This window comes from Phodopus roborovskii, unplaced genomic scaffold (genome assembly GCF_943737965.1).
Source record: "Phodopus roborovskii unplaced genomic scaffold, PHOROB, whole genome shotgun sequence".
Lineage (NCBI taxonomy): Eukaryota > Metazoa > Chordata > Mammalia > Rodentia > Cricetidae > Phodopus > Phodopus roborovskii.
This window is the reverse complement of record NW_026125264.1, coordinates 3,482,964-3,553,387: the sequence shown is the minus strand read 5'-3', so window position 1 is coordinate 3,553,387 and position 70,424 is coordinate 3,482,964. Positions and strand designations below refer to the sequence as shown.

General features: G+C 50.0%; 3 protein-coding genes across 3 annotated transcripts in view; all 3 read left to right on the top strand.

The window, feature by feature from the left end:
* The window catches only part of Scrt2 (scratch family transcriptional repressor 2), a 12,251-nt gene extending 1,587 nt beyond the window's left edge, over positions 1–10,664 (top strand). Inside the window, exon 2 of the mRNA XM_051193671.1 lies at positions 9,436–10,664. Coding sequence (XP_051049628.1) covers positions 9,436–10,220 — 785 coding nt within the window. The 3' untranslated portion in view covers positions 10,221–10,664. The remainder of the gene's footprint in view (positions 1–9,435) is intronic.
* Positions 10,665–22,495: 11,831 nt separating this feature from the next.
* Srxn1 (sulfiredoxin 1) lies at positions 22,496–27,831 on the top strand. Its single transcript, XM_051193657.1, has 2 exons — positions 22,496–22,800; positions 25,666–27,831. The coding sequence occupies exons 1-2, from the start codon at positions 22,594–22,596 to the stop codon at positions 25,867–25,869; spliced, it is 411 nt and encodes a 136-aa protein (XP_051049614.1). The 5' UTR covers positions 22,496–22,593; the 3' UTR covers positions 25,870–27,831.
* Positions 27,832–56,215: 28,384 nt separating this feature from the next.
* Tcf15 (transcription factor 15) lies at positions 56,216–61,779 on the top strand. The gene is made up of 2 exons (XM_051193645.1): positions 56,216–56,824; positions 61,365–61,779. The coding sequence occupies exons 1-2, from the start codon at positions 56,312–56,314 to the stop codon at positions 61,437–61,439; spliced, it is 588 nt and encodes a 195-aa protein (XP_051049602.1). The 5' UTR covers positions 56,216–56,311; the 3' UTR covers positions 61,440–61,779.
* The last annotated feature ends 8,645 nt before the right edge of the window (positions 61,780–70,424 follow it).

Here is a 70,424-nt window from a genome sequence, read left to right as displayed (position 1 = left end):
GAGAAGGTGCTGAGCAAAGAGTTCTGTGACCTCATCAAGGTCACAGAGTTAGGCAGCAATCGGGGTGCTTCTCTGTCCCTGGCTCCACTCAGCTACTCCTCTGTCCACATCTGCCACTCTGCTGTCCTCTTTTCTTGACCTCCAGGACCTTGGGGTGGAAGGCTCAGGGAGGGCTAGCAAGAGTGGGCCTGGGGTTGTGCCAAGGCTGGGGAACATGTGTTGGGAGCTGGTAGGATATGAAGTCTCCGTTGGTCTGGGATCCATAGGATCCCTTGGGAGACTGACATAAAACTCTCCCAAGGCCCCCTTGATCATGTCCCTGGGCCAGCTGAGAAAACCCAAAGAATTTCACAGCCAAACTTCAGGCTGTTCCTCAGGAGGGAGGCAAGAAATGCCTTGCCTTGAATTTGGTCCTAATAGGCTTTGGAAAGAGCCCCTGCATGAACGATGGGGAGTACAGATGGATATGGAGATATCTTTACAGAGGTCTCACAGCCTAGAACCACCCCTGCCTTTGTCCCTTTCCTAAAGGGGTCAACTCCTTTGCCTCTGGGAAAACCTAGAGGTGCTCTAACACATGCCTGGCTTGAGACTCAATAGAGTAGCTCTGGATCTGTGACTTGCACTGTGACCTTGGGCAGGTGCCTTCCCTTCTCTGGTCCTCAGCCTCCCCAGGAGTGCAAGAGCTTAGATGTCATGAATTAAGTATTCTTCCAACTTTGACAAGCCCTGTTTCTGTGGAAGGTTGACTGATGTGGGAGACTGAATAAGGGAATGCTGGAATCTGCTGTCATGGTTTCCTTGGGACTCTTCACACACTATTTCTGAGTGGAAGTTTTCCTAGATTTGGTCTCTCCCAGCTGCCTCGTGGTAGAACAGGGCATGCATCTTGCCCTGTCTGCTGTGAATGGTCAGTGTGGAAATCAGAAAGGATGGTCCATCTAGCCTTTCAACTAGAAAACATGGGGTCTGTTCTGTGTTGTTTTTCAAGGGCCTCTTCCCTTAATGGGGTGTGGCCAGACTGGGCAATGAGGGCTCCCTGAGTGGGTAAGTGTTCTGAGGGTCCTCAGAGAGCCTACTGGCTCCTGGTGGCCCGTTGTCTCTCTGCTCTGCCGGAAATAACCTTGCTGAGCGTTTGAGGGAAGTGTGAAAAATTGCTGAGCTGACGATTTTTCCCCTCTCTCCCAGCGTGTGTAAGTATGCTGGGTAAACAAGGAGAAAAAGAAAGGAGGGGGAAGATGAGGAGAAAGAGGAAGGGATGGAGGGAGAAGGAAGAAGAGGAGGGAGTGCCTGGGCCTAGAGGTAGTTCCAATTATTAGAAAGATCCTCTCACAACCCATTTCTGCAGCTTGGGCTGCAGGGTTAGGATGAGGCTGGGGGTGGGGGGAGAGGAGGGAGGGAACTGTGAATGTAGAGGTCAGAGGAATAGACTTCCTCATTGAGGCATAGGAACCCCAAGTGAGGTGGTACCCCAGCTCTGGGGGGGTGCCTAGGAATTCTAGAGAATTCCTGGAGTACACCCCCCCCCACACACACACATGCACATGCTCCCTCCCCCCACCCCTTTCTACTATCTTTTGAGCCTCTAAAGGTAAACATCACATGCACATGGTTCCAGACTGACTCCAGGCCTACAGAACCTCAAATAGAGAAGGGACACCCCCTCCAGGTTAGAAAACCTCAGGAGAGAGTATCCCAGAGCTCCTAGAAGAAAAAAGACAAGGTCCTAATTCCCCCAGCTTTCAACAAGATGCACCTTTCCCTTGGTGCCTATGTCCCCTCTACAGTTGGTTGCCTCCAGAGAGCCTTCTCTTTTCTCTGTTCCCAGGGTGGCTCTGAGCATTGATTTATCTCTCTGGGAAGTGCCAACTCGTATTCTCTTCCCCACAAAACCTAGCCCTCCAACACTACCAAGCCCACCCTCCTAGCCCCAGAACCCATTGCTCTGTGCTGGGACTCTGCAGTTCTGAGAAGGCGGCTACTTACTCTCTGCATATCACTGGTCTCCGTGGACCCCTGCCAAGGACATCTCCAGTGTCCACCTCCACTCATACTTGTCTCTGACCTCCAGCTGGGAGCCAGGGCCCCTCCCTCTCTACCCCAGCCCTGTCCTACCCACACCCTTTCAGAGTGCACCCTCCCTGGCAGACAGAGATCAATGCCGATCCAATAACACAGTTGTCTGCCCTCTGCAGCTACATTAAGCCTCCCCCAGCAGGCTGAAGAGCGCTCCTATCCTACCCATGGGCTTATCTAGCTGACCACATTATACTGGCTTCTACTTCCTTTCACTGCCACTGATGGCGCCGCATAGTCGCTCGCTGGAGAGCTGGGCCTGGGAGCCCAGCTAAATAGACCCATCCTTCCTACACCTCAAAAAAGTCCATCTGGGGATGCAGGGGGCTATCCCAATCCCTCAGCAGAGGGAACCCAGAGAAGGCTGGGTAGGTGCCCAAGAACACACAGCAGGCCTACGTGTTTGTAACCCCATGGCCTTCAGCATATTGATCTTGGTCTGGAGTTGAGGTCCAGATTGAATACATACAAGTCCAGGTCCAATGTTTATATCCAACTTCAGGTCAAAGACTAGGCCCAGACTCTAGGCCCAAGGTGTCTATGGTTATAGGACCAGGTCTGGTATCCAGAACTCATTCAATGTCTAGAAACTGGCCCAGTTCAAGATTCTGGGTCCAGGACTGAGATCTAGGTCCAATTTCTAGTCCAAGGTCATTCCAGATCATCTCAAGCTTGACTGGGGTAGAATTTTGGAGGTAGCTTTAACTCATCTTCCTCAGCCTCAGTTTCTCTCTTATGAAAGAGTAGTTGAACATGACCTAGTTCAGCTCTGACAGGGGAACTCAAGAGTCCAGTTTCTCTATGAACTATCAGTGCTCAGTGGGCCTGTGGAATATGGGATCTGGGTGCCAAAGGAAGTCGCAAGTTGGCATTGATTCCCGAGAGAGAGCAGGAGAGTACTCAAGGCCACTATGTCAGTCACAGTACACAGCCCAAAGTCTCTGGGGTCACACACATGTGCACACATACTCTGCTAAGAGAGGACAGCTTGGGAGAATTGCTGCAATCTACAGAGCAGAAAAGGCAGCCAGGGAGCCTGAAATCAAGCAGCATAGATGGTGGCGCCTGCCATGCGTCCACACTGGGTGCACTAGGGCCCACAGGCTGAGACGCTGCTGGAAGAGGCCTGCTTCCCCAGTGTTTCCTCCTGGAGTGGGTGTCTGCTGTGAGTCTCTGAGTAAGGGACTTTGGGAGGGGATTTTTTTGACTGTACCCTTCTGGGGCAGAGAAAGGGAAGGGCAGAAATCAGGAACACTGAGGAGGAGGGAGGCTATGTCCAGTGAACCTGTGTTCAGGAAGCCCAGAACCGGCCAGAACTTGCCTCCCAGAGGGTAGCAGGACATGGTCTCGCCAGCCAAGGCCCATAACTCCAGACCTGGAGCCACATAGTCCCATCATCACAGCCACTTGCAAAGTCTTTCCTATCGATTCCCACAGAGCTGTGGACCTCCCTATGAGACACAGGAACTAGGTCACTGTCAGGAAAGCCCAGAACACAGGGAATTTCAGGAGTCAGGGTATGGGAGGGGGCAGCTGGAATTCTCTAGAAGCCCCTTAGGCCTGGGTCAATGGGCATCGGCCCCAGGCTCAGCAGCCCTGGTTGTATTCAGCCCTCTGCACCCCTGTGGGCAGATGTACAGATGTACCAGCTGCCAGGCCTTTGGAGAAGGTGGGTGTCCTTCTGGTCCAGTGCCCAGGGAACAGCTAACAAAGATGCTATAATAGGGGGAGGGGGAGGACCCAGCCCCTTTGCCCAGCTCTGTGAGCAGACAGGAGAAACTATTTTTATCCTGCTTTGCTGCTGACAGACCTGGCTTTCTGCTCAGCTGGCTGGCGCTGATTCTTGAGGCCTGAGGCCCTGGCACAGCAAGAAATAGCTCTAAATATACCCACGCAGCATCCCCACGGCCCCCACTGCAGCAGGATGAGTCCTCTCCAGGAAACCAGCAGTCTCCTCTTCTGTACATCTCAGAATAGGGAGGTGGGCTAGAAATTCCCTGGAGGAAACTTGGCACCCTGGGAGTCTTGGGAGACACCCGGGAGGAGCACTTTGGGCTGGCTCCACTAAGAAAAGGAGGCCACCAGCCAGGCTCTGATGAGAGCTTGTGTGACCCAGGGAGGATCAAGGCTCCTCTCCAGGTTCCAGCATCTGCAGAAAGGTATGGGAGGGTATGACCTTAGACTTGAGCTAATGTCATTAAGACTCGGCAAGGGCCTCATACGCAGTAAATGCTCAGTAAGTGTGAGTCACTACTGTTGAGTATCATTTACAAAAATGAACAGGGTGTCGTACCTTTTCCCAGAGTGACAGCCTCTCCCCAGTCCATCACATCAATACCCCATGAGACACAGGCCAACTGGGGGGGGCACTATTGGAAGACACTCCCACCCAGCTGCCTCTCTTCCCTCCCCCACAGGCCTCCAGTCTCTCTCTGGCGCTCTGGAGAAAATACTGGCTTTAGATCCTGAAGCCTAACTCCCCATCTAGTGACCTTGGGCGAGTCCTCTGCCCTCGCCAGGCTTCTGGCATATGGTAGCGCCTGTTACCAGGGCTGGCTGGTGCTGACTGCAAGGCTAGTGGACACAGTAGGACTTGTAAGAGTCCTCCTCTCCAGTCCTAGGGTCAGGTAACTGCATGAGGCAGTGTGCAGGGGTCCTGGAATGTTAATCTTCACAATTTCTCTTCCAATCACTCCTGTGGCACCAGAATGTTTTTGAAGTGGATGCAGCAGTCTAAAGCGGCAGACTCCTGGGCATTCTCAGATGGCATGCATACCACCTGAGCCTTCCCCACAGCCATGGTAGAGGCTCTTCTGGTCTCTGTCCCTGGGATTTCAGCCTCAGGACTTAACTAAGGTCACACAGCTAGAATGTTTTTCCTTTGTGTCCCACTTCAGCAGGACCCAATCAACAGAGACCTTTCTCTGCTTGTCAGCTGGAGAACAATCTTCTACAGCCCAACCCCCAGGGGGTTCTATGCTAAGGTTGAAAGCCTGATGTACAGTTCAGGCTTCCAGGGTTCAGGCTAAAGAAGCAAGGTGGCTTGCCCAAGGTCACACAGCAGCCTGAGATACTTGGTCTCTGGACATTATCAGAAAATGCAGGCATAATAATGCCGTATGCCTGGTGTTGGTCTGAGCGCCATACATGCATTATTTTATCCATTTCTATTAGGAACTCCCTTGTGGACTGATCCTGAGTCACACAGTGGGGAGACATCTGTGGATCTGAAGAGAACGAACAGGGAGTGATGCTCGAGTAAGAGGTAGAGGCAACAGACAGCATCACATACAGAAACATCTTCCATGCATCCTAGTCAACCTCCTTGCCGTGCATACTGAACAGAGAAGTTAAACAACCTGGCTAATGTCCCAAAGTAAGGCCCACCCAATCCTCACATGGCCAAGCAAAGTGTAGTCATATAATGCTCATAGACACAGGACATCAGGCTTGGGCCTGTGGAGCTGGTCCTGAAAGCAATCCCATATGCATCCCTAGATAAATGAGCAGCTGTTGTTTGAGGAACCCCTATTTCCATAGTGAGAGCTCCTTGTCAGGATAAGATGCTGCAGTGCTGCAAGTCACCAGCAGAGGGCACCACAGGCAGCACTCCCATCTGAGATCCTTCAGCTCTTACTACTGCACACTAGTTTTGTTCATTAGAACATGATGGGGAAATTACACAACCCAAAGGAGGAAACAGAGGACCAGAGAGAAGTGGCAAGATGCTCCAAGATGGATGCCAAGGAAACCATATCACAGAAATCCAGCTGGGGAGACTCCAGGCAGTAAACAGTGTTAGGGTCAGGCATGGACTTAGTGTCAATCACTACCTTTGGCCTTGGTGTCTGTTTAATCACACTGTTGTGAGGACAGGATGCAGTCACGCATGCAAAACACTTCAAACAGAGCCTAACATCTCAGTGAGAGTCCTTTACTGATGTAAAGGCACAAAGGAGTCAAGTATTTTGTCCAAGGCCACACAGCTATGGCCAGGAATATAACTCAGGATCAGAGTGCTTGTCTAGCATGCACAAGGCCCTGGGCTCAATTCCAAAGCAAGCAGTGAGGGCGAGGGGAGGGGAGAATATTGAGGTATGATCTACGACCAAGGGCACTGTATTAGTTACTTTTCTATTGCTATGATAAAACACCATGAATGAGAAAACTTATAAATGAGTTTATTTGGACTTGTGGCTCCAGAGAGATAAAGGCCCATGATGGCAAAGTAGAGGTATGGTGGCTGGAATGGGAAACTGAGAACTTACATTTTCAATGTCAAGCATGAAGCAGAGAGCAAACTGGGAATGGCATAAGGCTTTGAGACTTCAAAGCCTGCCCCAGTGACACACTTCCTCCATCCAGCCACACCTCCTAAACCTGCCCAAACAGTGTCACTGACGGAATATCAAACATGTAAACCTATGGGAGATGTATCAAACCACCACAGATGCACAGTTGAGACGGTAAGGGAGAGCCTCATGCAGGCAGACTGCTTCCAAAGCTGTGCTTTTACCAGCACGTCACCGTCCATTAAGAAGAGCATAACCCCATCACTTGGGAGGCAGAGGCAAGTGGTTATCTGTGAGTTCAAGGCCAGTCTGGCCTACATAATGAGTTCCAGGACAGTCAGGGGTACACAGTAAGACCCTGTCTCCCAAACAATAAACAAGCAAACAGATAAATAAAAAGTGACAGCCACATGATCAGGCCAAATCACATGACCGCTCCCAACAGACCTCACTCATCTCATACCTCATTCACAGGGACCCACGGCACAGGACAGATGACTAGCCCAAGGTCATTCTGCTAGTACTTGTGCCCTCCCCTTTCCATAGCTGGGGCCCTGTGAAGTGGGGACCTGTCCCAAGAGCAGATGCACAGGACAGCTGGGCTGCTGGGATGGTAAGCCAGGCTCTCTGGCACATCCCTGCCTCCACTCACTCCACGGGTACTTACAGATGCCACTGTTGGGGCCCTGGAGATGCGAGCGCCCAGCCACTGCCTGTTCTTGGCGGCTCCCTGTTGTATAGGGACCAAGCAGAGCAGAGCAGGGGCTCCACTGTTTGTTCCATGCCATGAGCAGGTCCCACACTCTACCTCAGGTTCCTTATCTGTCGGAAGATATTTTTGTAAGGACTCAAAAGTGGTAGTATAGCTTTTAGGACAGAGTGTGGCACCCGGTAAGTGCTCTGCAAACAGCTCAGTAGCTACAAGGGAGCTTTGACAAGGGAGGACCCAGCCCTTGTCAAAAATGACAGACTGGCTCCTGGCATGGGCAATCCTGGCCTTCCAGACTGAAAGCAGATGGGAGGGGAGATGAGTGGTCCCAGTCTATCACCCCTACCTCTTGAATTAAAGGAAGTCATCACCACCGTTCCCCCTTGCTTCTGACCGCAGAGTGCCTCACTCTTGGGTCACCCACCCTGATTCCCCAGTCAGTTCTGTATGCAGAGGGTCCTGTGCACGCTACACACAGGACAGAGGAAAACAGACACAGACTAGCAGTGTTGAAAGGTAATCTGTCCAGTTTCCAACCTGGGACCATCTCAAATTCCAGAAAAGGCAGAAGCCTGGAGGATGGTCAGCCAGACCGTTTAAGGGAAAAGAAGCAGGCCACAGTGCCCAGCCTGCCAGACATTGCTGGAACCGTGCTCACAAAGCCCTCCTCCAGCTGCTCCTTCATGGGGGAAGCCATGGGCAGAGGGGCGGTACAGGTCCCAGAGGTCAGAAGGAGAGGGGCAAATGAGAATGGCACTCCTCAGCTGTGGAATCAGGGACAGGACCTAACCTCTATTGTTCTCTGGAATCAAAGGACAATGGCAACACTTGGTAATTAAGTGCTGGATTATAAGTTTGCTCAATGTCTGCCAGGAATTCTCTGAGGAGCCCAGCCCCCAGGGTCTCCAGAGAAAGGATTAAGTTCAGAAGAGGCCATGGGAGTCAGAGACAAATGGTATGGCCCCTTTGCTCCAGAAGCCCCTACATAGTCCCCTGAGAGAGCCCGGCCTGCCCACACAGCAGTCACTCAAACACATGGCAGACAGGATTTCTGGTTCAAACTCCAATAGAACAGGTGGAGAGTGAGTGTGTGTGTGTGTGTTTCTGTCTGTCTGTCCCCCACACACACCAGGGACTCAGGGAGACTTCTAAAGTAATACTAGGAGCTTCCTCTCCTGTTGTAGTTGCTACACGCCTCACTCTTGACTCTGTTAAGTCCTCCAGAACCTGGAGTAAGCAGGTCAAGTTGGGCTCTGATTGCTTTATGCAACATTCACTTATCACACACCTGCTGTGTGCCAGGCAGGGTGGAGTCCACAGACCCAAACATCCAGAACTCTAGTGCATGTAGTGGGATAGGCAAATAATCTTCATGGAAGCCACTTTTCAAGCCAAAAAAAAAAAGTATAATTATAACGCTAGCATTTATATAGTAATTATTGTGCACTGTCAGTTTCTTCACTGTGAAATAGGAACTATAATATTTTCTATGGTGATTAAGTGAGTTAGCCTTTATAAAGCATGAAGTCCAGGCTGACATACAGTAAGTGCTTAATACTTAAAGTTTATCACCCATCACATCATATTGGGTTCTGTCAAAGACCTAGAGTTGGGTGTTTAATTACAAGCGCCATTCGAAGCAAGCATTTTTAAAGATGGGGACTCGCTGTGTTGCCCAGACTGTCCTCAGATGATCCTCCTGCCTCAGGCACCCCATAAGCTCCATTTTACAGATAAGAAATATGATGAAAACAAAGCCTGTTTGGTAATATCGAATGAATGCCTTTAATCCCAACACTCGGGAGGCAGAGACAGGAGGATCTCTGTGCGTTCGATGACAGCTTAATTAACTACATAGCAAGTTCCAGGCCAGCCGAGGTTACATAGTCTCCAAACAAAAAAATTAAAAGAAAAAGAAAAAGTAGGAAGGAAGGAAGGAAGGAAGGAAGAAAGGAAGAAAGGAAGGAAAAAAAAAAGGTTGAGATTCGGGCAGGTTCCAGAGGTGGAAAGGCAAAATATTCTGGGGTGGGGTGGGGTGAGAGCATCTTTGGACCGCAGAGCTTCTGCGCACTCAGATTTCTTGCTGCCCTGTGCCTCAGTCCTCTCCACCTACAGAGACTGAAAGGCTCCTTCCAGCGCGCTGGTGTGCACACTTGTGACATCACAGGACAAGTGGGCAGAACCGAGCCAACCTCCGCACCAACAGAGGTCCGTCCGTTCAAGGAGGCCCGGGTGGGCAGACTGCACAGGTGCCGCCACCGGGCGGGCTGGCTGGGCGCACATCGGTGCAAGGCGGCCTGCCAGGGAACCTCCACCCCACCACCACCGCGTCCTCACGACCCTCCTTGTCACCCGCAGGTTACGTGCCGCATTGCCTGCCCCCCAGCGGTTACGATGGCGAGCAGAAGCCTGGGCTGGAGATGGCGCCCGCCGAGCCCGCATACCCGGCCGCGGCGTCGGAGGAGTACAGCGACCCTGAGAGTCCGCAGTCCAGCCTGTCGGCGCGCTACTTCCGCGGGGAGGCGGCCGTGACCGACAGTTACTCCATGGACGCCTTCTTCATCTCCGACGGGCGCTCCCGGAGGCGCCGGGCCGGGGCTAGCGGGGACGCGGCAAGCGCGGGCGACGCAGGCGGCAGCGGGGAGCGCGCGGGTCGCTCAGGGGCGACAGCGGGCGGCGGGCATCGGCACGCATGCGCAGAGTGCGGCAAGACGTACGCCACGTCGTCGAACCTGAGCCGCCACAAGCAGACGCACCGCAGCCTGGACAGCCAGCTGGCGCGCAAGTGCCCGACGTGCGGCAAGGCCTACGTGTCCATGCCCGCGCTCGCCATGCACGTGCTCACGCACAACCTGCGCCACAAGTGCGGCGTGTGCGGCAAGGCCTTCTCCCGACCCTGGCTGCTGCAGGGCCACATGCGTTCGCACACCGGCGAGAAGCCCTTCGGCTGCGCGCACTGCGGCAAGGCCTTCGCCGACCGCTCCAACCTGCGCGCGCACATGCAGACGCACTCGGCCTTCAAGCACTACCGCTGCCGCCAGTGCGACAAGAGCTTCGCTCTCAAGTCCTACCTCCACAAGCACTGCGAGGCCGCCTGCGTGAAGGCTGCCGAGCCGCCTCCCCCCGCCGGCACGGCCAGCTGAGCCTCCGCCTCGCGGGGTGCCTGCAGAGGCTTCTCCCACCCCTCAGTCTGCGTCTCCCCTGCCTGCGCCCCTGGCGAGGTGGGGGTGAACCCCATCTTGGCCCAGAACTTTCTTTTCAACCCCGACCAAGCCCACCATTCAACTTCCTGCACCAGGTCCCCCTTTTGCACCCACCCACATTGTCCATCCTGGCCACCACTCGGACCTTGACCCCATGTCTGGCCTTCAAGGCTCCCAACTCAGGCACCAGGTCCGTACCTCTTCGGGTCCCGGCGCTGGAAGTTTCTCCGGCCCCGACTCTAGGCTGTGCTCCTTACTAGATCTTTCTTCTCATTTCTCAGCTGAGTCATTGGCCATTCCTCTATTGGAGCTCTCATTCTAAATCCGAATGTACCCTTGACATCCTGTCTGCCTCAGTTTCCCTGTCACACAGTCCAATCCCTTGGGTCTCTGCCGAGTTTCCGTGTGTGTGTGTGTGTGTGTGTGTGTGTGTGTGTGTGTGTGTGTGTGTGTGCATCCAGGACTCTAATCTTCAAATCTTCACTCCTCCTGAAGTCTCCTGCCTGTCTATCCCTGATCCGCTCCATTCTTGGGCCTTAGGTCCAGCCATTCACACGATCCTACCTGATTTTTCCACCCTCTTCAGTCTTCCTGGTTCCTATCAGCATCTGACTCCCTGCTCTCTCCTGCTCCTTCCCACTAGTAGCTCTCCATTCCTCAGTTTTCCCGGCTGGGAAAAGACTTGGGAGGCAGCCCAGGGCTCTGCCCTCTCAGTGACCCTTCTTACCCAGGACAGTTCCTGCCTAGGCCTCAGGCCTGGAGCTGCGCCTTTCCCAGGTTATCTGAGCACTTTCCCTCACCCCTGGACTACAAATTCACCTCTGCACCTCACCCATGGACCCAACCCCTCCTCTGGCAGGGCCCCTTCAGCTATTTATTTGTGTATTTATTTATTTATTTATTTATTTATTATTCTATTTAATCTCTTGGCTTCGCCCAGGGACTGTCTGGCTTCCCCAGCTGGACTGGGAAGTCAAGGAGCAGGGTCTGGGGCGAAGCCCACCCTTATCAGAGCCTGAACTCCTTAGAAAGAGGCCTGGAGAAATGGGGGAGGCAGAGCCTGCTGATCCTCAGCTGGCAGGGGAAGGGCCATCCGAAGGTCCTATTTCGGGGCAGGTCCCCGGTCTCCTGAGCCTTCCACTTCTGTCCCAGGACGCCCTCTAGAGCCTCCTCCTTTGTTTCTTATTTATTCCTCTTTCAGAGGGACCCCAGGTTCCAGGGACCGACTGAGCCCCGGACCCCGCTGGGGCCTCTGGCCTGCTCCCGGGAGGAGTGCTCTCTCCCGGCCACGACTATGCAACTCTCCCGGGCAGAGGGGCCGGGACTGCCAGCCAGGCGCCTATTGGCCACCACTACCTCCTCCACCGCGCTTTTGCATGCCCGGGCGAGGACCGAAGCACACACCTCCGCGCGCACCGGCCCGGCCCCCTCTGCTTTAAGCACACGCCTAAGCCCGCATCCCTCTGTGTCCCCCTTGTGGATAAGCGTCCTGGACACTCAGACCTCCTCCCCTCCCCGTAGCCACAAAAGAGGGAGGAGACTGCAGAACGCTCCAGGCCACTCTCTGGGGCTTCCGAGGGGGTGGAGCTTCATTCTGTCCCAGGCTCCCAGAAAGGAGGCTGTGGAGATGGTGGAAGAGAGAGGGGTCACCAGAAGCAATTATGGAGGGTGCTGACCCTGTAAATAGGAACTTCTGACAGCAATAATTTCCCATGCATGCTAAGCCTTTGGCTCCTCCCTTGCCGTACCCCAACTCATCCCCCACCCCTATTCCTTCCCGATCTTCAGCAGTATTACTTGTAACGCAATTCAGGGATATTAAAGGGACTTTGGCCACTCACTAGCGCCTCCAGACCTTTGACGGGACCGGTGTTTAGACCCTCCCCCTAGTACCTATAGATTTTCCCTCCACACACCTTGGGAGGGGTGGTTGGGAGTGGAACGGTGTGCTAAGGCTCACTATGACCCCGGTTACGGGACAACCTACCCCCAGTACACACAGTCTCCAGTGTGGTCTGAGGAGCGCAGGCAGCGGTGAAGTTCATTATCCTCCCTCCTACAGCCTCCATGACTATACACTCTGCTGGCCTGCTCTGATACCCAGTCTGGAACAGCCTCCATGCTGGGCTAGGGGTTTATACTCTAGTTATGAGGCAGAAGGCAGTTAATGCAAAGAATTGGCTGCTGAAAAGATACACAGGAAAAGGAGGGAGTCCTCAGCTGGGCCCCAGAACTCCATCACAGAACCTTCACCAGGGCAGCTACTTCTTCCACAGTTAACAGGTGGCGGTGAGCTACACAGAAAAACCCTGTTTTCACACCCCCCCCCAAAAAAAGAGGTTGTGGTGGTGGTGAAGAGCCTACATTGAGGCTATAGAAGGTGAATCTCTTGTGAGTTCAACCCAGTCTAGCCTGGTCTACATAGTAAGTGAGCTCCAGGCCCACATAGTGGGAATTTGTCAAAAACAAGACAGCACCATAAGTACGGTCCAGGGATGGAAGGCCACCACCACTGCCTTGATAGCTCCATCTCTGATATGCTGGTAGCGTGTTCTGTAATGCCACTACAGAGCTCAGCCCCTCCAAGGCCATCTTAAAAGCAACAAGAGTCAAAGGTCATAAGAAAGTGGTCTCTGCCCACTTCTGGCATCCAGGTCCCAGGCAAGTGCACTGCACTGGCAGAATTTAGTTTATCATCATCACTGTTGCTGTCTGAGAGAAGTGGCTTTAACTTCTCAGCCCCACACTAGAGCCAGCGCTCTAAGGGAGGTAGGAATGGATGCTGGTGTCCATCTGGCTTCTCAGCCCCATTACAGTGGTCCAGCATCCACTCCATCCTTTCCTCCTTAATTAGCAGCTTGAGGGATATCTGTAGCAGGCTCTCTTTTGGGCCACCAACCAGTTCCCAAACCATGACATGGAGATCTACTATTAGTTTTGAATGCTTGGCCTTAGCTTAGCTCTTACTTTAATTTGTTTCTCTTTGTCTACCTTTTACCTTGGAACTTTCTATCTCTCTGTTTCTTTCCTGATGTCTCCATGTCTGGCTGGCATCTACCTGGCTTCTGGCCCCAGGCATGTCCTCTATTTCTCCCTCATTCTTTGCTCCTTCTCTTTTGCCTAGATTTCTCCTCCTACTTATTCTCTCTGCCCACCAGCCCCACCTATCCCTCTCCTGCCTAGCTATTGGGCATTCATCCTTCTATTTGATCAATCAGGTGCCTTAGGCAGGCAAGGTGAAACAAATGTAACACATCTTTACACAATTAAACACACATTCTTACATCTTAAAACAAATGCTGCATAAACATTTACTTTACACAGCTAAAGTAATATCCCACAGCATAAACAAATGTAACATATCTTCACATAACTAAAGTAATTACCACAACAAATATCTTGGTAGAAAGTAGTACCATCACCCAGGAGGATAAGAAATGAATATACAAACCAATTCTGGTCAATGAGATTTAAGGAGAGGGAGTTGGAACTTTGCGGGATTCTTCACTACCTTCCCCAACTTAGAAGATACAGCCAGTCTTTCTCCTCCTTACACGTGAGCAGAGGATCATGTGTGGCTGTGAAGGGAAACAGCATTTGCATGTAGCCCATGCCATAAGTAGCAAAGCAAAGACAGAAAAAGCCTCTGTCCTTGAGGATGCTGAAAACTGACAAAAACGTCATTCTGAAACTTCATAGTTTCAGTTGAATAGGATCTTTACCTGAAGACCAAGGCCCCTGACTGACATATGGATATAGTCTTCTTGTCATCATTCCCCCAGAGGCCTTCAAGACTGATGCCACTGGTTCTCTATTGCCTACCCAGCAATTTTACTGACACATGTAACAACCTAATGAAGGAGTCCAAGTGCTGTTCCTAGTCACTGACCCTGTATCTTAAATTCCATCCACATATAAGTGGCTTCCAACTTATGGTTTGAGTTCCCACCTCCTCTCTGAACTACAAGTCCATATCAACCAGCAGGATTTCCCCACTTGATATATCCAAAGCACCAGAGACCAGCTGGAGTCTAAAGCCAGGACTCAGTTCCCCTCCATAGCTTCCTGCTTCTATAAGCGGGTGTCCCACCCATCTAGCTGCAGACACAAAGTCCAGAAGGTGCTTTCCCATTCACCTCTACCCTACTGCCCAGTCCATCACCAGCTCCTGAGCCCTCCATCTTCTCAGTCTCCGCCTTAGTTGATAACCACCATCATCTCCTAACCGGGTTTCTGGACCAGCCTCTCATTGGTCTCCTGAGATCCACTGTGCCTCCTCAACACAGCAGCCTTGGAAATGTTTCCCAAAGTGCAGGTTTCCTATCTACCTAGCTTTATTTTGGCAATAAACTACACAGCTGTTTATTCCCCAAGATGGGCATGGTAGCTGATGCTGGTAATCCCAACACTTGGGAGGCTGAAGTAGGAGGACCATCTGAAATTCAAGGCTAGCCTAGGCTATAGTGAGTTCTAAGTCACCCCAACCAATATAGTAAGTGCATGGCAGCACGTGCCTGTAACCCCAGTGCTGGTGTATGTGGAGGAGGTAAGGCAGGGGCTCACTGCTCAGCCAGTCTACCCAAAATGGCTACACACTAAGTGAGGCGGTCTCAAAGCAGTAAGGTGAAGCAGACATTAGCCTCCGGCCTCCACACATAGACTCACAGGCAAGCCCAACTGCTCACATGTGATTTTGAAGGTCTAGAAGGCCTACATTGAAGTTCCATAGAATTCCATGTCTGGTGTGGCTGTGCTTCCTGCTGCACAGATGGCATCCTCTGCCTCAGACACATGACACAGGCACAGCAGAGCTTTCCAGGGACTTTGTGTGCACACACAAGCATATGAGCATGAGCAAGAGCATCAAGGATGGAGCCCATGCTTGCCTTACAAATACGCTCTGCCGGCAGCTTCAGGAGTCTCTCACAAAGGCACCGATCCCACTGGGGAGGGCTCTGTTCTCACCATCCAATCCTCTCCTAAAGGTATCACCTCCTAAAACCGTGTGTTTGCGAGTAAGGTTCCAACACATGAATATGGGAGGAACAAAAACATGACCCCTCTGGGGACAGCACTCTGCCTCTGCCTCTCAATTCCCACCACTGTGGAGAGATCAAGCTGCTGTGGAACACCTAGTCCACCTGCCCCTGCCTCCTCTGTGCTGTCAGTCTTAGATGTGTTTTCTATCCCAACAGTAACCAAAGTTTCCACTCCTTCCACCTCCAAGTCTCACCTTTACATCAACCAACCCAGATGCTGGCAAAACACCAGAAGCAGTTCATCCTCCAGCTGTGAGTCTGTAAGATCCAGTGAGTCCCATGCTTCCAAAATGCAGTGGTGGGCAAGATAGAGGCCAGACATCCCCATTCCAAACGGGAGACTAGGGGACACGGGCAACTCCATGAGCCAGCAAACTAAAAAAAAGTCTTCCTTTTCAGGGCTATGCTGAGCCCTCCAGGCCTACACAGACAGTCCCAACCTATGGATACAGAGGAAGGCAGTGTGTCTCCTGATTCCATGGGTTTGCTTAGCAGGCTTGAACCACCAGGGCTCTAGGTATCCTAGACCACTACAGACAAGGTGGTGATCTCTGTTTCTGAGCATAGAAGGCATTCATGATGATCTTGGAATCACCTTCTGGATCATTCTTCCCTCATCTTGATGAGTTTGTGGTCCCAGCTGAATAGCTCCAGGGTATTGCCTAGGAAGCCAAAGTCTTCCATTCCTTCCTATCTCTCACCCTTCTGTCTAAGCCAGTAGGTGTGCTGCAGTGGTAGTTGTTTGTGGTTTGACAGCCACAAAGGCCTTTAATCCCAGCACTCAGGAGGCAGAGGCAGGTGGATCTCTGTGAGTTCGAGCCCAGCCTGGACTACAGAGTGAGTTGCAGGACGGACAGCCAGAAGTACACAGAGAAACCCTGTCTCAAAAAGACAAGAAGTAATGATGATGATGATGATAAAATCATGGTCTGAGCTCTGAATAAGCTCCATATCAGCACTAGCCTGGCCTGTGCCCCTAATATTGTCCCAAACACCTGCTCTTTACTTGCCGCTGGATAGGCTGGGCATTTTTCCATTTGATATTTTCCTAGCTGGGCGATGGTGACACATGGCTTTATTTCCAGCACTTGGGAGGCAGAGGCAGGTAGATCTCTGTGAGTTCGAGACCAGCCTGATCTACAAGAGCTAGTTCCAGGACAGGCTCTAAAGCTACACAGAGAAACTCTGACCCAATCCCCTGCCAAAAAAAGTTTCCTTTTGTTGAACACATCTCTATATTCTTCCTTCCTTCCTTTCTTCCTTGCTTCCTTCCTGTCTTTTTTTTCCCTTTGTATGTGTGGGAGGGTTGAGACCCTCTCTGCAGCCCAGGCTGAGCCATCCTCCTGCTTCCACCTCCTTCAGCAAATCCTACCAGCATGTGCCACCACAACTGGAGTCTGCACCATTCTTTTTGCCAGAATTTTACTATGAAGACTGCTGTGCCTAACCCCCAAGCCCTTTGCTTAGAAAGAGCTTCACTAATGTAAGGCCCTTATTCCCAACATGTCTGGCCCACGGAACACCATTGAACCCACACAGCCAGGCACCAAAGATGGCCTTTCCACCACACTCCTGTTTCTGAATAACAACTCATCAGCCAGCACCATCTGAGACCCATCTGAAGGTCTCTTGATGCCTGTGCTTCTACCAGCATGATGTCCAGGGCTCCCTAGGTATCCTCCTGAGGGTCCTGACAGCCTCTTCTCTTGAACCCTCCTTAAAGTCACTGTGAAGGCATCTCCATGCCCTTGCCTCTCCTGTTACTAGATCCAAAGCCACTTTCATATTTTCAGATAATTTAGTATTGCCCCCCCCCCTTCTCTTGGTACCAATTTCTGACTACCACAGACTGCTTACAAATGGCCAAGGATTTTTTTTTCTTTGCCCAAAGCTTCAGAAGATAGGAAGTGCTAGACAGAAGGGCCAGCCTACTTACTAGTTTACAGACAGTTGTTTTCTGTTTTGTTTTTGTTTTTGCGGTCTCCTCCCACAGTAGAAGGAGAGAACACCCTGAAGTCTCACACTCATCCAACTTCTGAGCCCTCCACCTTCGTGACCATTTACTTCCCAAAGGCTCCTGATACCATCATATGGAGGACCAGGATTTGGAAGGGGTTGTTGTTGTTGGGTTGTTTGTTTGTTTGAGACAGTTTCTCATGTACCCCAGGTTGGTCTCAAACTCTATATGCAGTCAAGGCTAGTCTTGATATCCCAACCCTCTGCCTCCATTCATCAAGTGCTAAGTTTTCAGCATGGCCAGTGAAAGCCAGCGGAGGTGGGTGATGCAAAGGCATCCTGCTCTTGGTCTTCTCAGCCTCCAGGAATAAGTAATACAATCCTGAGGTTTACAGCTGTGTGAGGTATGGTGTGCTTGGATGGTTGCCAAGCGGATCAGGCAATCTCAGGAGCCAAAGGCCACTGTTGTGCTACACCCACCAGCACCATTATTTCCCAAGAATTGGAGACTTATTCAGTTACCCCCTCTCTTCCCCTACTAGATGGAAAGCTCCATAAAATGGACCAGCCATGTATTTTTGCACATCATTAAACCCTTTGGGTCTAGCACAATGCCTAGACAATAGCAGCCAGTAGTTGTTTTTGGATGAACTCCACACATTTAAGTCATTCATGACTAATGATAATGACTCCTGCTTTTAAGAGTAGCTGATTTTTTTTTTCAGATGCAGTCATCTAAGTAGAACCTGCAAATGTCCCCCCTCCCTCTCTATGCCAAGAGACTTGCGGCAACGTAGAAGCTATGGCTAAGACTGCTGGCTACTTATTGTCATCTATTCACTCCTTGCTTTTAGTGAGAGAACACCCACTGCAGCTGAGCAGGTTGTCATCATGAATAAAGACTACATTTCCCAGCTGCCCTAGCAGTCAAGGTGACCAAGTTGTGGATACCCAAGGGGTACATGGAATTTTTGGAACAGCATCCAAGTAAGGGATAGTTGTATCCTTTATTTTTCACAATTGCCACCTCCTTCCAGGCTCAAACTCACACGAGATGGCTGGTACTTCAGCAGCAATACTAAACTAGGAGGTGACCTAGAGAATTGAAAACGTTTCTTTAAAACAATGAAGCCGAGCTGGGCACAGGGGCCTATAATCCCAGCAGAGGCAGGAGAATCATACAAGTTCTAGGTAATCTGGCTTCACTGTACATTCTAGGTCAGCAAGGGCCATATAGTTAGACCTTGCTCCAAAAATAAACACTAAGACAAAATTGCAGAGCATTAAGACAGGCCTGTGCCCACTTAGCAACCATAGAGCAGCCATCCCAGCCCTGGACTTCTGACTTCCAGATGATGACGACTCCTCCTTTTCCTCTTGCTTCTCCTTCTATGAGAGAAGACACCGGCCTCCACGATTAGGTCTCTTTTATAAGATGCCAAACACCATTACTGTTGGCAGCCATGTTCTTCCCACAAAGAACAAATCCCTTCACTAAGTGAGGAAGGGAGGTTTGGCCTCCCTTCAGGTCAGGAGACTGACCACATTCCCCTGGGTTCATTATACTGATTCACATCAGCTTTCTGCCACTTGCAAATGAAAGTCCAGACTAAGCCTGGGCTGGCTGTGCATACCTGTAGTCCCTGTACTTAGGAGGCTGAGGCAGGAGGTTCTCGGTAGTGAGACCTTATAGCAAGACCCTGTTTTGAGAACCAAATAGGGAGTCTGGCCTAAGACATGACTACAAGACCAGTATGGACATGCACAACTGGACATAACTTTAAGTTATTAATCTAAAATGCAAACAGCCAATATTTACTAAGTCCTTACAAGGTGTTGGACATAGTCTAGCAATATTACCTAACATATCTCTTTTTATCTCCTATTAATCCCACAGGTTGATAATACTATATGTCCATTTTTCAGATTAAGAAACTGAGGCACAAATGTTGGCTGCCTCCAGACCACACATCTCATATTGTGTAACTTTAAGCCAGGTGGGTTGTAAATTACAGGGTATGACAATGTATGGTCCTCTTAGCTGAAGTTCTAGTTTCCCACTGACAGAGTCAGGCTCTAGGCCCTTGTGCAAGCTAAGTGGGGGGCCGTGAGCAGCAGGAAGAATGAGTCAGGGGTGTCCGTGAAGCCCCTGCTAGAGCAACAGGCCACTTACCACTGATCTCAGAGAACAGTTCAGAAAGATCCAAATGATCAACATTGCCAACCTGTGTGGAAGGTTGGCGTGTTCTACTCCCACAGTAAGTAGCATCACTGTCATGTGCTATGTGTGGGCAGAGATGAATGTGGGAGCTCAGGGCACCTGGGTTAAGGGCTGGTGGTGCTGGGTGAGTCATCTGCTGCAAAACTTTCTGGCACAATTGCAGCTATCATCAGAGGGGACTAGCGGAACAGGGCACCCATACCCAGGCCTCTGCCTCATCTTTCTCTTGTCGACATCCATCTCTCACCCACTAGCCTCATATTCACCCACATACAGGTGACTCAGAAGAGGCTGTACCCTAGGAGGGTGGCTGATTGTCTCCTCTAAATTCATCCCAGTCATTCCCCTTGGTGACAGACACCATGCTTAAACAGCTCAGTACATGGCATATCCCTGGAGAAGGCCAGTCATTCTGGGTGACTCAAGCTAGCCCAATCAGACTGACTAGAGAAAGCACTTGATGTCACCTCTGCTGGTGTAGTCTCTCCCTCTCTCTCTCCTGGGTGTGAACAAAGGTGAGTCCGACGTCACAATGGCAGCTAACTTGAGACTGTGAGGAGAAGCAGATAGAGTGCAAAGCTGCCTCTGCACCCCCAAAGAATGAGGTACCCTTCTATGTGAAATAAGATGGGAACCAAGAGGCTAGTAGGACCGAGGGGAGACAAACAACATGGGAAGCCTATGCTGGAGAAATGGCCAAGCAGGTTGGGGAGGGGCTTCAAAGTGAAGGGTCCCATAAGTCTTTTACCTTGCAAACACTCGGGGAAAGTCACCCGTATGCCCAAATGTTTCATGAGCAGGATTCTTTGTTCACATCACCTCCAAGTCCATCAGCTGGGGGGGGGGCAGGGAATAGAAGGAATCAGGGAGCAAGAGCCTATGGCAGCATAAAAAACACAGCTCTCACCTCCAAGGGGTAAGAGCATTTAGGTCACCCCAAAGTCCATGTTCCAGCATAATAACAGTTTTAATAATTATTAGCAGAAGCAGAACAAAGAAAGTAGATAAATGAACATACTTAAAATACATTCATGGAGGGGCTGGAGAGATGGCTCAGCAGTTAAGATCACTGGCTGCTCTTCCAGAGGAGCCAGGTTCAATTCCTGCACCTACAAGAGGCTCACAATCTTCTGTTAACTCCAGTCCCCAAGGATCTGATGCCCTCTTCTGGCCTCCGAGGACACCAACATAAAATAAACAAAAATTTTTTAAGTTAGCTGATGGCTTAAAACATACACATCAGAGGAAGTGAATTATGACATCAGAGCCTGGTCTGTACCTCTGATGCCTGCTGTGACATCCTGAACTTTTGGGTTTGTGGAAGCTAGTTGTCTATCAGTGTATCCTAAAAGGGTTCACATCATGGTCACAGGAAGTTAGGTCACATGAGGCTGGGCAATAAACAGCTTGGGGGATGGGGGACAATTAAGGATAGTGTAGGATATTTGGCTCTGGACCTGCAACATCCCAACCTCTCCACAATCACTAAGTTTTGATCAGTAAATCAGCCTATAATGTTCGAAGAAGATGGGTATTTTTCTGGGAAATTTACTTCACACTTCCTTCTCCAGCCAGCCAGCTTTGTGATCCCTTGATCACCTCTCAGGTCACCCTAAGCAGACAGCTGTGTGCTTCTGGACCCCTAAGATGTCTGCTACACTCAAAAGCAGGATAGCCAGGTAAGGCTAGACTCAGCACCTACACCTACACTTGACCAGGAAAGAGTAGAGGGCAGGGTGATGCAGAGTCCTCAGCAGGAACACCCCCTGGTTACTGAGTCTGCCTCAGCAGCTCCTTTCTCTAGCACCTACTGGGGTCACTTCCATCTGCAGCTCTGTCTTCTAACAGCGGTTACCACAGGTTCCAACCCCCAAGTTCTTTCAGAGCCTTACTGCCCCTTCCCTTGGACCTGGGAAGGTTTGTATCAGTTTCCCCGAATAGAATGTCATGGAGTCGATCCTGTACCACGACCAGGATGACCTGGAATAGGCCCAGCCTTTCCAGGGACACTCATCGTTGGACACCACACGCCATTTAGCAGGGAGTACAAGCCACAGGAAAGAGGATGTGCAAGCTGTTCGGGTTGACACCGGCCACAGCTACTGCCGGACACTTGCTGAGCTGTCGGGTGACCTGACTTTGGTTTCTTTTCCTCGCTCTCCCAACCCCGCAGGAGACCTACTTTGAGGAGGTCCTTCAGTAACCACAACCACTTTTACTTCCTGGATATAGTTGGAAGATATGCGACCCGTGGAATTTCATGGAAGAACCACACAGAATCAGCACAACTCCAGAAGGCGCCGTGGCTAGTTCTTGTTGCTGAACCCAGGGGAGCCCGCGGTGGAATCCAGAGAGATCCGTGAAGCAAGGCTGCCCGGATTTGGGCCTCAGCTCACCCACTCATTAGCTCCAACTCAACTCTCTCTCTCTCTCTCTCTCTCTCTCTCTCTCTCTCTCTCTCTCTCTCTCTCTCTCTCTCTCTCTCTCTCTCTCTCTCTCTCTCTCTCTCTCTCTCTCTCTCTCTCTCTCTCTCTCTCTCTCTCTCTCTCTCTCTCTCTCTCTCTCTCTCTCTCTCTCTCTCTCTCTCTCTCTCTGTGTGTGTGTGTGTGTCAATTTCCTCCTCTGTAAAATGGAATTGACACTGTTCCCAGCTAGCCGGGTGGCTCTGAAGTGTGAGGTCACCACATTCCTGCTTTACCATATGGGGGCCACTGTTCCCATCTCCCACTGAGAGCCAACTCATTCTTGCTGGGCAGGCCTGACCGCCCGCGTCCTCGCCTCTCAGAGCCTGAGTCAACTCTGTGCGTCACTCGCGACTTTGCTCCGCGACTTGCAGACTCACCCTGAGTCAGCGGCCGGACGCGCCCACTGCGTGCTTCGTGAGGGGGTGGCGGGTCGCCGCAGCAGGCAGTCGTCGGTAGACAAGTCGACGTAGGACACCGGGCTCCTGTCGGGCGGCGCGGGGGCGGGTACGATTACCTTTGCGGGCCGAGCCACTGGGGCCGGGAAAGCACAGCACCGTCGCCCCCGCTGTTGCACTTTGGTACAGCCCGCCCGGGTAAAGCAGGCGGGCGGTGCTGGCGACCAAGGAGGCGGTATGGGGCTGCGCGCGGGTGGAGAGCTCCGGCGGGTGGGCAGCGGGTCGGGGGCGCCCGAGGGACAGGAACTCGGCGGCGCTCAGGGAGGCAGCATCCATTCGGGCTGCATCTCCGCGGTGCACAACGTGCCAATCAGCGTGCTCATCCGGCCGCTGCCATCTGTGCTGGACCCGGCCAAGGTGCAGAGCCTCGTGGACACGATCCTGGTGAGCCCGCCGAGCCTACCGACCCGGGCAAGAAAAAAAGGGCGCGAGGGTCGGGGTCCAGGATCTGTGGGAGCTCAGCTTCGCCCGTGTGACCTTGACGGGCTGGCGGAGCCTCCCTGTGCCTCAGGTTGCTCACTTGGACTTGACCATGAAAGTAATAATCCGTGACGCACATATTCAAAGTGCTGCGGTCGCCGCGGAGCTGATTTTCAGCTTCTCTGATCAGCTCTGTGACGTAGCTGCAGTTCTTCCCCTACGGAGGAGAAACTGAGGCACGGGAAGCTTGGGGATTGTTTTGTTTTTTTTTTTTTAAACAACTTGTCCTAGGTCAAGAGCTTACAAGATGATACAATGAGACTTTACACCCAGACAACCTGGGTATTCTAATGTCTCATCTGGCCATGATAGCCATGGCAATGGGCTGGGTGTGTCCTGTATGTAGGGAAGTAGGAGGGGCTCAAAATCAGTCTGTCATGGAGAGTAATTCCCTGAAACTAGGACATTTCTATCAGGTCAAGATTCTCCCAGATTCTTGAGCAGTGGTCCCTGGAACTCCTAAAGTCCGGAGGATGTTTAGTCTTAAAATTTGTACCCCTGTCTTCCTGTGTGAATTTCACAAAAGTAGATTTTGCCACCTTGGCAGTTGCCTTCAAGCTGTTTGTGGGAAGGGGACTTAGCCCTAGTGCTCTCCGAGTACCGCTGGCTGGGCCTTTGCATAGACTTACCTCACCCCAGGAAGTGCTCCCAGCCCATCCTTGTCATTGCTTTAGTTTTTGTGTGCACATAAGGATTGCATGTTCAGCAGGAGCGCCACCAATGCCCCACAGCCCTCGTTTTTAATCTCTTTGTTGCTTCTAATGCTTGGCGTCAGTGCCCCCCCCCCCCCCCCGCCCACCCTGTTGGGCTAGGCCTTCTGTGACCTCACTGTTACCTGGGTGCCCCCAGTACAGCTGGGATACTGATGGGTTTAAATGACTAATTTAGATACCTCTGTCCCATGCAACAACCACAGGTTTTTGTGGAGACAAGGACCTGTCTACCTTGGCCCCCTAAACATGTTGTCACAGACATGGCTTTTTGTTTTGTTTTGCTTTTTGTTGCTGCCTTTAAATCAGGGTGTGTCTCTATGAGAAGACACAAGTCCAAAGCGGTGGGGATTTTTTGCTGCTTTTAAAGCAGGGAGCATCTCTATACCTATGCTGGTCTGAAACCTGTTTCGGTCTCCTGGGTGCTGGTCTTACAGGTGCCCCCCACCAGACCCAGCTCAAAGTGTGTTTTATTGAGCTAAAATAAGGAGCCAGCAGGACTGTTTTCTTGAGGTCTTAAGGGAAAATGCATTTCCTGAAGTCTCAGTTACTTTTCCCTTTGCAGGGACAAAATACCCTGACAAATGCAACTTAAGGGTGACAAGGTTTACATTGGCTCACAGTTCCAGGATACAGTCTATCACATCAGGGAAGTCATGATGGCAGGGGCTCGAGGCCACTGGTCACATTGTATCTCCAATCAAAATGATGAAAATCCGCTTGTACATTGCTCACTTTTTCTTATACAGTACAGAATCCTAGCTTAGGGAATGATGCCACCTATAGTGGATGTATCCCATCCCAGGTAACCTAACCACTATAAACCCCCAGAGGCATGCCCAGAGAGGCACACCTCTAAAGTGATTCTGATTTCATCAAGTTGACAACTGAACCCTTTACCTGAGGGCCTCTCCCTTATCTTCAAAATAGCAGTAGGTAGTGGTTCCCATATCAGGTCACTGTGAGCTCATTTGCCACAGCCTTCTGCTTTCAAAGAACCTGGTGATTACATTCAGCCTGCCTGGGCAACCCAGGACAATATCAATTTCAGGAGCTTAAAGCCCACTCCTATCAGCAGATTTCCACTATGTAACGTGGGTTTCACAGGTCCTAAAGATTAGGAAATGGACATTCAGAGGGACAACTTTTTTAAATGTATTTATTGTGTATACAGTATTCTGTCTGCACATGTGCAGGTCAGAAGAGAGTGCCAGATCTCATTACAGATGGTTGTGAGCCTCCATGGGTTTGCTTGGAATTGAACTCTGGACCTCTGGAACAGTGAGCAGCCAGTGTTCTTAACCACTGAGCTATCTCTTCAGCCCTCTAGAGGGACCATTCTTGAAGCCACCCACTCTCATAACTTCAACACAAGGACTGCCAAATGCAGCTGTCCAGGGCCACCCCTCCATGGAGCCCTCCCTGACTTCCCCCACCGCTCTGCTTGTTGAACATAGCGGCTATCTGCCCGGCACAGGTCCCTGGCTGTTCTGCAGAGGAGCCATGGTTCAGGCATTTGGGCTCTTAACCTAAACTAGTCCATAGCTGTAGCTTCTGTAGCCTCCCAAGTGGTTCTGTACCCCTTGTCACTTCAGAGAGACCCATGGTCTTCCTTCCTGACTTGTCATCTCTAAGACTGTCTTCATAGCATTTGTCATGCCATCATTCACTTCCTCCTTCAGTCTGTTCCTGGGACAGAAACCCTGTCTGGGTGAGACAGTCCTTGCCCCCTGGGTGTGCTGTCCCCCAAATGTGAACTAAGTGGGCACAGGGTATATCGTTCACATGGTTATAGATAAATACTCCACACCTAGTCTTTGGGGGAAGCCCCCCCCCACTTACAGCATCTGCCATTGCTCTGCTGGAAATACTCTTGGGGCTGGTTTTCAAGCTGCCAAGACAACACAGGCCTGCCAGCTTGCAGAAGCCCTAGGTGGCGGAGAGCTTGCTGCTCCTAGCAGCATGAGCCCTTTATAGTCACTCATTTGGCTTCACAAAACATTTTGCCAGTTCTCAAGCATAGTGCCATGCTCACTCCCACTGTGACCTTTCTCTCTAGGAGGACCCTGACAGAGTGCCCCCCATCGATGTCCTCTGGATCAAAGGGGCCCAGGGTGGTGACTACTACTACTCATTCGGGGGCTGCCACCGCTATGCCGCCTACCAGCAGCTCCAGAGAGAGACCATTCCTGCCAAGCTTGTGCAGTCCACCCTTTCAGACCTGAGAGTGTACCTGGGCGCATCCACGCCAGACTTGCAGTAGAAACCTCCGGATCACCCCACCCCCTGCACACCAGCACTACCTTCCAGAGTCCAGAAGACACACGAGGCCCCCAGTGGCCGGAACCTGTAGTGGGGATATGTTCTCTTTATACCTAAGGAGAGAGGTCTGCCTCTTGGTGCCTCTGTACTAGCCCCCCCCCCCAGGCCTAGGAATGAGGGGGCCCCAGCTCCCTGTCTGTGAAAAGATGTCATGGCCTTGATCCTGAAGGCACACCAGGAGGAGGAAGTGAGAAAGATGGGCATGGAGACGAGGACCCCCTCCATTTTCATCTTTATGATAGCCTATCACTACATGAACTAGATACTAGGAAATAGAGGAAACCCTAGGGCACCATGGAGGCTTGTTTCCCCCATAGTCTGAGTCCTGGAACAGATAACTCACACAGTATTGTGCCAACTGCTCTGTGAAGGTGGGCCCTACTCTAGGTAACCTTTTGGCCTTGCCCTTATTGCTCCTTACTTCATGGCCACAAAATCGCTAGGAATCATGTCTGTGCTCAAGGAAGAAGCCTACTGAACTAACTTCTATCTGAAAGGAAAGCCTCATTCAGAATATCTGCATAGTCTCCTTGGTCAGAGCTAGCTAGCAGTGCCACCCACAGCTGCAAGGGGAACGCTGTCACAGCTGAGTGTGACCGCCTTGTTCATCCCTTGGAACTGGCACTGTGCCTCCTGCAATCAAATTAGGATCTCCTTAGCAGGAGGGGAAGAAGTGTGTATCAGTTAGCCATTGCTATATAACAAGCTATTCCTAAACTTAACAGCTAAAAAAAAAAAAAAAGTATTCATTTACCCACGATTCTGTGGGTGAGCACTTGGGCAGCTCTGCTCTGGCATTGTGTGGTCCTGCTCATTAGCCCACTGTCAGCTGTCACTTCAGCTGGGGCTGGCTGGGCTGGGATCACCTTACTTATTCTTGTGGCATATGTTGGATGGATTGGCTTGGTCATCCTTGTTGCCTCTCTAACAGGTCAGCTCAGGCTTATTCTCAAGGTGGCTTCAGAGTTCCAAGCATAAGAGTAATAGTGACAAGACAGATCCTGGAGTGGTGGCTCGCTGCTAAGAGTATCTACATGGTAACTCACGACTGTAATCCCAGTTCCAGATAACCTGGCATCTTCTGGCCTCTGTGGGCACCAGACACATGGTGCACAGACATATGCACGCGTGCAAGCAAAGCATCCACATACACAGTTTTTGTTTTAAGGTGACAAGATTTCTTCAGCCTGTGTGCTGGGACAATGTCACTGCTGCTGAATTCATTCCTCAGATTCAAGGGGTGCAGATGAACCCCAGCTCTCAATGGGAGGAACTGTAAAAAACACGGGGCTATTGTTCATTCAGCATAGATGAATCTTGGTGGACAAGTGACAGTATCTCTCGCTCGCATACATACGCACTCCTCACACAAAGGGCCATGCCAAGTCTTAGCCTTTAAGTTACTGACCTTGGGACCTAGACGCAGTTGTGACAGGGTGTCTACAAGAGCTGGGTACCCCACCCTCAAGGATGACTCACTAGGGTCACAAGGATGGGGTGGACAATGGGGCCTTCCAGAGGGGCTCCCGCAAACAGCATCCTGGAGGCCGAGGCGAGGCAGTGGAAGCCACAGAGTGAGGTGGCACCCAGGAAGCTTTATCACCTGTCATTTTCTGTTTTCCCAATAGTGAGGTCAACAGCTTTCTCACCCACTGAGAGTCCCAGCAAATGAAACTGAAAGGGATAAAATGCAACATGGTACTTGAGTTGACTCTTGGGACCAAAAAGGGATGGGGGAGCATTAACAGGTCAACTAGAAACTTATTCGGTCTGGGTTTTAGTTATCCTCCAGTTTGGGCAATCAAACTGCTGGGGTGGGCTGGGTGAACTCTTTAGTCTCTGCAACTTTTCTGTAAATCTAAAGTCATTCCAAAATAAAAGTTTATTTGATTAAAAAAAAAAACTAACATAATGGCTTTAGCCCAATACTTTTGGTTGGATTTGATGGGCCTTGCCTCTGGTCTGGGGCCCAGGAACATGCATTTCTAGACAGTTCTCAGAAACAGCTGGAGGCCCAGGAACACATTTCCAGAAGGTTCTCAAGGACAGCTACTGTAAAGGGAATGCAGCCAGGACTATGTAACACAGCTTGCTTCTTGTGCTGGGCCCTTAGGCTCTGGGGCAGCTTGAGCAGGTACTTCCCACTCCTGGCAGGAGGGTATAAATGTGCATGATTCTCTAAGCCGTCAGATGGGCTCTGCAGTCCTAACTTTGTGAGCAGGCCCAGGAGAGCAGAAGATGTTCTTGCAAAGCACTATCTTGAGGTGCCACTGTCTCCAGTGAAGAAATCCTCATGCACCTGCTGAGGTAACTGCACACAGTCAGCACCCCAGGTACAGACTCCATTTGGAGGAACCCAACAAGCAGGCTTCAAGAGGAGCAAAGGGACAGGGTGGAGGCACGGGTCACTTAAGAGCTGGGAGCCAAGAATGGCCCATATCTGTAATCCCCACACTGGAGAGGCTGAGATCAGATGACAAGATCAGGTTCAAGACCCTCGTGGGCAGCACGAGACCACCCTGAACAATTTAGTAAAATCCTGTCTCCACATGAAAATAGGCATAGGGAAAGTAGTTTGGTAGAGCCTTTGGCTGGCATACTGGTTCCATCAGAGAGAGAAAAATGGGCAGGACAGGGAGAGAGGGGCTTCAATGTGGAGGTCAATTGGCACTAGGCTGCATTTCCATCCTTTACCAGCAAGTGGCGCTGCTGTCACGTCCCTAGAACAGAGCTGCGTCTTGGGGAAGGCACTGGATTGGAGGACATGATTGAGGGAAGGATTGTTGTGATGAAGCCTGGGTGTGGCCCCCAGGTGCTGTTCATCCTGCCTGCCCTATACTTATACCTTAGGGGTGCTGGGTTCCTCTACAGCGGGGGCACCTCCCAGAAGCTCTGAGCCCATCCAAGCTGGGCGGTGAGCTTCTCCTGGATTCTCATATCATGTGTCTCTTCCTCTGCCCCCCAAAAACAGCAGTGTGTAGGGGTCCTTGAGGATCCTTAAGGCCCTGGAACCAACCCTCCATGGTAGATTTAGATTAATTTTCCAGTTTTAATAAGATTAGACATTAATTAAAAGATGCGTACTTGTAATCCCAGCACTTGGAGGGTAAAGTAGGAGTATTACAAGTTTAGGGTAAGCCGGGCTACATTATGAGAATGTCCCAAAAAGCCCTAAAAAATATTAAAAGCTTAAATAACTAAACATTCTCAGTTAAAACACTAGGAGAAGTCTGAAGTTCATCCTGGGTCCTAGACTTGGCTGTCCCCTTGGCCTCTTAGAGCAGTGAGTTTTGGCACACGTCCTTCCTGAAGTCTGCCAGACTGTAGAATGAATTTGTATACATTCATGCATGTCTAGATATTTTTGTGGTGTGTGTGTGTGTGTGTGTGTGTGGTGTGAGGCCAGAGGTCAATGTTAGGTATTTTTTCCTCAGTCACTCTCTGGGCTTTTTGTCTGTTTAAGGGTTTTTTATTATTTAAAATATATGTATGTGTATCCGTGTGTGCATATGAGTGTGAGTACCTACAGATCCCCCAGGACCTAGTGTCAGCAGAGATTGTAAGCCTCCTCATGTGGATGGGAGGAACTGAACTCTGATCCTCTGGAAGAGCCATTTAAAGACTGAGCCATTTCTCCAGCCCTTGCTTTTTGAGACAAAGTCTCACTATGTAATTGTTCAAATGCTGTCCCAGTAGAGTCTTTCCCTGAACCTGACTGGAGCTCACCCATTTGTAGCACAAATTCTGATTGTTCTTAATAATAAAAAAACTCAGCTATCAGGGGGTGAAAGCTGAAGGATCAGAGAAGCAGAGTGGCTAGCCATTAGAGTTCTCACCTGTACCAATGCTCAGACCAAAGGGGCAATCCTGTCCTCAGACTGACTACTCAGACTGCACTGAGCTCCTGGCTCCTCCCACCTTATAGTCCTCTCTGCCCAGCCATATCGCTCCTGTCTCCACCTCCCTAGTGCTGGGATTAATGGCATGTGATCCCAAGTGCTAGGATCACCTTTGTGTGAGCTGTTTCTCATTTAGACTGGATCAATTTTGCACAGTCCAGGGTGGTCTTGAGTTAACAGAGATCAGTCTGCCTCGGTTTCCTAACTGTTGGGATTAAAGGTGTGTGCCACCACTCCCTGGTCTCTATGGCTAACTGGTGTGTCGAGCTCTGCACTCTGATCTTCAGGCAAGCTTTATTTGTTATGGCATACACAAAATATCACCACACCCTTTCAGCTAGGCCGTCTGGCCAGCAAGCTCCAATGATCTTCTGCCTCTATCTTCCCAGCACTGGGATTATAGGCGTACACAGCCACACCCAGCTTTTTAGATGTCTTCTTGGAGACTCAGACTCACGTCTGCATGCTTGCACAGCAAGCACTCTAATGCCTGAGCCGTCTCTCCAGCCCCAGTACCCTGGCACCCTCTGGTGCCCAGGGAGGCTAGAAGAGGGCATCAGTCCTCTGGAACTGTATGTAAACAGTTTTGAGCTGCTGTGAAGGTGCTGAGAATTGAACCCTGATCCTCTGAAAGAGCAGCCAGTGCTCTTAACCACGGAACCATCTCTCCAGCACCCCAACCTTTTTCAAAACACTGTTTCAGATTGGTGTCTCTTGGCAGTGGCCACTGCCTGCACTGGCAACTGGACTCCTCCAGAACACTCAGGCGGATGTCTGCTCTGTGGCCTCTTTTTCTGAAGGCCACTCCCCATCTGTTGTTCCCTTGCCATCTTATTTTCTTCATTTCTCTTTGGTCTCCACTGATACCTTCCCAGCCCACCAGAATGCAGATCATAGCGGGTCTTCCCCACCTATCACCCTGAGCCCAGCCCTGAGAGCAGTACCTTGCACTCAGCAGGTGTTCATCAGGCAGATGTTGAGCAAATGCATCCCAGGTGAGGGAGGCCACTCTTTTTTGTCACTGCCTGGTGTTCCGGTATGAATGTAAGTCGTTCTGTTGGTGGACACTTGGGAGTCCAATGTCGGCTTGTGCGATTTGTGATCCCCACATCCCCTGCGGTGTTCTATCAACTGGACACCTAGAAACAGAAGAGCCTGGTGACACATAGCCTTCTACCCAGTTTCTCCTTATTAGTGAACTTTCCAGAGGAGATGTTCCAAATGCTACCCAGGCAGAGCTTGGGGACACTTCTTCCGAATTCCAGTCCCTTTTTGGACCATGATCATGGTTGAGAACGATAGAAAGTTATAAGCCCTTTCCCCAAGCTGGGCAGCTCACAACCACCTGTAATTCCAACTCCAGGGAATCTGATGTCCTCTTCTGGCCTCCAAGGGCAACTGTACTCAAATGCACATACATACAAACATACACATAACTAAAAATAAATACAATATTTAAAAAAGAAAATACATACACTTTGAGCACTTTTTGGGCTTGACAGGGGCTTTGTGCCCAACACTAACAGCTATGTCTCAGAGAAAGGTACCTGTGCAGGTGGGATGAGGGACTGAATGGACTCTAGTTGCCAGCTGCTAGGTGAGGATGCTCAGCCCTCTCCCACAACAGCCTGCAGTTAGGATAGCCTCCTGGGTGGTCCCCGAACACTACCTTGGATCCTAGAGCACCAAGCTTCAACTGGGTCCTAGACTCAGGTGCCAATGCTGGAGACAGCAGGTCAGGCCTGGAGTCTGGGTCAGAGGGAACTCTTGGAGAGGCTCTGACTGCCCTGGCCTGGAAGGGATCTGGGAGACCTCCAGACTTCATGGTGGGTTTACCCACCACACCTACTTCCAGGTTCTCCCCCTTCCATAGGATAAAGGTTGCAGCCTCTTTTGCCAGCCCCACAGCCAGCCCTAGAAGTGGGCAGGACAAACATGGTTTTCCTTATGGCACAGATCAGAAACTGAGTCCCAAATCAAGCAGCCACCTGTCTGGGTGCTCCAGCTGGCTCCGCCCTATATGGGGATCCTTGGAGGTTCTTGCCCTGGGGCCCCATCCCGAGCCTGACCCCCGGCTTTGCCTGGCAGATGACCTCAGCTGCCGCCAATCCATTGGTTCCAGCTCCGGGGGGGAGGGAAGAACAAAGCACGCTTTGTGGCCGGCTGTCCCCTCCCCGGCGCGGCCGCCTCCGGGACCCCCTCCGGAACTCCCGGCGACGCGCCCCCCGCCCCCAGGCCGACAGCCGTGTAATGTCTTCCAGGCGCGCTGATTCTGCACACAGCGCGCGGGCCTCCTGCAGGCTGCCTCCCTGTGTCCCCTAGCCATCTCTGCGCTGAAAGCTGCCCCTGGGTGCCAGGCAGGTGTAGCCACCTGACAACTCAATACACCACCTTGGGGTTAACCCTTTTGGGAAACACTAACATTGTTGATGGCGCCGCTGTGGCCGCTGTTTTGCTGTGTGGCTAGTCACTTCAGATGAAAGCCTTTGCGTTTCAATGTCTGTGCCACTGACTAGCTACCAGCTCTTGTGGGCATCATCCCGTTCAGAACAGTAAGAACCACTGACTGGGCGCCTATTATGTGCCAGTGGTAGTGTGGGGTTCTAAAGCTGTCTTGCACCCTTAAGTATCAAGGTTATCTTTGCAGGGGTAATTTTACCCCTTATTTAACAGAGGAGAAAACCCAATTTCCAGCTGCCCTGGACATAAATGAACCTCTCCAAATCTGTTTCCTTGTCTATAAAGGAAGGCCTTGTGTAGGATGTTCCCCTCCCCCACAGGATGCTTCTATGTAGCCCATGCTGGCCCTCTTGCTCCTCCTGGCTCAGCCTCTTTAGTGCTGGGATTACAGGCATGGATTACCATACCCAGTTTCTCTTGGGTTTTTAGGACTGAATTTCCTACTCTTGTCTTAGCCCTGCCTAGATGAGCACACAGCTGAAAGCAGGTGTCTGGCCCAAATGACTCTATCCAGAAGCCCTGATAGCTCTCAAAGACCCTTAAAGGGGCTGCAGCAGCCCTCAGGCCTATAGAAAATACAGAGATTCTGCCCTGACCCAAAGACCTCTCCCCTAAGTAGCCTTTTTGGGGCTCGAAGCCCTGGAAGGATGTAGCCTGACAGAGGCCACTGAGATGAGAAGGGAGGCCAAGGTTTAGCCCCGAGGAAGCGCCATCATCACCACCCAGGTGATGCCTGGTCCCTTGTGCCAGCAGGCTATGAAGTATGATCAGGAGCTAGGGGTTTTCAAGGTAGAGCCAGGTTCTTGCCTGGGACTGGGACTGGATCAAAATAGTATCAAGGCATGAGCCTCACTCAGCAGCTAGCACCCAAGAGATACAACCAAACACAGGGCACACAGTGGGGCTCAGTTCCCAGGAGCCCAAAGGGTAGGGAAGGAAAGAAATGCAGTTCTAAAAACCCAAGAGAAACGGGGCACGGTAATCCAAGACTGTAGTCCAGGCACTAAGGAAGTTGAGGCAGGAGGATCAAGAGGCCAGCATGGGCTACATAGAAACACCCCAGCTAAAAAATCCCAAGCAACCAATCAATCACACGAACAAATAAAAACAAGTGTTACCTTCAAGATAAAGCCACAGGGACTTGGAGGGCGTGCACTGATCTTGAATTTCTGAATTTCTGCTTTTGTCTTAGATAAAATGGGAAACAAATGAGAACCTGAGGTTGGCTGCGTGCTACCCTGGGGTGTGGGTGGGTATCCAGTGGCCGCTCCCTCCCTCGCTCCCTCCCTCCCTCCAGATCTAGCTGTGACTGCCCTCTTTTTGCTAATGAGTATTTCACAGGACCCTGGCCTTCTTGTAGGAACCTGCCTGGGCAGCAGGGCTGCAGAGGGTGTCTCAGTCCCCTTGTCCTGTGTCCTCTTCTGGTTTTCTGTATTTAAGCACATACACTTTCCTGATTTGTTCTCCAAATGCAATCTTTTGGTCCCCACAATGACACCGCAAGGCAGGTGGAATGGCCACCTCAACCTTGGTGATGAAAACCCAAGGCTCACACAGGTGAGGTCCGGGGCTCTGTCCTGGAAGATGCCCCTCGGAAGCTCATCTGATCCAACCACAGGCTGTGTTCGTTGAAGGCCTATTGCTCTAGGAAATGTCCAACGATTAAAGAAGGGGCTTTCCTCTTAATTCAGTGTTAGCATTCAGGCATTTACACTGGCCTGCTGTCAGGGACCTAGTGGGACATGTCCTCAGCAGCAGCCAAGATGTGACACTGGTGTGAAGCAGCTGGGGTGAAGAGCCTAGAGAAGGGCAGGTAAGAGAGTGTGGTGGACATTCAGGCTGCTCCTAGGTAGAGGGACTGCCTCCATCAGACTGGCTGTGCACATGTCTGTGGGACATTTTCTGATTGTTGGCTGATTGTAGAATGGCCCTGCCCACCGTGGGTGGCACCATCCCCAGCTGCATAAGAAAGGTAGCTGAGTATAAGGGGGAAACAAGCAGTGTTTGTTCCTCTGGGGTTTCTGCTTCAAGCTCCTGCCTTGGCTTCCTTGGTGTTCGGTAACTTGTAAGATGAAAGAAACCTTTTCCTTCCTAAGTTTTTTTGGTTGTGGTATTTAACATAGAAACAGAAAGGAAACTAGGACAAGGGCCCAAAGGCAGGTAAGGGGCTCACCAACAAGCCTGGTGGAAGTCACATCCTGAAAGTTAGATAATGGAAGGAGCAAACAGATTCTAGCAAAATGCTCTCTACCTCCACGTGTGTGCCAAAGCATACCCATGCGTGACGTGTCACATTCAGTCTCTCGTGGTTACTATACACACATGTGTGCTCACACACAAAGCAGATAGAAAAAATTTTTTTTAAACAAATCTTGTTTTAAAGTTTTTCGAACTCTGTAGCTCTGGAGCCTCTCCTGGCACTCGCTCTGTAGGTCAGATCTGCCTAAAACTCACAGAGATCTGCCTGCCTCAGCCTCCCAAGCCCTGGGATTAAAGGCGTTCACCACTGACACCCAGCAGAACCAAACATTTTTAAAACAGCTACAACCTGCCTGTCTGTAGCATTCCTCCTCTACATAGGCATGAGATCAACTTGTGCTTCTATTCCTGGGTCTACCTAGAAGACATAGGTTTTGTGCATCTTAATCTTGTTTTAAAGATTCTATTTCCTGTCTATCCATTGACTACAAACTTCACTGTGTGGTAGACATTATTTGGAACTTTGGCTATTCCCTCAGAACTGTTTAATATTGCAATGGGAGTTTGGCTTTTAAGTTTATTTTTTATTATCTTTTTTTAATGTGTGTGTGTGTGTGTATTTGTGTGTGTGTCTGTAAGAGAGAGAGGAAGGGAAGAAGCAAGCTTATGTGCCCCATATGCATGCAGAATCCCGAGGAGTAGAAGAGAGCATCAATATCCTTGAACTGCTGTTACAGACAGTTGTTAGCTGCCATGTTGGGTGTTGGGAATTGAACCTGGGTCCTCTGGAAGAGCATCCAGTGCCCTTAACGCCTGAGCTGTCTCTCCAGCACCCTGGGTTCTAAATTCAAATGCATATATTGTAAAGTTACTTTTGAGGTACAATATACATGCAACAAAGCCCATAGACAGAAGCAAAATACCCATATATATATAAACAAACTACCCATATATATAAACAAACTAAATGCACAATCAAAACAAAAACAAAAATGCTTTCAGATCCTAACAAGACATTGTGTAGAAGCTGAGAGCCTGATGACAGAGCACCAGAGCTGGAGAGATCCTGAGAGCCACAAGCCTTAGACAGGCAATGCCAGGCCGGGGAAGACAGCCCACTGGGTACAAGCTGCACAAGTCTGATGACCTGAATGGCTTGGTGACAGGCACACAGCAGACCCCCAACAGACAGAAGGCTGGAAGGTTAGCTTAACTGGTAAAATGCAAGCCACACATGCATGAGGACCTGAGTTCAATCCCCTCGGATCCACCTTAAAAAGCTGGATGGCACACACTTGTATCCTGGTGCTGGGGAGGAAGGAGTAGACAGATTCCTGGGGCTCACTGGCCAGCCAGCCTAGTCAAACTGGCAAACCCAAGCCAGTGAGACACTGTATCCAAATAACAAGGTTAATGGCCCCTGAGGAATAACACTCCAGGTTTACCTCTGACCTCCACATGAACAGGCACACACATGTTCATGACACCCACCAACACACACACACACACACACACACACACACACACACACAAGACTCAAACACCCATGTCCTCCATGTCCTTCTTACGATACTGAGCTGTTGCCTGTACCTAACAGTCCGCCTGTATTAATCAAGGGAGGCTTTCCAGAGGAGGGAGCCTGTATGTGAACAGGAACTTGACACAGTGCATCCTGGACAGACAGGGACTGGAAGCACAGAGAAGTAATGAAACTTGTTCAAAGACACACAGGAAAGGAACAAGAGCTAGACAGAACCCAGGACTCAGAGCCCCAAACCCAACATTTCTCCCAAGCCCCAGGTGGGTCCTAGGGCAGCAGGCAAGAGTGAGGCTCCCAGCCAGAGTCTGGAATCCATTTGCCAGACCAGCAGTGTTTTCCCAGCAAGAAGTGGGAGGCCCTGGCCTGCCCCCTCCCCAACACCATCTGTTCCCTGCTTATTTATTTATACTTAAGTCTCACCCTCCAACCCTGCTGGGGGTACCAAACATACCAGCATCCCTGCAGAGAGGGACTAAGGGGACAGAGGGACTAACAGACCCTGTAGGATCAGAAAGAAGGGGCTCATCCCCAGCCGGCTGTCCCTGCCATGAAGCTACTGTACCTTATTTCATGCTGTGAGCTTGGCAGGGCGGAATCAGCATAGCATGGTGGACAGAGCCCGGCATGGCCACCGTCAGCAGGCCTGCTGCCTAGTTCAGTAGCTCTGCGCTCCAGTCCATCTCTGCAGAGGCAGCTTGCACATCATTGAGGGCCCATAGCCCCTGTGCCCTCTCCAGGACCCTCAGCCCAGGCCCTGGCCTTGTGTAGATTAGTGATGCTGGTGCTCCTGGGGTCAAGATGGTCCTCTGACCTTCCTTTCATCAGCAGGAAGGCACAGCTACATGAAGCAGCAGTTTCACCTCTGTTCCCCAGAGGCCACCCTGGTACTGGCTGCCTGCTGCAGTGGCAGCAAGTACAAACTTCAGGAAGCTGGACCCCACTGTTAACTAATACCAGTGCACCGAAAGTCTAGCTGGGAAGAGAGCCCAGGCTGCCCCAGGGCTTCTCAGTAGTCACCCACTCTAGCCCTCTACACACAGCCGTCTTCCTCCTGAACTATAAAGCCTGGGTGCCTTCAGCCTTTCCCAGAGACCTTCCCCTTGAGCGTTCCCTCTCCTTTGAGTCCTCTTTATCCCTGCTGTCCTCTCTGAGAGCATAGCGCCCCCCACCAGTCTTTGTCCTGCTGACTTGGCCTGCTACACAGCCTCTCTTGGAGCCCACGGGAGTCCCTGCCTATTTCACTGAAGCCTGGGTCCCCTCTCCTGCTCACACGGCCTGCTTGAGCCTTCCTCCCTCGCTGAAGTCCCTATCTTCAGGCAACCCTGTCTCAGTGTCCCCTCTGGGCTCAGGCCCCTTTGCACTGCACACAAGGCTAGAATCCCATGGTACCCTCAAAAGCCTTCTTGGAGTGTCATGGGACATATGGGCAGATCCCTCATTCTGGGGTCCATACTGCCCTTTTGAAGCCATGGGAGCAAATAAATGCCTGCAAGGCGAGGGAGAACTTCAGACGGGTTCACTGTGTTTGGGGGCTTCCACAGCTAGACAGGAAATAGGAGTCCTAAGAAGCCAGCAAAGGGGGAGGGGACATCTGCTGGCCACACCCCGCCGCCTGGTGGGCCCTGTGAAGACTACTTTCTTCCTCATTGTCCTGGGGAAACTGAGGCTTATGAAGAGCTTCCATCCACCAGTCTGGCAGAAAATCTGCACTGTTTTTGAACCTAGGTTTACCCCATATCCCAGGCCTTCCAAAACAATCCTTCATAAGTTCACTTGGGGTTCTGCATGGTCCAGGCCTGGTGAGAGGGGGAACCAGGAACCTCAGGAAGGAAGTGAATTTGGGGAGAGCAGGCAGGTGTCCAGGGTGCTCGGTCTTACCCTCCTCTGTGCTGGATCTCCCACCATAGTGGGCCCGGCCCCCACAGCGATTCCTCATCTGGTCTCCATGTGCGCATACTGCACCTGAGTACACAGGCTGGCCAATCTGTCTTGGACTGTCAGAGGGTCAATAGGGCTCCCAAGACCAGCACAGCAGGGTGCTGGAGGGAAGTCCCTAATGAAAGCCAAAAAGCGAACCTGGCAGGCACAGCTAGGCAGAAGAGAACAGGCAGGCTAAGGGTGGGCTCCAAGCTGGAGTCCCCGGATGGCCCAGCTCTCTGTGCTAAGAACTGTAGGCTCCCTGTGTGTGGAAGTGGAAGGTGGGGGAGCAAGCTGGTTTCTAGGCTCCTGTCGTCTCTGACCTTGAGGACCTGTCCTTTACCCTCTCTGAACGTCAGGTTCTTTTCTCTTGGAAGTGAAGGGCTGTAGCTAAGTGGTGAACTGCTTGTTTGTGTGTGTGAGGCCTGGGCTTCATGCCCAGCACAGAGGGCCAGGTCAGAAGCTGCACTACCTGATATGGTAGGTACCACAGGGGGTCCGGAAAGCTTAAGCCAAATAAGAAATCTCTTTGTAGGTAAAAAAAAAAAAAAAAAAAGGACTCCAAAATGTGAGCAAAATAAAACAAGGTATAGGAATATGCTGCATTCACACGATGTACGAATATTTTAGCTCACCTATGTATCTAGAGACAGGTGGGGGACTGGGGATGTTGGAAGGGGCCTGGCTGGGCAAGGGAGGGAGGTTTGCCTGGCTGCACTGTCTTGCTCCCTGCTGGCACTTTCCTTGCTCAGATCACAATGACATCAGATGTCACTGTGAAGCAGGACGCATGGGAGCTGCCAGGCAGATGCTACCTTCATAACTGACCAAACCGAATAGACCAGAATTGGGACAAATCAACACCACATGCCCTCACCTCACTCCACCTTGCCCCCCCCACACACATACACAGAGAGGGGGGGCTTCCTACACTAAGTACCATATCTGAACCTAATCATTAATAAATAACAGAAGAATCAACTGATTTGTAGTTCCCAAAAATTGTCAAGCGTGGTGTGTCTGAAATCCCAGCACTGGGGAGGCAGAAAGTGGAGGGTATGGGCCGGTATGGGCTACATATCAAAGTACTGTCTCAAAAACAAACAAATGACTGAAGTCAGGCTTGTAAAAGTCAAAGAAAAGTTAAGAGACTGTTCCAGAGAAAAGAAACAAAAGAGATGTTAAAAACAAAACAAAATGAAGTGAAATAATAACCAGGCAATTGTAGTGCACGCCTGTATTTCCAGCACTCAGAAGGCAGAGGCAGGTGGGTATCTGTGAGTTCAAGGCCAGCCTGGTCTGCAGAGTTAATTCTAAGACAGCCAGGGCTACACAAAGAAACCCAGTTTCAAAAAACAAAAAAGCAAAACAAAACAAAAAAAATTAAAAGAAGCTTGTAACATGAAAAATAAATGACCCAGAGACAGATATTAGGGTTCAAATTTCAAGCTCCAAGCTGAAGATTAGAAAAGCAAAGCAGCCAGTCACAAGCTCTTACCCCTAGCTCAGGTTGAAAGGTGATCCTGGCTCCATTAAAACTCAGATTGAATCCCAGACTGCAGTGCTCCCCTCAACATGGCTGGAGAATCCTGAGACTTCAATGCCTTCCTATTCTCACTCTGGAGAGTGAATGTCAGCTCTGAGACCTTGCTCCTGTCTTATATACCTCCCTAATGCTGGGATTAAAGATGTGTGATCCCAGGTGCTGGGATCAAAGATATGAGCTCTGTTACTCTGCACTCTTGTGTAAACCATGGTAGCCTTGAATTAACAGAGATCTATCTCTTAATCCTGAGTCCTGAGATTAAAGGTGTGTATGACCTCTACCTTATCTCTATAGCTTGAGGCTGACTTTGCTTTCTGAATCCTCAAGCAAACTATAATAAATTATAAATAATATATCACCACAGAAATCCATGTACCACTGGATACTGGGTCAGATGTTTCATTGGTTTGCGGTGAGGACATGGACAAACAAACTGGCAAAGTGTCACATCAGTGTATCACTGCTCAGTCTTTTGTGTCTGTTGTGTGACTTTGTAAGAGTACATTTTTGTTTTCTAGAAAACAGGATGCGTGTGTTAACTTAGAGCTAGGCAAGCAACGGCTGGCCATTCAGCAAACACATGCACCAAGCAGAACAAAGGAATCTAAGGCCAGCTCACAGCAGTCCCTTTGTGAAGTTTCCTAGCCCTTCTGTGTCCTGACATTGTCAAGTAAAAGCCAATTGTGGATGTGTCCAATTGGTGCAACTCAAATTCAGTATGCATGGGTGACATCCTGAGTCCTTGTCACATGTGACTGAATCCCATTCTGACAACGACCCCTGAAGGAGCAAACTACACTTCCCTTTGTGTGGATGACACACAGAGGCTGAGTAGCTTGCCCAAAGTCAAATACCTAGAAGAGGTAATGCCCACAGATAATGGCCAATAGCTAGGCAGAAGATATAGGTGAGATTTCCAGAGAGAGAAAGGAAGAGGAGGAGGAATCTAGGCATGTAGGATGTACCAGGAGACCCAGAAAGGAAACAGGAGAAGAGAGGTAATACCAAGTGATAGAACATAGACTAATATGGGTAATTTAGGTTATAGGAGATATGGGCTGGAGAGATGGCTCAGAGGTAGAGAGCGCTGGCTGCTCTTCCAGAGGACTTGAGTTCAATTCCCAGCAAACACATGGTGTCTAACAACCATCTGTAGTGAGATCTTGTGCCCTCTTCTGACATTCAGGTGTACATGTGGATAGAGCACTGGTATACATTTTTTTAAAAAAAGGTTATAAGAGATAGTTAGGAATGAGCCTAAGCTATAGGCTGAGCTTTCCTAGTTAATAAGAAGTGTCCATGTCATTATTTGGGAGCTGGCTGGTGGGACTAAGAAAGACTTGTTACAAGTAGTAGCAGTGGTGATGGTGGTGATGGCAGTGGTGGTAGTGGTGGTGATGGTGATGATGGTGCTGGTGGTGGTGGTAATGATGGTGATGGCAGTGGTGGTGGTGGCAGTGGTGATGGTGATGGCGGTGGTGGTGATGGTGTGGTGATGGTGTTGTTGGTGGTGATGATGGTGGTGGTGTTAGTGATGGTGGTGTTGGTGATGATGGTGGTGGTGGTGGTGGTGGTGCTGCTGGTGGTGGTGGTAGTGGTAATTGTGTTGGTGATGGTGATGATGGTGGTGCTGGTGGTGGTGGTGGTAGTGATGGTGGTGCTGGTGGTGGTGGTGGTGGTGATGGTATTGTTGGTGGTGATGATGGTGGTGATGGTGGTGGTAGTGGTGGTAGTGGTCGTGGTAGTGGTAGTAGTGATGGTTGATGGTGCTGATGCTTGTTAGCAGCATGGTTTCTGGAATGAGACTCTCACAGATGGGCTCATTTATAATCCCCCATGAAAGTATTGGGGAGTCATCAAAACCTCACATAATCACACTCCCTGCTGTCACCTCAGCCACATGTGGCCTCATTAGCAGTTGAAACAGAGGAAGAGAGGAAGGCTCACAGAAAAGAGGACCCAACAAGGCAGCTTTTGGAGGTTATCACCCATGTCATTGTGGGTCTTTCTGTGATGCAGCCTCCAGAGTCACCTGTGTGGAAAGTAACCTGCACTCAAATGCACAACTCCTCTCCCCCCACCCCCACCATATACACACAACTAAAAGAAAAATAAATCTTTTGTTTTGCTTTGTTTAAGACAGGGTCTCACCATGTAACTCTAGCTGTTCTGGAACCCACTTTGTAAATCAGGCTGGCCTCGAACTCACAGAGCTCCTCCTGCCTCTGACTCCCAAGTACTGGGATTAATGGTATGAGCCACTACACCCTAAAATAAATCTTTAAAAGAAAGAGAAAACAGTTAAATGCAGACACTTGAGTTTTAAAAAGAAACTTAGTTCATGACAGATAATCACTGTTGAATCCTGTCTGCCCTGCTTTGTTCTGTTTATCTCTCCTTATATTGACAGTTGCTCCTGGGTTTCTGTATGAGATCATTTCAGATCCCTTGGGGTGGTTTAAATGAGACCCCCCCCCCCAATAAGTCTCAGGCATTTGAATACTTAGTCCTTAGTTGGTGGCTGTTGGGAAGGACTAAGGGTGTGGCCTTGCTGGAAGAAGAGTGTAGCTCACTGATGTGGGCCTCAGGCTTTCAAAGGACTCTTGCCATTCCCAGTGTGCTCTCAGCTTCCTGCTTGTGGTTTGAGATATGAGCTTCCAGCTGCTGCCCCACCCAGCCACCTCAGCGGCACCACCAAGAGACCAGACTCTGGCCCTCTGGAATCCAAATAAATCTTTTCTTCTGTAAGTTGCCTTTGTCATGCTGTTTTATAACAGAGACAGAAAAGCAACTAATACAATCCTCAAGTGAGACAAATTGCAAGGGTGTTCAAGTCCCTTACATAAAGTTACTTAGAGTTTGCATAGAACCTGGGCACATCCTCCCATCTGCTAGAGAAAGTACCAAGGCCTCCTGCTTGTCACCTGCTGGACAGGTGCTCCATCTGGTGACATCTGCAGCCCTTCCCATTTGCTTCAAGTCACCCCTGTATGACTCCTAGTCTCCACTGTAACAGAACTATGTGAACAGTTTCCATATTACATTGTTTAGGGAACAACAACAAGGAAACAAGCTTGTGCATGCTAAAGACAGAAGCAAATTTTTCTTGGAATATTTCTTATTTGCAGAAATTTAAGGAAAGCTGGCTGTATTGCTTCTTTTCATTATAATTTTTAGATTTATTTATGTGTATTAGTGTTTTGACTGTATGTACGTATGTATACATGTATATCATGTGTATTATGCACAGTTCAGAAGAGGGCGTCAGATTCCCCACAACAGTAGTTAGGGATGGCTGTGAGCTGTTGTGTAGGTGCTAGGAACTGAATCCAGGTCCTCTGCAAGAGCAGCAAATGCTCTTAATCACTGAGCCATCTCTCCAGTTCCACCATATTTCTTCCTAACCTAGCTCCCTTCCCATTTTCTGGGCCTCTGTGGACCTGCCCTGCAGAGAGCCGTATGAATTCTTAGGTATGTTTTGGTGGCATACAATGTCCTGCTGCATGTACTGTTGCTTTCTATGTTTTTAGTTTGTATGTATGCTCATGTTCACTTGGGCAATAGTGCACATGTATGTGCAGGTTATGGATGAATGCATACACTTGTTCCAATACTGCACGCCACTCATGTCCCAGGTGTGGGCTTGCTGGGTGCATGGAAGTAAGTTTCTGTGGCTATATTGAAATATATACAAATGCCCTTGTTCCCCCAGGGGCATATAAACTGAGGTTTCCAGTCCCCCTCTCCCAGAGGTCTCTCATAAACATCTGGCTCAACCCATCACTGTGACTCTTACTGTTAATTAAGTGGTATCTCCTGTTTGTTCTCTGGGCACCAAGAATTTTCTCTGTGGTTCCTATCCCTCAACAGGCTTCATGGTTGGTGGCCTGTGTGAAGATCCTTTCTGGGCTTAGTGCTCTGTGCCTCTGCCCAGTCACAGGTGCCCGGAGCCTCTCTGTTTATCAAGATTTTAATGTTCAGACTCTATAGCCTACCCTTCCATCAGCCCCATTTCTCCAAGAAGCAACAGAGACATGACACTCTGCTCCAGGCCGAGCACAGCTCTTCCCTGAGATCTGTCTGCCTCACTCCCTCAGCAACTCCCAGATGTTGCCATTATAAGACAACTAATTTACAACACAGGAAGGAGCCAGGCCAGCCTCATTGGGGCTTTGGACAGGGCTCTTGGGCAGTTGCCTGGAGATCCTGTTTATGGGCAAGGCTGGAGACATAGAGCAGGAAAGAGGGCAGCATGGGAGATGCCTGGGTATGCGGCTTCAAAGGCTTCCTGGCCTCTCCCATCCTCAGGGCCCTCCCTGTTGCCCCTTCCATGGAGTGCCCTTCAATCCTGGCCAGATCAGGCAAACCCAGCCTCTCACCAACCTCCCCACTGAGAGCAGAAAAGGCACCAGCATCCCTTGGGCTCCTGCAGTTCTTTTATTCAGGGGAGGGTAAGATATGAATAGGTGAAGATTTCCACCATGTATGGCTTCCTAGGATGATGCAGAGTCGAGAGAAGAAATAATAGATATGAAAGTGAAATGTACATGGCCTGATCTTTGCTTTCAGGGAACTTCTATAGCCTCCATGTCAGCAACATACTGCACAGTGAGGGAGTACAATGGGGGACCATGAACCAACTTGACTACAGGAATCCTCATAGGAGATGCAGGAAACAGTCCCCATGGCAGCAGTGACTACATAAAAGCTACCCCTAATCTCAGCATCTCAATATGACACCAATTTCATCAGCTCATGAGTTCAGGCTGGGTATAGCAGGGATGGAGCTGTCATGACCTTACAGGATCTTGGACCCCAAAGGCTGGATATGAGTCTACAGGTGACAGTTACAATTATCAGGGGTTGGAACCAGATGATTTAGCATACAAGACTAATGACAGGGGTACTCCATGAAGCCATGCCAGTGGCCTGGGCACCCTCAGAGCTCTGTACTCTTGAGAACTGGACAGCCCGGGAACCACCTCAAATGTCATATAGTTACTTCTCCTCCTTTGTATTGGTCAAAGGTAATAAAGACACCCAGAATCAAGAGGAGAGGACACAGACCCCCACGTACACTTCTCTAGGGACTGCACCTCCTTTTAAAAAGTATTTACTTATTCTTACTTTATGTATAGCAGTGTTTTGCCTGCATGTATATCTCTATGATAGTGTCAGATCTTAGAGTTACAGTTAGTTGTTAGTTCCCATGTGGGAACTGAACTGGTCCTCTGGAAGAGTAGTCAGCGCTCTTAACCTCTGAGCCATCTCTCCAGCCCTGGAAGACCACCTTCTAAACGTACCATAAAAACACTTTGCATCTTTGAGACAACTTGAAGGTGGCGGTGTGGGATGGTGCTGGAGGTATGGCATGGACTTAAAACTGTTTCTGCTCATAGCTCAGAGCCCAGTGGCCAAACCATAGTCCCATCTCAGGAGTGTAGGCAGCTCATCTGGTGAGCCAAGGCAGGCTTCTTGGAGGGGGTAAGCACAAGCTACATCATGAACGAAAATGTCCTTGGGAATAGAGACTAGGAGTCCACACACTATGAAATGGGAGACGGAAAGGTTAAGGTAAGGTAGGCCTTGGCACCTGCTGTCTGGGTTGGAATTCTACGTTGCTCTTTACAGTGGGTGACACGGGCCAGATCACCTCATCCATGTGCAATAGGGTGACTTTTGGATTGTCTTTCCAGGCGGGAAATGCCTGTGAGATGCCTGCTACACAGAAAGAGTACTTACTATTCTTGGCTCTGCACAGAGGACATGAGACAGAAACACTCATGGTTTAGAAGAGGGGCCTGAGCCACCACAGACCAGTGACCGGTAACAACTCCTCCATGTCCCAGATCACTTTAGAGCAGGTAAGGTAGGGGCCACTTCTTCCTCTTCCTCTGTCTCCTCAAGATCCAGGCCGGGAATTGGAACCTCAAAGATAACTCTGATATGTTCCCTGCCAGCTGTACCCCACCCCCAGCCTGGGCTCTCCACAGCCCCGTCAGCGGGAATTCCTCAGTCCAGCATGGAGTTCCGGTGAATTTTATGGGCCAGCCACAAGCAGACAAATGGAGAAGAAAAACATCCCCCTGGAGCCCACTTGCCTCTCAGAACCTGACTTCCGCTCAGCCGGAAGGATGCTGGGCTGTTTTAACCCTGTGTGGGAGGTGACCTCAGAGATGGATTCAAGGCCCTCCCTGCCCCCACCCTGAATTGACACTGGTCTTTCCCAAAGCTCATCCCCCCCCCCCCCCAGGGTTTGGCAAAGCTGTTTCAAAGGTCGGTGAGATGTCATAGAGGAAGCCTGACAACCTGAGTTTGATTCCTGGAATATACGTGGTGAGGGAGAGAACTGAGATGGCATGCATGTCCCAACCTCCCAATAAGCAAACAAATAAATAAAGATGTAAAGGCCCCAGGTCCCTATTTGTGATCCCAGCACATCTACTTATTGGGAAGTACAGTATGCCCGACTAGCAGCCAACTGTCCTATGAGAACTGGTCCAAGGCGAGTGTAGGATATGTGAGAGGCAGTGAGGTGGGCCAGCATGGGTTTGCACTATGCAGGAGTTAGGAGGTCATGCTGGGGCTGTCTGGTTGGAGAGATCTTAATCCTGGCCCTGCAGCCAGAGCTGCCTCTCTAAAACTGGCTACAGAGAGGGTGCCAGTGATGGACGGCAGCAGGGAGGGAGCCAGGCACACACACTTCTGGTATTGCCACTGTTGCTGTCCCTTTGGCTTCCTTCCTCAAAGCTGGCAGGGAGACCCCAGCACTCACATTTCATAAATGGCACAAACTCCCTTACTTGCCCCGTGTCCCACTTTCCCATTTAGCAAGCAGGACTTTGAGTACTGAGCATACTAAATTCCAGCCAGTCCCTACAGGTTCTGTGCAAGAGAAATTTGTCTGAACTCCACAACAACGCTAATGAGAGTGTGAATGGGGAGAGCAGGCATGGGGTGGTGATAACGTGAGTCACCTGAGCTTAGCGTTCAGCTTGTCGGTGTCTATTTCATACCACGCTTCCCAATCTGTTGTGCTTTGGGGTGGTGACTTTACTGTTTAAAATGGCCCTTTGTGTAGCACACATCGCATCTTGTCTAACATCCCTTACCTCAAAAAGATACGTGTGTTAAATCAGTTTTCTTCAAGTATGAGGCATGGTGTCACAGTGAACTCAAAGTGAGTGACTCAATGACTCAGCAAAGGCCCCCATCACCAAGGAACTGACTCTTGATGAAAATGTGACTCATGGGCTCGTGGGAGCCCAGCGTCATTGCTTCGGGGGAGATGCACATGTGTGCTTGTGTACCTGTGTGTGCAGTGGTTTCATGAGCGTTGCTTACATATGTAAGAGGCCATCTACCCAAGTACGGCAGCTTATGAATGGCTACACCACCACCTTTAGCTGTCAGGAGATGTGGGGATTCATGAGCCCCTCCCCACTCCATGATGGACTGTTGGTTGGCCCAATCTTGTACTTGTGTGTAGGTGATAACAGCTGCTGTGGATTCAAGAGTGCAATGGCAATGGCAGGCTCGGAAGATGTCAGTCTACAACATCCCTTGCCTCCTCTGACTCTTGACATTCTTTCTGCCGCCTCTCTTCCATGGTGTTCCCTGGGCTTCAGAGGGCAGACCCAAGAGCCTCATAGGCAGAGTGCAGGTGTCATGTTTTTAAGTTACTACAGCTGCCACCAGCTGGAACCCTGGGTGAGCTCCCTAACACCCCAAGACCAAATCCTAATCTGGAGAATGGTGGTGATTGCCACACCCAGGTTCCAGAATGTTGTAACACACAATGTACCACAGTGAGTTCAGTGCCTGGTGCAGCCTGCTACAATTGGTAATGGAACTGTTCATTATAACACCTGAATATATTGGTAATGCTTGCTTTTTTCTACAGAAGCCTTGTTGTGAATATTCCTTTGCAGTGTGTGAAGATATGTCACTGTGATTAGTTTAATAAAAAGACAAACATCCAATAACTAGGCAGGATTTCCAGGCACAGAGGACACTGGGAAGAAGGGTGGAGAGAAGCCAGCCAGATGGGACACGAACTGGACACACAAAATGGGATAGAGGTAAAAAGCCATGTGGTAGAACATAGATGAACAAAACTATGGGTTAATTTCAGTTATAAGAGCTAGTTAGAACAGGCCAAAACTATTGGCTGAGCTTTAGTAATTTATAAGGCATCTCCATGTGGTTATTTGGGAGCTGGCTAGTGGGGCAGAAAAGAAATCCAACTACACCTGGTTCACCAAATAGGAACTTTTACTTTTTTGTGTGAAACTGGAGACTACTGTGGCTATTTAAAGAATCAACAGAGGCCCAACTTCTCCATCCTTGGCATGGGACTTCTGTTCTCCCAGCCTCAAGCTGGCTGCCGTGTCTCCAGGAATTCATCTCTGTTACAGGCAGGAAGAAAGGAAGGGTAAAAGCCAAAAGCCAGGAGCCTTCTCAGGAGACCCTAGTCTCTGCCATTTCATTTGGGGTAAGTGGCCCTCCCTAGGAATCTCTCTCCTCATCTCACTGGCCACACCACCACTCCCTAGCTGGGGAGTAGGCTGACAAGGGGAGTATTTCCAGCTAGGCTGACTGTCACCCTGGACACACTGGGGTTCTGTTGAAGAGGTGTGACTAAGATGAGGCTCAGCTCAGCATCAGGGTGCCCCACCTGACCACAGCCCACAGACATACCTTTCCTGCCAGACTACCATGGACCACTTGGGGTAGACTGAAATGCTTCTGTATCATTAAGCACCCTCATCTAATATAAACAACTAAATTGCACTCAGACCACTTCTCCCAGGAAGCCTTCCCAGATTTCACTGGGTCTTAAATCTCACCCATGTAAGCTTGCATTTCTATGACAAAATACCTGGAATAAACAACTGTGAAGGATGATGGATTTATTTGGACTCTGGGTTTTGGAGGTTTCTGCCTGTCTATGCCTACTGAATCTATCTTATTTATTTATGTATTTATTTATGTATTTATTTATTTGACCTATGATTGATGAGAGATGTCATTCTGTAAGTATGTTTCTCTTATTGGTTAATTAATAAAGCACTGTTCACTGTTGGCCAATAGGAAAGCAAGATAGGCAGGACTAGGAGACAAGGAGGAGAGAGGAAGTGATAGAGAGGAGAGCCAAGATGGAAGCCGGAGAGAGCAGACGCCAGCCCTCTCTCCGGTAAGATGAGACCATGTGGAAGTACTTAGGATAATAGAAATGGGTTAATATTTAAGACAGAGCTAGCTGATAAGAAACTAGTAACTGGCCAACAGAATTACATCTAATACAGAGTCTCGGTGTGTTATTTGGGGCTGGCGTAGCGGTGGGATCGCGCTACAGGGAAAAACCTTACTCATAACATATGATGAAGGTGAAACATTGTGGCCAGCCAGAATTGCTCATTTCATGGCAGCCAAGAAGCACAGAAAAACCAGAAAGAACAGCGTCATGCAACATCCTTTTAGGCATACTTGAAGTTACCCACGTCCTCCAATCTGGCCTCACCTTTGGTTTCTATGTCCTTCCCAACAATGCCATTAAGTTACAGATATGTCAAAGGAGTCGGAGTCCTCATTAGCCAACCATTTTCCCCAAGGCCACTAGTTGGCAAAAAAAAGTCTTTATATGGGAAACTTTAGGGTACACTGAAACTGTAACCCTCTCTGAAATCCTCCTGCCCAAACTGGAAAACCCTAGACAAGTACTGTACCATTGAGCTGACCCCTTGACTTCTCATACCATCTTGGTGCCTCCATCTCATTTGTAACTGGTGTCAAGGCCAACTCCAGCTAACTAGATTGAACCATTTGGTGCTTCCTTTTCCTGTATAGTCTTTAGTAACAGCCTGACATTTCCCATGGTGGCACCAGCCTTCTGACTATTCCCATGAAGTTTTTTTTTTTTTTTGGTGGAGGATGGGGGATGGGAGTTACGACAGGGTTTCTCTGTGTAGCTTTGGAGCCTGTCCTGGAACTTGCTCTGAAGACCAGGCTGGCCTGGAACTCATGGAGTTCCTCCTGCCTCTGCCTCCCAAGTGCTGGGATTAAAAACATAAACCACCACCTCCCAGCTATTCCTGTAAAGTTCTATTCTGTCCACAAACTTGCATCTTATGCAGGACAAAATCAAATCATTACAGATGATGATCAGGCCCACTGTCCCTGGAACAGAGCCTGTGAGCATCTGAGCTTGAATTGCCTGTCCCCTCTGTGAACAACATACTGATGATAGTTCTAGTTACTCTTAAATATATAGCCCTGCAAACTACATGGCCTCCTGGTTCTCTAGTCTACTCACTTGGAAGATGACATGTTAATATTCAGCTCACAAGGCCACTCTGAGGAATGAAGGAGGGAACACGTCATTGCTAAGGAGAGTGCTTGGCATGTAGCAAGTTCTTCACAATATTATCTAAGGTCTGAGGATATGGCTCAGCTGGTAGAATGCTTGTCTGAAATGCATGATCCCCAGTACTGTATGTACTGGGTGCAGTGGTATATGTCTGTAATCTTGGCTCTTGGATAATGGAGGCAGGAGGATCAGAAGTTCAAGGTCACCTTGGCTACATAGAAAATTCAAGGCCAACTTTGGCTATATTAAACTATATCACATATATATGTTATTCCAATATACAAAGCAAGAGAAGATCGCTTCCTGTCCAGATTCTTCATTTGTTCGCTTTCTGACTGTGTGACTTTAAGGAAACCCCTTGTTGGGACTAAATAATTCACCAAGAGTTACTGGATGTCTGTCTGTTGCAAACAAACAGTGTATTAATAACTCACATAACCCTCACAACCACAAGGTAGCTTCAGTGAGGTCCCTATTCGACAGGTGGAAAAACAGATGCAGATTTCTTTCTTTCTTTTTTCTTTTTCTTTCCTAGAGCTTGAGTGCTGGGATTAAAGGCATGCACCATCACTGTTCGGCTTCAAGATGCAGATTTCTGAGCTCACACAGTGGTATGTGACAGTGACAACAGTGAACTTGACTGTATGATACTACATCATCTCAGGAGTGGGCATCTCTTCTGGCTGGCTGCACAATCCACAATCCAATCCATTCTTGCTTTCTTCTTTACTAATAGCAACCCAGTACTCAGTTGCATGTGTGGTTCCCAGCAGGAAAGACTATTTTCATCCAAGTTTAGTCAAACCACAAGATTAGGCTAGTGGCATGTGAGCAAAAATGAGGTTTGTAAATCCCAGGCAAATGTCCTCAAAGGGTAGGGCATCCTCCACCTTTGGCCCTTTGCTACCTCTGCCCCTGCCTCATACATACACCCTAGTTGACATGCAGACAGCATGGATTCAGCAGTCATTCTGGCCCATTAAGCAACTTAGGGAGTGGAAGTCACATAAAATAGAGCAGAGAGGCAGCAACATGGCCTGCTTTATTGACTGAGCACTACAGAGGAAAACACCTTAAACCCACAGCCTCTAGCACCAATTGTTTTCCATGTGTGACTGGGCCTGGCCAGTGGCCAGGTTGTGGTAGTTACAAAACTGCCAGGCTGGTGCTGCTATACTCTGTGATAGCTAAATAGATTACTGTTATTAATTCTTTCTCCTCCTAGCCTTTGTTGATTATTTTCATTGTTTTTTTAGGAATTCTGCAACTAAGGACTTCAGGATCCAGGTTGGGGAGATGACTCAGTTGATGAGAAGCTGTGTGTGATTTCCCCAAACCCACATTTAAAAGGCTAGATGAAGGTCTGGAAATTGGCTCATCAGTTAAGAGCACCAGCTGTAGTGGTAGCACAGCTTTAATCCCAGCCCTAGGCAGGCAGAGGCAGGTGGATCTCTATGAGTTTGAGGCCACCCTGGTTTCCAAAGTGAATTCCAGGACAGCCAGAACTATTATACAGAGAAACTCTGTCTTGCAAAACAAAACAAAAACAAGAAACAAACAAAAACTCAGAGCACTGGCTGCCCTAGCAGAGGACCTGGGTTTGATTTCTAGCACTCACAATCACCTGTAACTCCATTCCCAGGGTATCCGATGCCCTCTTCTAGCCTCTGAAAGTGCCAGGTATATATGTGATACAGACATACATGCAGACAAAACACTCATACCTATAAAGTTAAAATAAAAAGTTGAGTGTGATGGCACACTTGAAATCTCAGTGGCGAAAACAAAGAAGATCTCAGGGCAATCAAGCTGATGGTCAAGATGAACCACCACAGCAACCATGTAGGTTGGAATTTGTAGCCTCTTCATTCATTAGTTTATTCATTCATGTGCTCATTATTGCTCACAATGTGCCAGGCTCCAGCCTGGAGTTCTGTCATGCATTCCCTTCCTTGACAATGCACCATCTGCTGAGGAAGAAGCCAGAGATGGAGGACAAGCCTGTCTGGCACCCATTTCTCTCTCATGAGGAAGTCGGGTAATGCTAAGAGCCAGGAGTGAAGAGGACCCCACATTTTGCTGAGGGGTATGTGGATTGAGGCTGGCATTACATGATGAAGTCGTGGTCCTGAGGTTGTGGGCCCTTTTATGCCCCCAGCCATGCTGCCCTGGAGTGAACAGCCCAGAATCACACACAGGAACACAGTCACACATAAATATGTATAATAAACACATGTACATAAGCACATATATACACTTATGCACATAAGTACACACGAATACATTCATGTGCACACACACTCACACACACATAGGAGTCACTGAGCCATGTGCCAGAAGTTCACTTCCCTTTGCTTCAGGAGAAGCCAGGGGAAGCCAGGATCTACCACTAAGGATGGAGGCCTGGTGATGAATGCTCAACACACATGCCAAGTAGTAATGGACATGTGTGAGACTCTGCACACAGAACAGTGGCAAGGAAATAAAATCAAACAAAAGGAAATCCTCCAAGAAGTTGGTCTATGGAAAGAAACATCTGCAGTTTGACCCACTCACACAATCAGCACCATAAGTAATTAATAAGGACACATATGAATCCAGAACACACTTCAAAAATATTATGTGGGGCTCAGTGGATTATATTAAAACAGAAAGGAAACAAAGTTTGGAGTGGGTGAAGTGGATCTGTAGGAATTTGGAGAAGATGGAGAGTGCTTAGGCTCAAAAAACATTGGATGCATGTATGAAAGTCTAAAATAAATATATATGTGGTTTATTCTAGAACTCAAGCTGTAGACTAGGCTGGCCTTGAACTCAGAGATCTGCCTGCTCCTACTTCCCAAGTTCTAGAATTAAAGGTGTGCATCCCCACCACCTGGAAAAACATATTTAATAAAAATAGTCAAGTGGGCATTTAGGTGGGGATCGGAATGAAGAAAGGGAACTCATGAAGGACCAGAAGATACTGCACCAGGGTTGAGGTGGAGCCGCAAATCGGACTACAAAGAGAAGCTACACTAGGTCCAGACATAGGTCTGGTCCTATCCAGTGAGACAGAGAGACAGGCCCTCTCTCTGTCAAGAAGGATAGTAGGACAAAGGCCCAGAGGCTACATAGTTTGTGCCTCTGAACAAATGCAAGAGCTTCCATGGCTTAGAAAGCCAGGCTATGCTCAAGAAGGGAGATGGGCCAGCTGCTGATCCACTGGCCTGGAATCTTCTCTCTCTTGCTGAGTGTCCTCCAGTCAGCCCTCACATCCACTGGCCTGCCTCAGATGCCAGGTCATTTGGAAGGAGGAATCTGGAGTCAGACCAACCTGAGCTCCTGCTCTGTCTGGCTAGTTGAGCACAGGCAAGTCACCTATTTGTCCTTGATGAACTTCAGTTTCTCTGTTTATAAAATGGGAAGAGTGAGGCAGCAATGGGTTGAAAGTATAATGAACAACATCTGTAAAGTCTCTCTCCTATGGAGGTTTTATTACAGTAGAGACATTCTCCCAATGTGTTTACAGCTGCATCCCCAGCTTCCCAAACTGCCAAATACTTATAAATGCTGTGCCAGTGTCTTCCCATTGCTATGATAAAAATACCCTATGAAGGCAAATTAAGGGGGCAGCTTACAGTTCAAGGTAACTGGCCATCACGGCAGGGGAGCTTGAACAGCCAATCACATTGTATCCATAGTAAAGAAGCAGAGAGCAGGGGATGGACACATGCTTGCTAGTCTTCAGCTCCCTCCTTTTCATTGGTCCAGGGCCCAGCCTGTCAAGTTGAGAATCAACACCAGTCATCAGTCACTCAGTATCCGTAGACTATGATTTCCATAGCATTAGACAATCAGACAGCCAGGAAGGGTTGGGCTACAGGCAGGTGAGAGGGACAGTCACTGCTCTAGCCCTGGAAGTCAGAAAAGGCCTCTGACAGAGATGAGATTGCGGGGAAATGAGGGGATCACCTGCAGGTATGTCTGGAGACAGTGGAATTCCCAGAAGTGGGCTCTGGAATAGAGAAGCCAGTGTGGCTGGAGCAGAGTAGAGGACTGGAAGGAGCTGAGGCTCTCACATAGATGGGCCAAGAGTACAGCAGCAGTTCTGGCGCACTCCTGGTGACAAGTCTTTGAAGAGCAGACACCACTTGATCAGTCTAAGCCATGGGCAAAAATAATACAAACTCACTTCCGGTATTTAGCTCTTGCTGAATGCCAGGCCCTGATTTCTTGGCATAGGATCTAGGGACTGTCACTAGCCCTAAGAATGGGAGATATCCTTAACTCCATTTTATAGAGCAACACAGATTAGACCCCAAGAAGCCGCTGGCCTTGAACTGAAGCCAGATTTCTTTGATGCCAGACCCTGGCTGGCTCTGACCATATTGTCCTGAAATTCTTTTGTTTACAAGTCTCTTTCCTCTGCTGCAGCCAGCCACTCAGTCTCATTCATGGTTTTATTTTACTTCCAAGGTCCCTTGTGTCCAAACCTGCCCAAAGAGCAACTGAATGAATGAGCCTTCAGAGGCGGGGCCCTCCTGCCTCTCAGGCATCTCCAGTTTGGGTCTGGAGTTGGGAGGGGGCTGGACAGGAATTCCAAGCCTCCAGAGGGTCAGGAGCAGAGGGGAGGGGGAAACCAGGAGAAAGCGAAAGTGAAGGGAGCAGGGAGCCCCTGCGAGGAGGCGCGGACAGGGGAGGAAATCTCCCGGTCAGTAATAATTCATGGTCTCAGGAAGCAGCCGCGGCTGGAGCGCGCAGGAGCTGCGTACGCGACTGGCCCTATGGGGAGGGGCCCGAGGAGGCGCCTCAATAAAGCCCAGCCTGGCTGGGTCACGGTCAAATGGTATGGGGGTGGGGAGCCAGGTGTGGGGGACAGACTATCCCTACAGACCTTGGGCTCTGAAGACTTAAGGATTTCCTGTCCCAGCGGCTCTGTCCTGGTCCTCTTCTGGGCTAGATCAGGGGCTGGAGAAACACAGCCCTTGGAGCTGGAAGGGGTGTTCCAAAAAACCAAGAAGCTCCTACATGCCTTTTGCTCTGGGCAGTTCTAGTCACCATTTGAGAGGAAAGGAACAATATTTTCAAGGCTAAGTGGATGCTGATTTTACCAGTTCTGGGATGGCACTAAGAAGCTGATATGTGTGACATGAGGACCGGAGTGGCTGGCCATCCTCTGCTCAGTTATTCTTCCCAGGTCCTCCAGAAATTTCTGGAAGAAGTGAGAGAGGCAGCGCCGAATGAAGCCTGTGGGGGATTCTGAGAGTAGTGAAGCCAGATCTGCACCATGGGCACTGACCTACAACTTTAGCTGATACAAAACTGCCCTGTGGGCTCCACCAGGCTCCAGGGTCTGAGAAACAAAGTTAATCTTGTTCTGAACTTCATCTTCCAACTAAAACCACATCTGACATATAGTAGAGCCCCGCCAAATAGTTAAGTGAATGAATGAGACTTGGGTGTTTGTTTTGCTGGGAAGAGGTGTCTTAAGTTAGGATTCCTATTGCTGAGATGAAATATCATGACCAAAGAGCAAGCTGGGGAGGAAAGGGTTTACTTGGCTTACACTTCAGCATTGCTGTTCATCACTCAGAGAAGTCAGGACAGGAGTTCAAACAGGGCAGGATCCCAGAGGCAGGAGCTGATGCAGAAGCCATGGAGGAGTGCTGCTTGCTTAGGCTTGCTTTCCATGGCTTGCTCAACTCACCTTATAGAACCCAGGACCAGCAGCCCAGGGATGGCACCACCCTCCACAGCTGGGCCCTCCCCCATTGATCACTGATTGAGAAAATGCCTTATAGCTGAATGGAAGCATTCCCTCAGCTGAGGATCCTTCCTCTCTGATGACTCTAGCTTGTGTCTAAGTTGACACACAAAACCAGCCAGCGCAGGGGAAAAGAAAAAAAGTTTGTCAGCTAGAGGGGTGACTTCGCTCCCATCTGACAGCTCCAGCATTACAGTGCACGCTGGTGAGGTCATATAAAATGCAGTCTCCTGGGCCACACTTGTAGCTGCTAAATAGAAAGAACAGTCTAGTCTGAGAAGCTTAGTCCAAAGCCCCTGGCCGCGGTTCTGATCTACACTGGAAGTTGCTAGGACACTGGATTCTTCTGAGCATGGGGATATTCTCACAAAGGGGAGGAGGAAACAGGACATGCTAACAGGGACCTGACAGTCGCCTCCTAGAAGTCTGGATCTGAACGTCTGTCCAGCTCAAGCCCAGAGCCTTCAGGGAGGGTCAAGAGCTCGGGGACACTTTCAACTTGGGGGGGGGGTACACAGAAGCAGGCGCGTCGTCATTGGCCGGGGCGGGGCGGGGGCGTCCTATTGGCCCCGCCGGGACCGCCTCGTGATTGGCTCCTCCCCCGGCTATAAGGCAGCGGCCGGCCGGTCGGTGGAAGCGCGCGGGAGCGCACGGCGGGGGCGTCGGCTCGGAGAAGCAAGCGAGCGGAGGCCGGTGGCCGGGCGCCCATGGCGTTCGCGCTGCTGCGCCCGGTCGGCGCGCACGTGCTGTACCCGGACGTGCGGCTGCTGAGCGAGGACGAGGAGAACCGCAGCGAGAGCGACGCGTCGGACCAATCGTTCGGGTGCTGCGAAGGGCTGGAGGCAGCGCGGCGCGGCCCAGGTCCCGGGGGCGGGCGGCGGGCAAGCAGCGGCGCGGGTCCGGTGGTGGTGGTGCGGCAGCGACAGGCGGCCAACGCTCGCGAGCGGGACCGCACGCAGAGCGTGAACACGGCCTTCACCGCCCTGCGCACACTCATTCCCACCGAGCCGGTGGACCGAAAGCTGTCCAAGATCGAGACGCTGCGTCTGGCGTCCAGCTACATCGCGCACCTGGCCAACGTGCTGCTGCAGGGCGACGCAGCGGACGACGGGCAGCCGTGTTTCCGCGCGGCGGGCGGTGGCAAGAGCGCGGTCCCCGCCGCCGAAGGCCGTCAGCCGCGCTCCATCTGCACCTTCTGTCTCAGCAACCAGCGCAAAGGGGTGAGTGGACGGCACGTCTGCTGCAACTGGACCGTCAGGGTTGGGGGCGGGGGGGGTGTGAACTTCCCAGGAGTCAGGGACACCTTCCCCCTTGGAAGTGACCTCGTAACAGCAGCGGGGCCAGTGTCTCGTGCCCTAAGATTAAAGTGGAGCAGTCTCTTGCTTAACCCCCAAACAGAGTGTAGAGGGGAGCTGGGAAAGCTCCGGTCTGACTAAATTGCGCCTTTAATGGTCAGCCCCACACTCTGGGACCTTCTTTGCCTGATGCTCGCACTTCTGGGCAGGTAGCTGGTTGTCCCCTCAGTTATCCCTGAGGCGCTTCAGATAAAGGCACTGTTATAGGAAGCTTGCTTACTAGGTAGGTATCACTCTGAGCTAACATCATCCCTAGTAAATTGTTCCAGGTCCTAAGACCTGACTGACTCAACAGCAGGAGACTGAAAAGAAAATGGGAACATATACTTCTACTCCAGAGCCTAAGGTCCTCAACATGTGTGCAGCAAGGGGTCCTTGAAGGATATAGGAGGGAGCACTATTGTCTGCTTATGTCTAAGTTGAGACTGGCTGGGCACTGGAGAGCAGCAGAAGTCTCTGAGGCCCTCTTAGCTGTAACCGAGTCCTGGTTGGTCCCCAGGCTCTCAACCCTTTCACAGCCTGGGCTTGTCTTACATCGAGGAAGCCTGCCTGAGTTAGGTCACCAGCTACTGTTTACATCTGGAGAAACTGAGGCTCAGAGAATCCTGCCTTACTTTCCATGGCCAGTGAGAAGGATCATGGATTGTATTCATTCTCCCCGAATACAATGCTCAGCACACTGGTTCTCATAGCTCTACCCTGGCAAAGCCCTCGGTGGCCTAGCCTCAGACCAGCCCTCTGGCTCAAACTCCCACTTCCTTCCCAGCCCTCAGATATCTCAGTTTCTCTGATCTGAGTGAGTTCTCTTAACCTCTAACTGGTACCCTTTTGAGGGTTCCTGCCAGTGTCCTAGACTGGGGAGGAAGGTCAGAGCTGGGCCTTTAGGTGAGCATCTGGGATGGAAAGGCTAGCTGGGCCCAGCACAGTACTCCTTATAGCCTGTCACAGGTTCATCCAGGTCAGCTTCCGTCTGAGAATGCACCCAGACAAGCAGATGTGGTCCCTACCTGCCAGGGGCAGGATGGAAGATGACAAGGATAATATGAGATGATGTGTGGAAACAGAGATACACACATGGATAAAGGGTGGTAAAAGGGTGTTTTAGAGCATGTATGGTAGGACCTGGCGTTTGCAGTCATGGTCTAGAGAAGTGGTTCTCCAACAAACATCGCAACCCTTTAATACAGTTCCTCATGTTGTGGTGACCCCCCCCCACCATAAAATTATTTCATTGCTACTTTGTAACTGTAATCTTGCTACTGTTATGAATTACAATGTAAATATTTGATTGCAGGATATCTGATACACCACCCCTGTGAAAGGGTCATTGCCGCCCTCCAAGGGGTCATGACCCACAGTTAGAAAATCCTGCTCTAGAGAAAGAAGTAGGAAGATATTAAAGGCAGAGGTGGACCACCACAGTGACAGGAGTCTTCATAGTGCACATTTGTGCTCAGCACTCTTCATTTAGGTCCCTTAACGGACAGAGAAGGAGCCCTATGGCCATGCCCGCCTGCTTGGACAGGCTGCCTTGCCCAAGGTGCACTGTGGTGATAGAGCAGGATTGGCACTCTGGGCTGGCTAACTGGAAAGTGGAAGGGTGACAGCAGGAGGGCCCTGTGCCTGCAGAGAAGGCACATCTGACTGCCACAGCAGTCAGAATGGGGGCTCCTTTGTAACAGTGGGGACTGTGGTTCACAGTGCCTGGCCTAGGCCTGACTGCTGCCTTGGGATCTGTCTGTGGGATCAAGAACCCAACCAAATTTGGTTGTAGAAACCACACTCAGCCACATAGGCTCCTCTGGGAATAGGCCAGAGGGGTGATCCTGGCCCGTGCTAGCCCCTCTAGGACTTGTCTGGAAGATGCTAGATGTTTTGGGGAGCACCTGCACACTTCTGAGCTCTGAGGTCAAGATGCTCCAAGGTCCCAGACCCCACTCTTTTCTAAGCCACTTCTTCCCCTCTGATCCTGGATGGTCTGGGGTTAGGGTTGCCATGGACGCAGTCCTCTACAGTTAGATGAGCTCAGGTTGTATCTGTGGAAACAGTATCCAGTGGAAAGGGTTCTTGTCTCTGTCTTGTTTTCCCTCTGTCACCTGGGAGTAGAACTGGATAGGATCCTTTTGTGAAGCGATTCCCAATTGTTGGTGTGCCCAGCTCCATAGCAGAGGGTTGACAAAGTGTCAGGAGGTGCCATTGGAAGATGCTGATTATCATATTCTGAATGTTTGTTGACCTCTTTCTGTGTTCTTCAAGTTGTACTGAGCTCTTCTCAGTGAGTGGGGTGGTTCACACTGTAACCCCAACTACCCAGAAGGCTGAGGTAGAAGACCCCAGGTGTAAGGCCCGAAGGCCTTGTCTTTTGAGACCCTGTCTCAAAAAGTAAATGCAAGACTGGACCTACAGCTCAGCAACAGAACTCTTACCTGCCACAAAAGAGGCCTTGGATTCCATCCCCAGTATCACACACAAAGAGAGCTTTACTGTTAGTGTGCGACACCTGTGCGAGCTTGTTTATTCTGTAAAGTACCCCCGTGCTACAGGGGAGGAAACTGAGGCTCCATCTAGCAGGGAGTCCATGATAGAGCAGGAGTGTCTCACTCTGGACCTGGTTAAACCTTCTTGGGGTTCTTGGCAGTGGACACAGCTGTATTCCCATTCCACTGCACCTGGGGGCAGGGTGTCCATTCCACAGATGAAGAGGTGAACTGTCTCAGCATTCCCACGGAACCCAGTTCTCTGAATAACCTCCAGACTCAGGGTGGAGGGTGGTGTTCCTTGTCTCTGAGGACCTAAGAGTGAAGTGGGGGGAGGGTTCTGTCCCCTAGCCTCCCCTCTCCCTGCCCCGTCCACCCTTCTCAGCTTTTCCTGCCAGAGTCTGTCTGAGAAGCCCAAGCCCCAGGCTCTGCTGGGACCATAGCCTCAGCCCTCAAAATAGCCCTGCCTGCAAATGAACATACTGTCCCTGGGCCCAGAGAGCCTCCAGGGAGGCTGGGCTCACATCTGGATGGATCTGCCCCAACCTGGGCTGGGGCAGAGGCAGAGCTCCCAGATGGTCCACTGGGTCTCTGGATGAACTGAGGTCACCGCCAGCTCAGCCACTCCCAGCCAGCTGAGCACTTACTGTGATACTCCATTCTATATGGGGCCTAGAAGTGGGGTGGCTTTGACAGGCAGAGAGGTTCTCCCCAGCTCCTACTAAACAGCTGGTGTCTCTGGGCCAGTTACTCAACACCAGAACCCTCAAAAGAGCAAATGCTAGTGTGGGCATGGTGGCACAGGCTGGTGACCCCAGCACACTCAGACAAAGAAAGGCTGAAACTGGAGGGTAGTGGCAGGGCTGTGAGCTATCTTACTCACCGTGAGGGTCTAACCTATGGCCAACCTGAGCATATTTGTGAGAGGGGTAAGGCTTCAGGGGCTGCTACCTTTAGCTTGAAGCAGCACTGATTGGTACCTGCAGGGCTCCAGCTGCAGGCTGGAAGAATACCCTTCCCTGATAACTTCCTGGACTCCAAGCCTGACAAGGAAGCAAAGGTAAACCTTGCCTCCCTCCTTTACTCCAGGGAAATGACCCAAATAGCAACAAGTGGGAAGCAACTTCATTCATAGAGAAGGCTTCCTGCATGGGGGAGACCCTAAGTGCGGGCAAGGAGACCAAAATTCTTTCTTATTTTGAGGGTGGCCTACATAGTGGTGTGCCCACACCCACACTCACCCCTATTTCACCGTCAGGCAGTACCTGGACCTGCCAGGAGGCTTCCCATGCCCCTTAATGTAAAATATGCTTTACAGTGTGTGAAAATCGTATGGCCTTGGAATGTAGCTCTGTGGTAGAAAATATACTTAGCATGTGCAGGGTTCTGAGTTCAATCCCTAGCACCCCTGCCCAAAACTTATAGGTGTTGTCTGTTATACGCATGTATTCAATCCAGGGCTTTTGTTCTTGTGTTTTGAGACAGGGTCTCATTATGCAGCTCTGTCTGGTTTGGAACTCACTATGTAGATCAGGCTGGCCTCAAACTCATGGGCAAGCCTCCATGCCTCTGGGATTCCAGGCATATGCCAGCACACCCAGTATGTATTAGATTTCTTAAGGCAAAAAGATCTTCAGGTGGGAAAGGAATGGATAACATAAAACTGTTGTGAAGGAATGGTTCTCTGACATCCCCTCTGGGGAGGGGCACCCTTTAGCAACGGCTCACACACGTACTTCCCTCCACAAGTAGCATTTGCTCCTGCTGTTGTCCCTAAACAATGTCACCCCATGATGCTTCCCATCAGCGCAAAGTCTCAAGTCTGGTCTGCCTTTTCAACAGAGAACTTATTGTGTGGCTGAATATTCTGTTGCTGGGCACATATTCTGTTCCCAACTCATTCCCCAACACCTCTTTCTTTCCTGCAGGGTAGCCGCCGTGACCTGGGGGGCAGCTGCTTGAAAGTGAGGGGTGTAGCCCCCCTCAGAGGGCCTCGGCGATGAGCCTGGGTGCCTGCAGTGTTTGCTTCAAGAAGGACTCCAGAGAAAGACTAGGAGCCAGCACCTCACTGGACAGGGGAGAAGATTCCAGAAGCCCAAACCACTCCTGCTTTGTGTAGGGACCAGAGGACAAAGGCCTGGACACAGGGCCCACCCTGGAGAGCAATGAGGACCCATCTAGCCATCCAGGCCTAGCTGGCCAGGGACAAGGCAGAAAGTTCAGAAAACCAAAGACTATTTTTGAAAGTGTGTGTGTGTGTGTGTGTGTGTGTGTGTGTGTGTGTGTGTAAATGTGATATGTGAGAGATTTTGGTGGGTTAAAATAAAGGTATTTTTAAATAAATGATGTGAATTCTCGATAAGTAAGGGGAGGGATATGGACAATGGGACTTGGAGCCAGACCCCTCTCCAGGACTGAAGGTTGTCACAGCTGTGGCAAAGCCTCCCCATGGACAGGAAGCTATAGGCAGACCCTCCTCACAGCCTTCCCTTGGTTTGCTGTTATGAACACCGTTGGGTAGTGACCAAAGACATCCACATTATATTTATTTTTGAGTAAGGAAGAAATAAAACTGTAGTTCAAATTCAAAAGCTACTGGAGGGCATGTGATGAGAGCCTAGTTCCGACAGTGCCTCCTTGAGGCTGCCTGTCACAATTTTTTTGTGATGTCCCCTTGCCACTCAGTGGAGCTTGCTGCTGTCTGGAGTCACTTTGGAAATCGCTGCACTCTTTTGCTAGCTGCCTATGCTGCCTTCTGTGAGTGTGTCTCAGTGTGACACACATCGCCACCCAGCCTACATGGTTTACCTCAAGTGCCAAAGGCAGACTCTTAGTTTTGGGAGACTGGTATATGACAGGTGACATCCTCAGGTCCTTCTGCTTTTAAAACCAAAAGTTGGGGCCACTGAGATGGCTCAACCAGTAAAAACCCTTGCCACTAAGCTTGACAACCTTTGAAACCCACATAGTGGAAGGAGAGAACAGACTAGACTCCCACAAGTTGTCCTCTAACCTCCACACGTGCCCCCCCCCCACACACACACATACACCCAGAATAGAATGTAGCAAAAGGGAGGGGCAAGGCAATCTTTCCCGTCTGGGTGGTGGGCCAGCAGCCCTGGGAAATGGTAGCCATGTTTCCATTGTGCAGATTCATCCAAGAATATGGCACAGATAGCCTGGCAACTAGGCTCCAGGGAAGCCAGGCTCTCTGGCTCAACCTAGGTGCCTTTGAGGCCAGGGTCAGAGAAGCTCAGAGAAAACAAGGAGGAAGGCCAAGAAAGGGAGGACCAGCCAGACAGCTGCCATATCACAGCAAGGGACATTCACATATCATTGTTATGCCCTGATTAGTGAGCACTTTCATGTGTGCTGGCCGCTGGCTCCCCGAACTGACAGTGCTCCTGTGAGCATCTGAACCTCTGTCAGAGGCACTGGGAGGTAGCCTGTTTTGCAGATTAGTAGACAATAGCCAAATGTCAACCATATCCATCTCCACAGGATCAAACCACACAGTCCCTCTCTTCAAACAAAACAGGGCTAACAGGGGGACCAGAACTGCCTGCCCCTTGTCATACAGACTGGAGCCAGGGGTGCAACCCCACACTTACTCTGTTAGCATAGGACATGAAGGAGGAGGGTCCCCAGGGGCCACACTGCCCAGGAGACCTACCCCACGCCCTCTCCCACAGTTCCTGTGTCCAGGGATACTGGTCTTGCCTGTCCTGTGTCCCAGAGCGCCCACACTTCCCCTCCGGGAGCTAATTAGGAAAGCATATTGCTCTCCCTGCTCCTACCCTGCTCCAGGTACCTCAGTCTCTGGCAAAGCCACAGGAAGAGGACTATGACCTTGTCAATGGCAGGAAACCTAGGAGGGGGGCAGAACAGACACTTGGGTGCAGTGGGCTGGAAGCCCACTTCTGCCACCAGATTTGCTGGGTGACCCGGGAAATGTTGCTTGACCCATTTGGGCCCTCCCAATCCATTAACAGGCCATAGCAGCAAGAAGAAAAAAAGGAGTGTTTTGCTTTGTGCAATGGTTTTTAAAGAGTGCAGTGAGGAATGAGTTCACATTGCATCAAATGGTAAGCAAGGAAAGGTACACACCTCCCTCAGCCCACAAACTACATTTCCCACAAAGCTACAGCTAAGAGGAGTTTCCCCGTGGGTTCTTTCTGAAAGGCCCTGTGCTGGTTTCTAGCTCTTCAGGTAACAGTAAGTAAAGGTTTCTCTGCTTACGTCTTTATTGTAAGAGCTCAAGTTCATGACTCTAGAAATGGCATCCATCCTAAAGATGATGACAGCATACCCTGTGGTCCTGGAGAGTCTGGCACACATATAGTTAAAAACAGCCACCAAGTTCACCCCCTCAACCACTTCATCCAAGCATGAAGTACTTAAGTCAGTCTAGTAAATTCTCTCCACTTGCTTGCACCCATGGACATACAAACGCTGGAGACATAGATACCAGCTCCAGGGCGCACAGGTGGAAAGCATATACCCAAATCCTGACAACCAGTGGCCTTACCTCTCAGCTGCCTGCCAGTTCCAAGGCAGTAACTGCTAAGCTGGGTCTTGATCGATGTGTACAGTGGGCAAGTAATGTACAAGTGTGTGTGTTGGGGGGAGGGGTTGTATGTGTGCCTGTGACTTGCCTGACTTTACACAGTAATGACAGCATTTTGCACACTTTATTTTCCTCCTCACAATATAGTTTTTATATTTACAAAACCTTTGATGTTCTGGCTGGCAAACCTTTCATAGCTGCAAAATGTTCTACCATTTACGGCTTGTTTTTCTGGGCAGTGGACAGTTAATATCTACCAGTCTTTGTGAAATGCAAGACTAGCCCAACATGTGTCTCAGGAGAAAAATAGCTGTGAACCAAGATCTCTGAGAGGTTTTTTGTTTTGTTTTGTTTGTTTGCTTGTTTTTGTTTTTTGAGACAGGGTTTCTCTGTATTGCTTTGGAGCCTGTCCTAGAACTAGCTTTATAGACCAGGCTGGCCTCAAACTCACAGAGATCCGCCAGCCTTTGCCTCCCAAGTGCTGGGATTAAATGCATGGGCCACCAGTGCCAGGCCTGAGGGTCATTTCCTTAATGGGGATGACTTTTCCCCTAAAAGTTGCCCTGACAGCTAACTCCAGCCAGACCACCTTGGCCCTGATGATGGCAGTGTCCCCTGCCCTCTACACACATCAGCCTGAGAATGCTCTCAGTGTTCAAAGTGAGGAAACAGACAAGCAACCAGCCAGAAGCTTCCCAGAGACCCGGCCCCAGTAATCCAGGACTGCTTCCCTGTCATGCCACGGGTTGCAACTGGAAAGCTCTCAAAATTCACTCAGCCTGCCAAGCAGTGGTGGCTGATACCTTTAGTCCCAGAACTTTGGAGACAGTCAGGAGAATCTTTGAATTTGAGGCCAACTTTGTCTAAAGAATGAGTTCCAAGATGGCCAGGGATACACAGAGAAACCCTTTCTCAGAGGAAAGAAAATTACAGCCATAGGAAACTGAAGCCTAGATGGGAACAGTGATGGGCCAGGATCATTTAGCATTTGAAAGGCTTAGAACACAGATTTTCACCCATATATGGTTTCTTGATTGTATCCTATTAGGTTAAATTAAAATAGATCTGAAATTATAGTTCAGCAATCTTCCTATGCATGAGGCCCTGGGTTTAATCTCCAGCACCCCAAATTAAAAAAAAAATCTGGCAAAAGAGTTCCCAATAGCCATGAGGAAGAGAATCACAAATCAAGACCAGCCTAGATAGACAGACTATGTCTCAGATTTAAAAGAAAAGAAGGAGAAAAGAAAAAGAAATTTGGAGATAATTTGAGTTTGCTACAGTTAAGTAAAAGGATATTCTTCTGATCAAACATTAAGTCTTCTGGGGGCTGGAGAGATGGCTTGGTGGTTAGAGCACTGGCTGCTCTTCCAAAGGACCAGGGTTCAATTTCTAGCACCTACAAGGGAGCTCACAACATCTGTAACTCTGGTACCAGGAAATCTAATGCCCTCTCCTGGCTTCTCTGGGCATCGGGCAAACACATGGTGCATAGACACGCATACAGACAAAACACTCATACACATAAAATAAATATATCTAAAAGTAAAAAATTAAGAACTAAAATAAAAAAGCCAACCAAAGCCCATAAGCATGCAGTTAACTAAGAAACAAATCATCTAGTTAAATAATAAGTGTCCTCTGGGGTGGAGGAGCATGGTACAGGCAACACTTATCCCCAGATGCATCTAAAAAGAAAGATGCTGACGAGAAAGCAGGGTAAAGAAGGGTGACTCAGTAAATCATGGGGCAGAAAAGACCTGGGGTAGAAGCAAAGGCTGCTAAAGCCTAGGTGGTAAAAGCACAGGGTCTTGAGGTAAAGCATGGGGCCTTGAAGGCACAGAATGGGTAAAGGCACGGGGTCCTCTGCATCCCTTATTTCATCTGTATGTGTGTGATGATTGCAAAACAGAAGGACTAAAGCCAGGCTCTTGGCCCATGCTAACACAGGGCCGCCTAGTAGTTTCTTGGCCCCACTAACTCACCCTGTTCTAGCTAGTCCAAGAGAAGACAGAAATCCCCAGTGGACCCAGGTGTCCCTGCCCACAACTCTCAGGCCCCCATGCCCTCAGGAGGCTGAGATGGTCCTGGCCCTTGGGGCCTCCTGCCACTGTGATTTATGTCCCTGTGAGCCTCAGCAGCTGCGAGCTCAAGTCCCACTGGGCAGCTGGCTTGGGGGAGCAGTCTTTGCTTCTCAGCGTGTCTAATCCAGACCAGACTTACAGACCCCATGGGTCTGGGGTCAGGCTCCCAGGGAGCCAGGGTCAGAGGACAGGCCAGCAGGGCCTGGAAACTAGGAGTCACAAGCTGAAAGCAAGACCCAGTCTGATTTAGGTTGGCTACTACTTCTGTGTGATCCAAGGTGGGTGTCTGCTCTCTCTGAGCCCTGTTATGCCTTGCTAACAACCTACACAGAGTGAACTAGAAGAGCTTGGTCAGCTGGGACAGATCTACCTTGGAGTGGCAAAATATAGGCAGAAATTTTTTTTTCTTAAGATTAGGCTCTCCTATAGCCCAGGCTGGCTCAGAACTCCCTATGCATCTGAGCTTGAACTCCTGGCAATATTGAGCTCCTAATCCTTCTACTTCTCACATGCTGGTATACCGGCTTATAGCACCATGCTCAACTTAGTGGTACTGGCAATTGAACTCAGAGCCTCACACAGGCCCTCTACCAACTAAGCCACATCCCTTAACAGTTGTTTGGTTTTGTGGATGCTTGTGCCTGGGAGACCAGAGCCATCACCTGCCCTGGTACCACCAAGAGAATGCTTTGCCAGGCCAGTGTGTACCTGAGGGCTCCTGGTATCCCCGAAACTGAGCCTGGTGATTTTACCACTACTCCCCACTTTTCACTGTGGGGTCATGCTAGCCAGGAGGTGATAATAGTCAACACGTACCCTGCCTGATTCTAGACAGCACACTTCCTAACAACTCACCTGCCTTCTCCCAGGCCCTGTCATGAGTCTCCAAGGCCAAGCCACCAAGTAACAGAAGCAGATTATGGACCCCATCCTCTGAATCCAGGACCCAGGCTTTTTTCTTCCTGGCTCTGCCATCTTCATGCTAAGTGCAGAGGCCAAACAGAGCTTTCATCTGCTCTGGCTCAGCAGACACCTCTGGAGGGACTGGATACACAGTCACCTCACTCTTCCTGGACAGCCTTGTGGTCAGGGGGACTTTACCCATGCCATAGAGGTACCCACAGGGTTTAGGGACAATCCCAAGATCCTATGGCCAGGAGTGCCCAGTAAGACCCTCAGAAGGAGCGCTTTGCTTCACCCCTGCTCAGAAACCAGGACTGGAAGATGTTGGTGACAGGCTTATAGCCAATAGCAGTGGGCCCAGGTTTTGGCCAAGGGCAGAAGCCTAAGTAGAACCCCTTAACTCCCAAGCCTAGAATCCTAGGTCCTCCCTGGCCCAACCCAGATGAGAAAGGATATGGAGACAAGATTCAGGCCAGGATCACCCTCAAGCTCCTGCCCCTCCTCACTCCTCACCCCCACTTGAGGAGCCCCCTCCTTTTACTTTCCCTCCCCCTCCCCCCTCCACTTTCCTACCTTCCCCCTTCTCTCTCCCTTCCCTTCCCCCTCTCTGTTCTCTCTCCCTGCCCAGGCCCACAGCCTCCCCTAACCCCAGCTCCCAGAAAGCCCTGGAAAGGCCGCTTTCTTTGAGACAGGAAGGTGTCCTCAAGTCTCAGGAAGGAAAAATAGTCAAGCTGAACCCAAGACCGTCTCCAAGGGGCTGGGGCTGGCTCCGAGCCAGGGCTGACATCACCTGGGAACTACTGCAGCCCCAGCTGCAGTCCGCCTCCTGGGGGGATGCTTCGGCTATTTAAAAAATAATAATAATACTAAAAAAACTTTTCCAGTCTGGTGTTTTTAAATGTGCTTTATATAGTGGGCCCTGGGGTGTGGGCGGTTCAGTCCCCTCCCCTTTGTCCTCACAGTCCTGATTTCTCACACCACACCGAGCAGGCTTCCGATTCCGATTCCCTGGAATCTGGTGGGATTGCCCTCCAAGCCCTGTCCTCCCTGGTTAGCTTTTATCTATCTCAATTCACTTAACAGCAACTTCAAAACCCATTACTAATGTCCACTCGTTGTACAAATTCAAAAATGCCCGATGGGATAGGGAAAATGTTAGTGCCCACTGCTCCCCACTCGCAATCCCTCTCCCCTGGTGGAGTCCCCGCTTCTTTTAATCAGTAAAATGTGCTTGCTGTGTGTCTGCCTTCCACCCATGTGTATCATAAAACTTTCTGAGCAAGGGTTTCCAGTGGCCATGGCTGCACCCACAGTCTTCCCTTCCTTTCGAGAAGGAGTTGAGATGTGGTCTCACTCTGTAGCTGATGGCAATCCTTCTGCCTCAGCCTCCTGAGGACTAGTATTAATAGGTTTGAGTGTGTGTGTGTGTGTGTGTGTGTGTGAGTGTATGTGAGTGTATTTGTGTGAATGTGTGTGTATATGTGTGTGAGAATATGTGTATGTGTGTGAGTGTGTGTATATGTGTGAATGTGTGTATGTGTGTATGTGTGTGAGAGTGTGTGAGTGTGTATGTGTGTGAGAGTGTGTGAGAGAGAATGTGTGTGTGTATTGTGTGAGTGTGTATATGTGTGTGAGTGTGTGTGAGAGTGTGTGTATGTGTGTGAGAGAGAATGTGTGTGTGTTGTGTGAGTGTGTGTATGTGTGTGAGTGTGTGTGTGAGAGTGTGTGTATGTGTGTGAGAGAGAGAGAGTGTGTGTGTGTGAGAGAGAGTATGTGTGTGTGAGAGAGAGAGAGTATGTATGTGTGTGAGTGTGTGTGTGTGTGAGTGTGTGTGTGAGAGTGTGTGTATGTGTGTGAGAGAGAATGTGTGTGTATTGTGTGAGTGTGTGTATGTGTGTGAGTGTGTGTATGTGTGTATGAGAGAGTGTGTGTGTGTGAGTGTGTGTGTGTGTGTATGTGTGTGTGTATCTTGGGGAATGACTGTGTATTGATACATGGGAGACTCCACTCTGGTGTGTACTGCTAAAGAAGCAGGTATCCATAGTTAGAGGATATGAGGGAGGGATGTGATCAAAGGATATGTATGTGTGAGATTGTGAAAGAGCAAATACATTTCTTTTAAAAAGAGAACCTGCTAGGCTCTCATGAAAGTAACAGACTCTGGGGGGGGGGTGTGCATAATGGCACACCTGTTTCCCAGATATTCTCTTGAGCCCAGAAGTTCAGGGACAGTCTGGGTAACACAGTGAGACCTTGTCTTTTCTTTTAGTTAGTTTGTTTTTTTATTTTATTTTGTTTTATGTGTATGTTTTGCCTGCATGTGTATATGTGGGCCACATATGTGCCTGGTGCCCACAGAGATCAGAAGAATGCACTGAATACCCTGGGTCTAGAATTATGAATGGGTGTGAGCCACCCTGTAGATGCAGGGACCTGGACCTGGGGCCTCTGAGAACAGCAGGTGCTCTGGCTGTTCTTAACCATATCTCCAGTCCGTTGTCTCTTATTGTAAAAGAAAGGGTGTGAAAGAGAATGAAAGAACAAACAAAACGAAAGAAAGGAAGGAGAGAGAGAGAGCATTTCAAGTTTTTGGAGCTTGGGTAGAGTACCTTAGTTTGTATGATGCCCTCTTTCCAGTTCCCAGGAAGCACAGAAACACACAGAAGAAAGTAATGTGCTCCCCCACACACACAAAGTTCCTAGGACTCAGAGGGCTGAGGAGCCCCACCCACCCATGCCCATGCATCTGGAGGCCAGAGGTCACCCCAGGGTGTCATTCCTTAGGCACTATTCACCTTGTTTTTTGAAGCAAGGGTCTCTCACTGGTCTGAAACTGACCAATTAGATGAGGCTGGCTGGCCACCACACCCCAGGAATCTTCTAGTTTCTGCCTCTTAGCTCTGGGATTATAAGAGTGTGCCACCACACCATGCTTTTTCAGGTGGGTGCTGGGATACAAACTCAGATTCTTGTGCGTATACAGCAAGCACATTACTGACTGAGCCATTTCCCTAGCCTGAAACTGATTTGTTTCTTTGATGAAGTTGATGAAAATATCTCTTGCAGAGAAGTAGGGAATCAAAGAGTCTGAGACAGGGAGATGGTTGTGAAGAAGCAAACCACACAGGCAGCCTAGTGTGATCCGTGCCCTACCTCTGCAGGACACAGAGGCTGAGCTGGTATGAGGACAGAGAGTTAAGCCAGCCTGGCATGAGAGTGGTCAGGGAAGGCTTTTCGTGGGAGTGATGCTGAGGGACTCCAGGAGGGTGGGAAGGGAAAACAGGACCAGCCATGACGGAGAAGATAAATGAAGGTAGCAGGAGTTCTCACGAGAGCTGGGGTATTGAGGGAAGAGAAGGTGCCGGAGAGCTGTGATGTAGGGCACCTGGGGCTCACCAAAGCAATAGCTGGTTAGAACAGCAGATGGAAAAACA

Bases quoted from the DNA above. Each gene is read 5' to 3' on its own strand.
- Tcf15 (XM_051193645.1), top strand. From the start codon at position 56,312: ATGGCGTTCGCGCTGCTGCGCCCGGTCGGCGCGCACGTGCTGTACCCG. The intron at 56,825-61,364 runs GTGAGTGGACGG...TCTTTCCTGCAG, and splicing joins TCAGCAACCAGCGCAAAGGG to GGTAGCCGCCGTGACCTGGG.
- Srxn1 (XM_051193657.1), top strand. From the start codon at position 22,594: ATGGGGCTGCGCGCGGGTGGAGAGCTCCGGCGGGTGGGCAGCGGGTCG. The intron at 22,801-25,665 runs GTGAGCCCGCCG...CTTTCTCTCTAG, and splicing joins GCCTCGTGGACACGATCCTG to GAGGACCCTGACAGAGTGCC.